General features: G+C 47.6%; 1 protein-coding gene across 2 annotated transcripts; it reads left to right on the top strand.

Moving 5' to 3' along the window:
• Nucleotides 1-10,223: 10,223 nt before the first annotated feature.
• Nucleotides 10,224-57,885, top strand: B4galt1 (beta-1,4-galactosyltransferase 1). 2 transcript variants are annotated; one of them, XM_052717356.1, is made up of 6 exons: nucleotides 10,231-10,872; nucleotides 39,327-39,562; nucleotides 51,338-51,525; nucleotides 54,300-54,422; nucleotides 56,464-56,568; nucleotides 56,979-57,885. In XM_052717356.1, exons 1-6 carry the CDS (start codon nucleotides 10,458-10,460, stop codon nucleotides 57,109-57,111), a joined length of 1,200 nt encoding a protein of 399 aa, XP_052573316.1. In that variant the 5' UTR covers nucleotides 10,231-10,457; the 3' UTR covers nucleotides 57,112-57,885. The 2 variants fall into 2 exon arrangements, with proteins under 2 accessions (XP_052573317.1, XP_052573316.1); XM_052717357.1 differs by lacking the exons at nucleotides 51,338-51,525; nucleotides 54,300-54,422; nucleotides 56,464-56,568; nucleotides 56,979-57,885 and adding an exon at nucleotides 44,963-45,271 and having other exon boundaries at nucleotides 10,224-10,872.
• The last annotated feature ends 12,869 nt before the right edge of the window (nucleotides 57,886-70,754 follow it).

Consider the following 70,754-nt stretch of genomic DNA (forward strand, 5'->3'; position numbering starts at 1 on the left):
TCAGAAACCTATGGTTAACCTGTCCTAACCATGTGGAGAAAAAAAGAGGGGGTCTCTCTTTAAAAAAATAGTGTGTGTTTTTTTTTAATGTGTGTGGGTGTTTTGCCTGCATATATGTCTGTACCAGTGTGTACCTGGTGCCTGTAGAGACCAGAAGAGCGTGGTGGCTCCCTTGGAACTGGATAGTTGTAAGCCACCATGTGGATGCTGGGACTAGAAACTAGGTTCTCTGGAAAAGAAGACAATGCTCTTAACTGTTGAGCCATCTCTCCAGTCCTGAAAAGGTGGAGGGTGTCTCTTATTAGAAGAAATAATGAATAGAAGTCAAACAAAACCAGTATCTGTCCATTCCAGGAAATTCATTAGTCAGCTTGGGATTACTATAACAAATGCCAAAGTTAATCAACTTGCAAATAGAAAACTTCATTCTGGCTTAAAATTTTGGAGATTTCAGCCTATGATTTTGTTTGTTGAGACAGGTTCTCATGTAGCCGAGGCTGGCCTTGGATTTACTTTGTAGCTGAGGATGATACTAAACTCCTGATCTTCCACCAGCAGAAATTACAGATGTGAACCTTCATACCCAGCTCTCAGTCCATAACTGATTGAACCTGTTCCTTTGGGTCTGTGGCAAGATCACAGAAGTCCATGGAGGAACAAAACCACAGACCTCATCACCAGGAGTGAACAGAGAATGATGAAGAGACCAGGGTCCCATAAACCTTCAAGGGCCTCCTCCAATTACCTGGAGACTTTTTAGTAGGCCCCACCTTCTAAAGCTCCTACCAACCTCGCATTAGCCCCGAGCTGAGGGCTGAGATGTTTTCACACATGGACCTTTGGGGGACACTCTGGATCCACACTATAGTAGGGAGAAAAAAAATTGTTTCTGCAAACTATACTCTTATATGAAAGTAGGTTTTGAAAGATATAAAGGAAGTGGCTTATTCTGAGAATAAGCCAGGGCAAACACAATCACATTTCCTATTTGACAAATCCCCGAACTGACAGACTACAAGATCTATGTGTTCATCTGTTTGCAAACAGAGTCCTTGGCAGGGCTCTTAGTCTCTGGCATGGTATTCTCATAGGTAAATAGAAGAATTGGACAATGCTATAATTAAGAGGGAAAGCGGGCATAGCAGTGAATGCCTGCAATCCCAGAATTTGGGAGGTGAAGGTGAAGATCAGGAGTTCAAGGTCAGCCTTGGTTACACAGCCTGGGGCCTACATGAGAGAGACCCTGTCTCCAAAAAACCCAACTGAGATGTGGCTCAAAAGATTGCTCAGGCTGGGTATAGTGGCGCATGCCTTTAAACCCAGCACTCGGGAGGCAGAGGCAGGTGGATCTCTGAGTTGGAGGCCATCCTGGTGGACATAGTGAATTCCAGGACAGCCAGGGCTACACTGCGTGTGTGTGTGTGTGTGTGTGTGTGTGTGTGTGTGTGTGTGTGTGTGTGTGTGTGTGTAGTGTATGTATGATTGTTCTCTTTTTTTTTTTTTTTTTTTGAGACAGGGTCTCTTACTGAACTGGAAGCTCACCAGTTAGTCAGACTGTCTGGCCAGGGAGCCCCCAGAGCCCACCTGGCTGCATCTCCTCAGTGATGGGGTTATAGGTATGCAGTCACAAGTGGCTTTTGTGGGGAGGCTGGGCACCTGAACTTACGTCCTCATTCTTGCACAGCAGGCATTTTACTCCAGGAGCCTTCTCCCCAGGCTCCTACCGCCATTCTGTGGAGCAGTTCAAACAGCTTCTGTGGGAGACCCATATGGCGGGGTGGGGGTGAGGGGAGGGCAGGGAAAGACACCAGGCTAATGGCTCCAGTTGAGCTACTGGCTGCCAACCAGCACTACTTTTCAGCCTTGTGAATGAGGCAATTTGTACCTTCTATACACTCCACAATTCCAGAAAACACTATACGAAACAGAAAAACACCTGGTTAATGAACAGACTAATTAAATATATATACATACATGTATATATGTATATATGTTATTGTTTTTAAGAAACTCACTTTTGGAGTCAGGTATGGTAGCACATGCCTTTAATCTCAGCACTCATGAAGCAGAGACAGGAGGATCTCTGTGGTTTTGAGGCCAGCCTAGTCTATAAATCAAGTTCCAGGACAGCCAGGGCCACACAGAGAAACTCTGCCTTGAAAAACCAAAAGGAAAGAGAGAGGAGAGAGAGAGAGAGAGAGAGAGAGAGAGAGAGAGAGAGAGAGAGAGAGGCGCGCACTGACCCACTTTTGAGTCATTTGTGGTGACAGCACTTGTGTTGTGTTGAGGCAGAAGATCATGAGTACTGGGTGGGGGTGGGGATCATTTCGGGTCAGAATTTTTCTTTGGTTTTGTTTTGCATAATGATTAATCAAAGGTTGGCAAACTTGTTCTGTGAAAGATGAGGTAATGCAGTAAGTATTTTTGGCTTCGTAGGCGCGTGGCCTCTGTCACAACTCCCGAATTCTGCAGTTGTAGCTTGAAAGTCACCGTAGACAAGACGCAAACAGAAGTGGGCTGCTGAGTTCTAGTGCACTGCCCTTCACAGAAATGGGTGGTGGGAGAGGTCCAGTGCATGGGACCTCGGCTTCCCGGACGCGGTGGTAGACAACACACGCAGAAACTGCAGCTTCCGCAATAGAACCCTAAAGTGTGACATTTGACTCTGGGACCAGGAAGTCCGAGGAGTTCTGAGTGCAATGAGGATGATCAAAGTCCAGCAATCAAACTATTGATCATGATTATTCACCCAAATTACACACTGATAACATGCCTTAACCAGAGAGTGTGTGGCCTTGACCTGGGGATTTCTGAGTACAATATTCCAAGTCCAACTGACTCCTTTGAGCAGCCCACAGAAGAGTCCAGCACTGAAATCAGGCTGTGGCCTACTCTAGGTTACTCCACACTGTATACACCACTGTATACAGGTTTTTCTTATTCTGTTTGTTTGTTTTGCTTTGTTTTGGGCTGTGTGTTGCTCTAGGAAACTCCATTTTACAAGCAGCTTTCTTCTCATTTTGAGGGGAGAGGTTGACTATAGCCACACGAGTGGGCCTAGAAACTGCACCATCTGCCAGGTAAAAGTGATGGACACCCAGCACCACAATGGCACGGTCCTGCAACAGCCTAACATCTATCTGACTGAGTAACGTCTGGAGTGTTTGTCGAGGCCTGAGGACTCCCTGACTCAGCTCAGTCCCCCACGGTTGAACAGTCTACTGCCCTGTCTGCTGGACCACCTGTTCGTCTGTCTGGATCTGGATCTGACCTGCCATTTCCTGCTCTGGACTCAGTTCCGTTTAGCCTTTCCCCTCTAAGCTGAACTCGGCAGCTTCACTCTCAAACTGGATTCTGGCAGCTTTGGTAGCGGTTTCTCCCAGCACCGGTCTGATTCACTATCTTATCAGTACCAACTCCTTCTCCACCTACTTCTGAAACTTCTCGTCCTCAGCAGCAGCCTCCTTTTACATGTATGTATAGAGCTGTATAGGTATATTTGCCGTACGATAAGAGAGTTAATATTAGTGACTAGGATAAAAGAACTTACATTTGCCTTGGCCAGGCTACTAAGGTAGGTGGATTTTATGACAAATTATTGTCATTAAAACTTCTAAACCTTGTAAGTTTACTGTTATTCAGTAAACTCTGACACTGTGCAAAGACTGACTGTTTTTGGCTTATTGCAGTTGTGACAACAGGAAAACACTATTGGCTTGGCAAGACTTAGAGGATCTCAAGAGGGTCCAGCCAGGACAGTCTCGAGAGGTAGGAAAAAAAGTAAGCTAAAACTTGGGACAAAGTAGGGTGTGGCAACAATCTCTAGGGAGGCTGAGGCAGGAGGATCAAGAATTTATATACACAATTAATACAAAAAGAGGCCATGAATTTGAAAGAGAGTAGGGGCAGGGTATATGGGAGGGCTTAGAGGGAGGAAATGGAAGGGAGAAATGCTGTAATAAAATTATAATTTCAAAAACTAAAAAAAATCTATTTTGTATACATTAAATTATATTTTATGTTGTGTATGCATTATTATAAATATATATTAAGATTTTTCTCTCATTGTTTGCTAAAAGGAGAGGCTGATATAATTGATTTTCAGATATTGAATACACCTTACATGCCTGTAATAAATTTCACTGGACATGGTGTATTTAAAAAAAAGAAAAAAAGAATTCATAGACAGTCCATGCTAATAACAAAACTGTCTCAAAAAGTCAAAAACAAACTTTGTAAAAATAATAAAAAATTAAGGGTTCATTTATAGATTTTATGAGTATGGATGTTTTACCTGCATGTATATATGTGCACCATGTGTATGTCTGGTACCTTTGGAGATCAGAAGAGGGTATCAGATCCCCTGGAACTAGAGTTATGGATGGTTGTGAACCACCATGTTGATGCTAGGAATTGAATGTGGGTCCACTGCAAGAACAATAAGCTCTCTAAACTCCTGATCCATCTCTCCAGTGCCCCGCCCCAAATAAAGAATCATGCTAGGTGGTGGTGATGCATGCGTTTAATCCCAGCACTCAGGAGGCAGAGGCAGGCAGATCTCTGGAGTTCAAGGCCAGCCTGGTCTGCAGAGTGAGTTCCAGGACAGCCAAAGCTACATGGAGAAACTCTGTTTCAAAGAAGAAAAAAAAAAGACTCTTAAGGGAGGCTTGAGTTGTAGCTCAGTTGGTACAGTGCTTACCTTACACGCACAATGCCCTGGTTCAATCCCCAACATTGCATATAACCTTGTATGGTGGATGTTGTGGAATATTACTTTAACTATGTAAAGGTGTGTTACATTTGTCAATGCTACATTTGTTTAACGATATAAAGATGTGTTACATTTATTTAAGGGGCATTTGTTTAACCATGTAAAGACATATTGCTTTGCCTGCCTAAGGTACCTGATTGGTCTAAGGAAAGGCTGAATGGCCAATAGCTAGGCAGTAGAGGGATAGGCAGGGCTGGCAGGCAGAGAGAATATGTAGGAGGAGGAATCTAGGCTCCAAAGGAGAGGAGAAAGAAGGACAGAATGAGAGAGAAAGAGAGGGAGCCAGACACGGAGTAGGACATACAGAATGAAAGAAAGGTGAAAAGCCCTGAGGCAAAATGTAGATGAAGAGAAACAGGTTAATTTAAGTTATAAGAGCTAGTGGGACAAGCATAAGATAAGGCCGAACATTCATAACTAATAATAAGTCTCCATGTCATGATTTGGGAGCTGGTTGGTGGCCCAAAGAAAGCCTGCTACGGTTGAGGGCTGGACAAATGGCCCAGTGGTTAAGAGCACTTGTTATTCTTCCAGAGGACCCAAGTTCAGCTCCCAACACCTATGTCAGAAGGCTCACAACCAGGGGATACAACACTATCTTCTGACCTCCTTAGGTATCTGTACACATGCAGTGTACATACAGAGTCACAGACAAATTCACAGAAATAAAGATAAAAATAAATCTTAAGCACACAAGCCATCTGAGAGTAAAGGCGTGCACTACCAGCATTTAACCCCATGCTTAAATTGTTCTGTACTTGGCTAACTAGAATCCTTTGAACTAACTTCTGAATCCATTTACATATCTTCATTTTGATGATATGATTCATCTTATTTTCTGGCCTATCAAGGAGTAGGCTTTTCTCCTACAACACTTAGGTTTTGTGTTTTTGTTTTTGTTTTTTGTAGGGTGGGGTTTAAGGAACTAAGATTTGGTGGCTAGCTATGCTCACCGACTTGGTAAATTTCTGCTTCCAGACAGTCAGACTCATTTCCTTTTTCTTTCTGTTTTTGGTTTTTCGAGGAAAGGTTTCTCTGTGTAGGCCTGGCTGTCCAAGAACTCCCTCTGCAGACCAGGCTGGCTTCAAACTCAGAGATCCGCCTGCCTCTGCCTTCCAAGTGCTGGGATTAAAGGCGTGCATCACCACTCCCCGGCTATTCTAGGTTTGGGACCCATGCCTGGGTTATTGGTTCTGAGAATGGAACCCAGAGTTTCCAGCATACTAGGTAAACACTCTATCAATTGAGCTACCCCCGGCCCCATATTCGTTTTCTTTCATTTTTTTTTTTTTTTCCACATAGGCCTCACTTGGCCCAGGCTAGTCAGAAATTCACTTGACAAGGAGGACCTTAAACTCTGGATCCTCCTGCCGCCACTTCCTGAGCACTATGATTATATTTAAATACTACCACACATAACTTATAACATAAATTTGCTGATGTCTCTATCAGTTCCATTCTCTATCTTTAACTTGAGTGGATGGCAGGTGCAGCTCAGTGGTAGAGCCTTTGTGTAGCATGTGTGAAGTTCTGGGTTCAAACCCCAGCAATGCAAAAGTTACCTCTAAGTGGACAGTCATGAGTTCATACCAGTTTCTCCCATTCAAATAAAGTGTCAGAAGATTCGATTTTGTTCTCTGCATTTACCTCCCTTTGGCATACAGTTGAAGACTCCAGTAACTCTCCTTATCCACATACTGAGTTTCTTTTTAACCATACGCCTGAATTTAACAATGTCCTTTCCCTACTTGGGCTACACACCCTGATTCAGATTGCTCTAGCTTTTCTTCCAAACGCTAGTCCTGAGACCCTGTAGATGCCCCCTTTACTCTGCTTGAGTGTCTGTACTCTGTCAGGCTGCCGTCCTTACCCAGCCCCCCCCCCCCTCCTCCTCCTCCTGGTGGATTCTACCCTCGTGTGTGCCATCTGGACTACTTACCCTGTTGAACTCTAGTAGCTTCTGGACTGAAGTTCTCAGGAAGGGTGGATGAGGAAGAGGAAGAAGGTGATTTATAACTTACAGGTTCTTGAACTTAGGGACTATACCTGGAACTGGTTTAGATGATGAAACTTTGCACTTGAATGAGCTTTTGGGGAGGACAGGACTTAGAACTACAGATGTATTATATATTTTACACGTGAGAAGAATCTAAGTCATTTTACCTACTGAAAAAACTTCTTGCTCCTTCTACATCCACCAAGAAGTCTTTATTTTATTTATTTATTTATTATTTTTTTAACTCTTTTGGAACCTAGACTGCCCTTTTTGTTGTTACTTTTTGTTGTTCATTTTTAGACAGGGTCTTCTGTTGCCCAGTCTAGATTAGAACTTATTTATCTAAGGATGGACCTGCCTCCACCTCCAAAGTTATGAGATTACAGGTGTATGCCACCATATCTGACTTTAAATTATTTAAAAATTTTTATTTTGAGACAGAGTTTCACTCTGTAGCCCTGACTGGTCTCAAACTCAAGATTCTTCTGTCTTCGCCTTTAAGTGCTGCTAGGATTACAGGCATGTGTAACCATGTATAGCTCTGAAATCTATTTTAACCCAAAGAATTCTCTCAGAAGTGATGCTTTGGGGCCAAGAACACAATGATCTGAGTTCAATCCTCAGATCCAAGGTGAAAGAACTGACTTCTGAAAGTTGTAGTATGAACTTCACACACTTCTGACATGTGTGAACACACACACACACACACACACACACACACACACACACACACACGTGAACAGAAGTGATGTTTTAAGGCTGAGTCTTAGGAAATGCTCTTGCGTTTATCTTGAGCTGCTTTTGGAATGTGTCCCCCAGTTTGTGGGGACAACCAAGCAGTTGTCAGCCTAAGTCATTACATGGGAAGGCCTTTGGGGAGGGGGTCAACTTGGGGAATGAAGGTCCCATAACTCAAGCCAGCTAGGCCTATGAGCTCCCAGCCTCCATTAGCACCAACCACCAGGGCACACACAGGAGCTTGGAGAAGCACTGTGTGAAGCTATTGTGAAATTTCCAACTGCACTACTGCCTTAGTTATTACCACAGGAACCAGAACTGCCAGTCGATAACCCAAAGTGAAAAGCGGCTGTCACGCTGTCTGGGAGTTGTGTTATCGACCTGTAAGACAATTGCCTGTTACGTGCTGGGTACTACTTCTGATCTACTGGGGTGAAACAGACATGGAAACTGGCAGGTGTAGAAAAGGTTCTTCATCTTCCTAGACAATTACCAGGTGCTGTTATTTTTTTCCTGGCTTTCTGGCCCAGAGGGTCCTGGGATAGATCTGTGGCCCTAACACTCTTTTAATCCCGTTCCCTGGTCATCATCTGTACCTAGAAAGACTCTCCATTTTCCTCTGCTCATTTTTTCAGACAGTGAACTAATATGCCTCAGCCTAGCTCACGCCCAACCAGAATTTCCCCACTAGCATAGGACAGTGGAGTTAGCTTCACCCTGACCGGCTCTCAGAAGAGAACTTGTGACTTTGTGTTTTAAACTAACTTAGCAACAAAGGCTCCCCTTTCCTTTTTTCCATACCAAGACAACCATTTCTAGAAAGCCAGGTAGGTGGTTCACACCTACAATTCCCACACTTGGGAGGTTGAGGCAGAAGGATTGTTATGAGAGTTCAAGGCCAGCCTGGGCGTCACAGAGTTCTAGGCTAGCCTAGGCTATAATGTGTGGGCTCCTGTCTTGAAAAAGAAAAGAAAGGAAGGGAGGGAGGGAGAGAGAGAGAGGGAAGAAGAAATGAAGGAAGGAAAGAAGGAATGAAGAGAAGAAGGAAGGGAGATGCTCATAGTATCCCTGGTCATGATAATGCAGGCCTACTTCTAAAGTCAGACTTGTGAGGCTGAGGGAGGAGGATGCAAAGTTTGAGATCACCCTGGGCTACGCAGTGGGACACTAATCTCAAAACAAAACACAAGCAGGTCGAGCAGATTTTGCAATGAGTAGTAGAGTACTCCAGGAAGGTCTTCTCCATAAGGTAGCATTTGAGGAATCTGAATGAAATTTGAGGGAAGAGTATTTCTGGTCAAGCGAAGAGCGGGTACAGAGGTCCTGACCTAGGAAGAAAGGAAGACTAGGGAGGCACGGAAACAGGTAACTACTTAGAAGGCAATCTTATAACCCAGGCCAAGATGACAGTTGCTTGGTTTGGGATGATTGCAGCAGAGTTGCAGGTGGTGAAGTCTGGTATTTGAAGGCAGCAGAGGCAAACGTACTGAGGGCCTGGGAACATTTGGGAGCTAGGATAGCTTTCAGGTTTTGGTCTGGGGGAACTGTCAAACAATGGTGCCTCTTTCTGAGCGAGAAGAGGATGGAAGTGGACTGTAGGGGCTAAGTTGTAGTGGGCAGGATTTGTTCAGTTGAGATGATACAGGAAGGTGGAGCTTAGGGAAGAGATGCGGGCTACAGACAGAAATTTTTGGTGTCATCAGCTTACAGTTAATGGAAGTCAACAGAAGAAAAGTACATTTTATATGATTGCAACAAAATGTCAAACTGCTCAGCCTGTTTTCTCATCTATGAAACAGAGACAGCTAACAACCCCTACTTCAGGGCATATATACTGAATAACAATACAGGAGTAGCTAGAATTAGCTAACATTTTCTCGTCTTAAGGGTTCTCACCACAGGGCGAGGACGCACGCTTGTAGGGATGGGACTGGCAGAAAGATGCATTAATTCACAAGCCTGTGTGCAGGAGAACAACCCGGTTTACATCCTACACTGTTGCACCTAGAACCAAGCTGGGCTGGCCCCTGAGGTTCCCCAACCGGGCAAACACCAAAGCAGGAGTATGGCAACTTGGTCACTTCCCTCACGGCAGGACTCTCCACTAAGCCGCTCCTCCTTGCTAGCCCCCCCACCCCCCCCCACCCCCCCACCCCCCGCTCCCCAACACAGTCTGGCGGACCCAGCTAGGCTAGGAGGATCTTTGGAACGCCCCAGAGAATCCGTCCGCTGGCCTCGCGGGGCGTCTAAGCCGGTTTCCTAGACGACCTTTCTCCGCTCCAGTTTCTCACTAACCCCAAGGGCTACCCGCCAGTCCTCTTGGCCTCACACCCTACTGTCCCAAGCCCACACCCGAGAGCAGCTCGTCGAACGAGGAGGCACGGTCTGAAGAGACTTAAGCCCCACGGCGAACGCTAGAAGGAAAAGCCGAGCGCCGCTGGGCGTGGGACGCCGGTTCAAGCCCTGGACTCATGGGGCTGGCGGAGCGCCACGTTTAGTCCCCAGGAGCCGCTGCGTCCTGCATCCCACCCTCCCGTGGGCCCGCCCCTCAAGCCCCGCCCTCCCTTAGCGGCCTGAAACCCCAGCTGAAGGTCCCGCCCCATCGTCTCTCAAGCCCCGCCCTCCTCAGAGACCCGCGTTGCGGCCCCGCCCCTTAGGCCCCGCCCCCGCAGGTTCCGCTCTCCTCGCCTTCTGAAAACCCGGTGGAGGCCCCGCCCCCGGCCGAGGCCCCGCCCCGTGCCCATCCGCGCCTGTGGCTCCCTGCTGATCTCTCCTGAGTCCGGCGGCCCCGGGTGTCGGCTTTCCGCCGCGGGCGGCCGGCGCTGCGCTCCCTCGCCTCCCCCCCTCGGCCCCTCCCTCGATCGCTGTGGTCGGGTAGCTCCTGGCGGGCGGCCTGCGGGCGGGCCGCCCTCTCAGCCGTCGCCCACCCCCTCTTAAAGCCGCGGCGGGAAGATGAGGTTTCGGGAACCGCTCCTGGGCGGCAGCGCCGCGATGCCGGGCGCGACCCTACAGCGGGCCTGCCTCCTGCTCGTGGCCGTCTGCGCGCTGCACCTCGGCGTCACCCTGGTCTATTACCTCTCGGGCCGCGACCTGAGCCGCCTGCCCCAGCTAGTGGGAGTTTCCTCTCCACTTCAGGGCGGCACGAGCGGCGCCGCCGCCAGCAAGCAGCCCTCGGGAGAGCTCCGGCCTTGGGGCGCGCGACCGCCGCCTCCTTTAGGAGTCTCCTCGAAGCCTCGGCCGGGTCCCGACACCAGCCCCGGTGCGGCTTTTGACCCCGGCCTGAAGAGCAACTTGACTTCGGTCCCAGTGCCCCCTACCACCGCGCTGTTGTCGCTACCCGCTTGCCCGGAGGAGTCCCCGCTGCTCGGTAAGAACTAAGATCCAAGGTCAGGGACTCCTCGGATTTCCTCTACAGGGTCCCCGGGACGTTATCCTATGATCTCTTTCAGGACTGCCAACCTCCAGGTTTTGATCATCCCCAAGACCAACTTCGGGGCTGACCTGGGAGAGGTTGCCTAGTGTCTCAGAGGCTGGGGCCCTGTTGGGAAGCCTCATGCTCCCCTGGCCCCAGCATCAGAGAAGGCCCTGGAAACACCCTTGTTCTGGCCCAAGGCTCAGGACGTTTTGGAGTTGGGGTCGGTTTAGGGTAGACGGTAGACTGAAAGGCTGCTTCCAGCCTTGCCTACCTGTAGCCACACCGGTAGCAACTTCTACCGTTTGGGGACGGGACCGACAGTGAGCAAACCACCTCCTTCACCACCACCCTCCTCCACTCCGCCTTTGAACAAGTGACTTAACTTTCTCTTTAAGGTTTCTTTCTGGTAAATGGAGATAATAAGCCGCATCTATTTAGGGAGTTGTTTTGAAGGAGTAAATGAAGCACTGTAACTAAGAGTTTAAATAATGAGGATGAACTTTTACAAAGTTGCTACAGTTGTGGGATTTCCTGGACCAAGGGGCCTTCCGTCTCCCACCCCATGTTCCTCCGCCTCAAGGTTCCTCTTAACCAAAGTGAGCCTGTCGCTCTCCAGGCGCAGAGGGCCTGTGTACTCAGGAGACTGGAGGGCTAAAATTATCCAGATCGCTGGGGGCTGCACTTTTCCTGGCTTTGCTTGACTAGCTGAACTGAACCCTGGCCTTCACCAGGCAGGGAGCCGGTAGATGGGTTTACGTTTCTAGTACTAGGAGGCTGGCCCAGGGTAGACCTCCTGTGTGCCCTGTAGACCACAGGTTGCTTCCACCGCTACCAGCCAGGTGGCTGCTCATTTCTAATGCCAGGTTTTAGAGAATGCTGTTCGGAGGAGCCCCACCTCCCCACAAACAGGCAGGCAGTCTGCCAGCAGTTCTGTCACGTTCCCGGAGAGCCCTGGCAGAGCAGGCCTTCCTATAGTCTATTGCTCAATTTCTCCAATAATTACTTCAATATTTTCATATCAAGTTTGGGAGGAACCTCTTGGAATTGGCCAAACATGAGCAGAAAATTGAATTCCTGTGGACTTGGTCGTTGATCTGGGAAACAGGAATAGCCCTATGGAAAGTGAAGTAGAGTATTAGTCCTACTGATAAATGTCCAACTTCAAACATGATAGTGTTCCTTCCTAGTGTGTAAAATAGGCTTGTCCCTGCTACCCTCACAGGGTTATTTTAGGACTGATTGAGATTGTGTACATAGTAGCTGCTCGGTCCAAGATAGCAAGTAACCAGCAATACAGTCTGAGGTTTTCTTAGACCTCCGTGGAGATGGCTCTGAAGAACACAGAGGAGGAAGAGAGTGAGTCCCCAGACCACAGTGTCTGGGCCTTTTGCTTTTGTTTTTGGTTGTTGCCTGGGCATTATGCAGATAAAATTAGTCAAGTTCCCTAGGACCAGGGACATAGCTCAGTTGGAGGAGTGCTTGCCTAGCGTGCGGAAAGCCTTGGGTTCGATCCCAGCACCACATAAAACTGAGAGCATGGTGGTACATGTCTGTAACCATAGTGCTTGAGAGGTCAAGACAGCAGGATCAGTTCAAGGTCATCTTCTTCTGTGTCGTAAGTTGGAGGCTAGCCTGAGATACATCAGACCCTGTTTCAAAACAAAAACCAGGTAAACATGGTTATAGTTGTTTAGAGTATAGGGTCTTCCTGCTGAAATATGAGAGACAGTGGTGACTGTAGTTCTCTTGGGTTGGGTTTGGTAATGTGGTGTTGCTGAATTAATTCTGAAATAGACAGCTCAACAGGGCCTTCCTGAGAGAACATTTTTAGACTGTGGAGCCAGAGGGCTGGGCCTTTTCTAGCCTGGCTACCTTCATGTGACTTGCATGGGACTGATGTTCAGGCTGCTGCTGAGGCCACAACCCCAGAAATGAGGGTAGAAGTTTTATTTATTTATTTATTTATTAAGCTCTTAGAGTTGAATGATTGGGTGCAACTTTTGGAGGGCAGTTCCTGGCCAGGAGGAATCTTAAGAAAGCTTTAAATCTGCCAGGGACTGTGTGTGTGTGTGTGTGTGTGTGTGTGTGTGTGTGTGTTTGTGTGTGTGTGTGTGTGTGTAGTCCAGCCCATCTGTTCTGCCGGGCAGGTGTCAGCCAAAGCCCTTGGCCGTGGTTTTGAGGTTTTTGGGAGAAAGCATCCCTGGGGGTTAGCACAGTGGCTCTTTCACTACTTACAGTTTCTTTCCTCGACTTTCCTCTACTTTCTAGTGTCCAGCGGTCTAAGCGAGATGCTTGGATCTTTTTCAGTTGATAGCTGGTGACTTTGAGGTGATAAGGGACCAGACCAAGCTGCTGTTAGGTCACTGGTAGATCTGTCTTTGGTCTATCAGAACATTTGAATGGATGTTAGATAGACTGAGGTTAGAATTGTGCTTCTACAATATGTGTGACGGGGGCAGGCTGTATTGTTTGGAGTACTAGTGTTGGTGGGGGTGGACTCCTCTCCTGTGGGGCTAAGTGTGAGTCCCTGGCTCTCTGTCCCACCCTCCCCGACTCCAGTGTGGGCTCCAGGGTTTAGATGGCCTTTCCTGAGAAGTTCTCCAACTCTGCCCAGAGAATTCTAGTTACTTCAGACTTTTTTCTCTAGCCTTGTGACAGGCCCTCAGGTAACTACTGTGCACTGTATACTCTACTGATCATGGCAACCAGGCTCTCTTTTCTGGCCACCTGGACGCTTGCCTGGGATAGGAGGAGCCACAGCCTTGCGGTTCTTTCCTGGAATGTTTATCTTTTTCCAGAATGTTTTATCTGCTCATATTTGGCACAGCTCAATGTGATTTGACTGGCTGTGGCACAGGCATTTTGGGTGTGGTGTTGGTGGAGAAGGTGATATCAGTTGGATTGATTTCGGGAAGCAGGGCTAGCTGGCTCAGCTGGGGGCCTGGGACAGATAGTACAAATCCTTCAAGGGGGCAGTGAGTTCTGGGCATCTTAAACCTCAGAGGCCCCTCTTGCCCAACTATGCTTTAAGGAGATACCCTTCATGTGTTGAAAAGGGAGGATTAATGTGTGTGCTGCTTTTATTTATTTGTGTGTATGTGTATATGTGGATCCATATGCCATGGTGTGAATGTGGAGATTGGAGGACAGCTTGTCAGTGGCTTTCTACCATATGGGTCTTCCAGGGTATTCCAGTTTCAGGGATGGAACTCACGTTCTCAAGCTTGGTTGCAAACACCTTTACCTGCTGAGCCATCTTGCTGGCCGAGGATTCTTATCTAGAAGCAAACAGCTGTAGGTAGCCAAGGCCCTCTTAGAGTACTTTTTCTTAGCCAGCTTCCCTGACTTTTGGGGGGTACCTTTAGCCGAGCCTCCACCATGGCTTGTGACATTGAAGATGAAGTGCTTGCTAGCTCTCTTCTGGGCTCTTGGCTCTCAGACATTTCTCTTTATCATGCTGCTGCCTTCACCCATGTGTGCACATTTGGACACAAACAAGCTGATTAGAACAGTCTGTACTGTGAGATGTGGGAGAGGGCTGTCCTTGACTTTCCCATTCTGGGATGACTCTTGGGACCTCATTACCCTATGTTTTAGGGTGGAATTTCATCCTGGGGGTTAGAGGAGGTACAGAGATCCTCACCTGGATGCAGATCTTGCAGTTTTGGATTTGGGTAACTAGCCCTTTAAGCCAGTTTTGTCTTGCTGCTTTTCTCTGGAGGCAATAATTTATTGATGTGCACACAGATCCCACTGTCTCTAACAGTCACATTAGACATACCCTAACCTGCCTGGAGCTGAGATGTATGTTCCAGGAAAAGCATTACAAGGCCCCAACTCCTCCCATCTCAGACACAGTCAGGTAGTTAGAACGTGGAAACCTGATGGCCAAGGTCCTTCAGAAATACCCTCCATGACAGTCTGGATCTCTTTTTTTTTTTTTAATTTTTTATTGTGAAACCTGTTCATTTCTCCCAAATAGCATTATGGCAGGAGAAGTGATCCCTGCCTGTTAGTTATTTTACACTTGCTATGATGTGGCTCAGTGGTTGCATATACAAGGCCTTGGGTTTAATCCCAGCACTGGGGAAAAAAAATCCCAGGCTCTGAACAAGTGTGGGAACCACCGTGGCGGAAGGGCATCAGATAATCTGGTAGATGTTCCTTGGGACATGGAAAACAAGAGCCAAAAGCAGGATTGGATTTAACCATGGTTTCTCGGGTTAGCGTTCCTGGTGGGGGGACTCGGTGGTATTCTTGCCTCAGGTTAATGCCCAGAGGACCAGGAGTTGCCTTGATTGAAAGAAGATCCTTCTAAGGGTGCTTGTGCATCCCTTCCTCTGAAAGGTCTTATGCATGTCGGGATGACTGGTAACTTCATTCATTTACAGTGAGGACTGTGTGGAGCACTGGAGCTACAGAGAAGGAAGAGGTCTCCCTTGTAGCAGTTCACAGTTTAGGCAGGAGAGACATAATTACTATACCAGTGCCTCTGAACTGTGTGTGTGTCCCTTTCCCTGACACTGTGCTCCCCCCCTTTCATTCAGGCTTGATATCAGAGTTCTTCTGTCCTGGTTTTATTTGATTGTGTGAAAATTTTCCTTTTCTTTCCGAGGCCGTCCATTAGCTCTGCTGGGTAATCTTAACTTGCTGCTTTATAATGATTATAATGAGATATCAACGGCCATCTGCCTGGGTATTATGGTCTTTGAGTAGCAGCAGGGTAGGGATTTCCAGGCTAATTTAGGGGTTGAGAATGATGGGGCAGTTGGTGCCAAGTCAGTCTGAGCCCTCCCACAGATTCTGCCCTGGGACCATTCAGACTTTGGAAGCACAGTCAACCGGCTCACCTGGATGCACTGGGCTCATGGACGAAGGGTCTCTGTGAAAGGGACCTAAGTATTTTTTGGTCAAGCCTGGTGATTCCTTCACTTCCCATTTATTTACTGCCTCTGTTCCTTATTCCCATTCTTTGTTCCCTGTTTGTTCCTGCCAAGAGAGACTGAAATTCTGCTTGAATTAATTAATGTCTACTTGGAATTTGCAGGGTTGTTTTGTTTTTTGTTTTTTGTTTTTTTAGTGCAGTGGAGTGGTAATCTTTTATAAGAAAGAAATTGTATGCATGTGTACATGAGTGTGTGTGTGTGTGTGTGTGTGTGTGTGTGTGTGTGTGTGTGTGTGTAGACATGCTTGCCATGGCACCCTTGTGGAGGTCACAGGACAACTTTGGGTATTAGTTCTTGCCTTCCACTGTGTTTGAGACGAGGTTTCTTGTTGTTTGCTGCTGCGTTCATTAGGGCTGCCTGTCCCATGAGCATCTGGGATTCCCGTCTCCACCTCCCACTGGCTGTAGGAGCACTGGGAACATAGACGGGCTATGGTTTGGCTTTTATTTGGGCATTCAAATTCAGGGTCTCCTCTTATGACAAATAGGCTTCCCTTTGAGACTGATAGTGTGATGGTTTGACATTTGATTCTGTCATAACTGATGTGCTTCCTGGGCCAGTGGCCAGCCTGGCCCTGCACCTTTGAAAGGCCTTAGCAAGGCATGGGACTGAATTTCATGGTCTCCATAGACCTAGCCTTCCTGTATCTAAACTGGGCAAGATCTCCTAAAAGCTGACTGCAGCTGTGACTTAAGAGACCTCAGTTGGGGAGCCGGTGTTTGTCTGGGTCTCTGCAGGGTGTGGTGAGGGTGCCATTGTCCTGAACTCGCTAAGGCCTGTTCTGAAAGTCAGAGACCTCCAGGTTAGAGGCCTGGAGTGGTTTGGCCTGATCTTAGTTCTAAGTGAACGTGGCCTAAAGGGATTCGTCATTAGGAGACAGAGGGGTGAGTCACACACTCGTGGTCTTGTCCTCAGCCCTCCACTTCCTTATACAAATGGAGGCCAGGGGCTGTATCATTTATTGGCTGTTGCTGAATTCTCTGACGGTGATTTTAAGTATGTTCTGGGTGTATTGTGTAACTATGATGATTTGCCTTATGGAGGTGTCAGGACAAAGGCTGTTTGCTTTTTTTCTTTTTGAGGGTAGGAGTAACCTTTCTTTTGTGGAGAGTAATGCAGGTGGTGGGGGTGTATAACTCAGTGCAGAGCACATGTTTGAAGTCCTAGATTTGATGATCCCCAGTTCTGAAAACATACACACAAAACCCAAGCACACTGAAAATAAGTTGCCAAGTTAAAAAAAAAAAGAAAAGTACACTCACATTCTTTTCACCTAAGATAAACATGCCTCCCTATTTTCTGCTATCTTTTCCTTCAAGTGTTTAAGAATATAGCTGATACTTTGTTTCTGGATTTCTTTTTTTTTTTTTTTTTTTTTTTTATTTTAACAATGTCTTGCTAGGTTTCCCAGGCTTATAACTCCTGCCACGGCCTCCCAAGGACTCGGGCTCCAGGTGTGTTGGCACCGTCCTCAGCTCCTCAGCCAAATGGCCAGTTTTTATGTCATTTGACACAAACTAGAGTCATTTGGGAAGAGGGGACCTCAACTGAGAAAATGCTCCCATCAGATTAGCCTGTGAGTAAGCCTGTGGTTCATTTCCTTAGGGCTTGATCCAACGTGGGAGAGCCCGGTCCCTTGTGTGTGCTTCCAACCCTGGGTAGACCGTCCTGGGTGCCATAGGAAAGCAACTAGGCAAGCCCTGCTGGGGGAACAAGCCTCCCGCAGGGCTTGCCCAGCCTGCAGTCTCTCCATGGCTTCAGTTCTAAGTGTAAGATGAAATGAACTCTTTCCTCCCCAAGCTGCTTTTGGTCATGGTATTTAGCACAGCAATAGAAATAAATCCTAACTAAGATGCCCAGTATGGCTGATATCTTTACAGGAGGAAGAATAGGCTGATATAAATTCATGTAGTTAGCCTGGTGATCATTCTTTTTCATTTAAGGTTCTGTTACAATCTTGGTCCTGCATCTTTTAAAAAAAAAATCACAGAGGTGGGGTGGGGATGTAATTCAGGAGAAGGGTGATTGCTAGCAGGTGTGAGGCCCCAGGCTTGATCCCCAGCACTGCAAGAAAATAATAAAACAAAACTAACCAATAAATCACAAAAGCGGTGTCATCTTGGTCAGCAGAATATGCCATGGCTTTCCTTTCTCATCACTCAGCTGTTGTTAGACACATATATGTGGGTTTTGTTTTCCTGGTGGTATGGTGAGCTTTGTGTGCAAAACTGTACTTTGTGTATGGTGTCTGTAGGACATTTTCCAAAAGAGAAAAAAGGATGAGTTCTGTTTGAGAAGCACTGGGTTTCAAGCCTTCTTGCAAAGGGTTAAGTGCATTGGAAATGACAGGTTTGCACAGTGCTGTTAAATGAATAGCACTTACGTGGAAGGATATGTTTAGAATTCTGATTAAAAGGAGAAAAGGCCCAGGAAGTGCCTGGGCAGGGCCAGAGTACAGTACACAGCAGATCTGTAGATCTGGCTGAGCAGATCTGCTGTGAATAGAATCCGTGGGGATGGTGCCACCTCAGGAACTTCTCCACTTGTTTCCTTAGCCGCCAAATCCCTGGGTAGGTTTATGTGGCCTAATGTGGCTCCAGGGCTGAGTGCCGGATGAATACTTGTGGGCCAACCAGTGCCATTGACCTCATCGAGATGTGACACAGAGGAGAGGTGGGAATGAGCCAACAAATTAGATGCTGAAACATACACAGCTTCCTATTACCACGTGTGCCTGAGTTCTAGGGAGGGGCTGTGGAGTGAGAATCTTTTACGTTTCCGGGAATTCTCTTAAGGGAAAAGCCTGGGAAAGTAACAGAGGCTGGCTTTCAGCGAGGACTTGGTGGATTACGTCAACAAAGCCTCAGGCTGCTGCGCTTGGCTCTTCCCAAGGAGTGTATTTTGAAGTTACTCCATTTTGAATGTTCTCAGTGGAGCTAGATTCTCTTCTGAGGGGATGTTTGGTGTGGAGAATCTGCTGGGGCTCATTTGGCACTGAGCTTTTTGGAGTGAGAGCAAGGTTGCCTTGAAGGAGGGGGCAGGATTCTGCCAGACTAGCTTGACCCATGCAGTGTCTGAGGTCAGGTTCCTTCCTGCCTTTCCGTATGGGCCTGGAGAGGCCTGGCAGGGGCGTCAGTAAATGCTTGGCCCAACGACAGGGTTCATTCTGAAAATGCCCTTAACATTTTCTTTGAAAGTTCTTTCCTGTTTTGCGTAATGTCCACTTGCCTTTGACATCCTGAAACCACAGAGCTGCTGTTGGTGTGACAAGACATCAACAGCTTGAAGAAAGAGAAAGACAGACGGACAGACAGAAAAGTACTCTAGGATGAGGGAGACGCAGAGGAGCTGGCGTTTGTATTAGACAAGCATGGAGGCATGGCCTGGTGGCTTCTTCTATTCAGATAAGCATTGTAGGCAGCCTGAGCTGAGGCTCTGCTGGTCAACATGCTTAAGAGAGACCCCAAAGGAAGGGGACAGACATGAGCTCGTTTGTTTATACAGCAGATTTTATGGGAAACTACACTGTACGAAGTGCAAGAGGTAGACCCAAATGAGGTCCAGCCTCCTGTTCTAGAAGAGTCCCTTCACAGTGGGTGAATCTTGGCCAGCCAGGGCCAGAAGCCTTGCCGTTCAGAGGCTCCTCGGGGCAGGGAGTGAAATGGGTGGTCTGGACTAGGGCCAGCATCAGACACCAAGGGCCCCTTGCACACACTGATTCTGGCAACCCTGCCTCAGCCTGTCTGAACACTCTTCCCGTCCTGTGTTGGGCTGGGGTCTGTTGCTGGAAATAGCCCAGGATTTCTTCTAGTTGCTGTCACACAGCCAAATCTGCAGCTGTTGCCTACAGTCACCCACAGGGTAGGAGAGGAAAGGAAGCGAAGGCAGAGGGCGTGGAAGATGATCAAAGAGGCAGTGCTGGAGTTCAGGCTGTGGGGACTGCTGTGGGCAGGCCGCAGAAGGCTAGGGAGCTCAGGGAGGCAGTGGGGGAGGGGTTTCTGTCTGTAGAGGGCAGGGACAAGTCTGGAACCGCAGTGGAGTCAGGCTTCTGCTCCTTGGTGTCAGACTCCTTTGGTTCACGTTGCCTTTCTGAAGTTTTAAGTGGACTGGTTCTCTCCCTCCTAAATTCTAGTGTGGGGTGTGTGTAGAGACAGCAGCTATATCTGCATCGTGAAAGGCCTCAGAAATTCTTTGTGAAGCTTACCACCCACTACTTTCAGAGCATTTGTGGTGAGGCTTCTTCTGAGGACTTTGTCATCTCTGTCGAATAGGCGTGATGATTTTAGCAGGTGCATGGCTGACTGAGAAATGGATCGGGGAGGCTGGAGAGGTGGCTTGGCGGTTAAGCATGACCTGCTCTTCTAGAGGACCCAGGTTTGGTTCCCAGCACCGACACTAAGTGGGTCACAGCCACCGTGATTCTAGCTCCTAGGATCTGATGCTCTCCTGACCTCTGAGGGCACCTGCACACACATTGATTGTATCCACTCTCACAGACACACAAACAAAAATGAAAATGACTCTTAAAAAAATGAAGCGAGGAATGTCTCTGTCATACTAGGCAACTGTGAGATGTGAGAAAGTTGCCTCTGTGCCTCCGTATTCTCATGTATAAAATGGGCTAATAATAATATCACTTAAGAGATGAGAGGTTTAGGGAGTGGCCATGAAATGGCCTAAATTAGTGCTAGCATGTATTAAACTCTGATTATGTTGTTTATCGTTGATAGTAGTAATACTGTATAGTCCCTTGAGGATACCTGAGGCCACACAAATTGTACTGAACCCTATTTGCCCATGACAAACCCTAATTTCTAAATCAAGCATAGTAAGAGACAATAGTAATAAAAATAGAACAATTTTGGGGGCTGGAGAAATGGCTTAGCGGTTAAGAGCACTGACTGCTCTTCCAGAGGACACGGGTTCAATTCCCAGCATCCACATGGCAGCTCACAACTGTCTGTAACTCCAAGATCCGACACCTTCACATAGACATACATGCAGGCAAAAGCACCAATGCCAAAAAAATTAAAAATAAATTATTTTAAAAAATCGAACAATTTTATAATTGTTACCAACATGCTGTAAGAAGGTTATCTGGGAATGGTGAATTGTTTGTGTCAGGAACTTTCCATGTGGTATTTTCGGGTAGTAGACATGACTGGAATGAGATAGTAACTGAAATTGTGGGATGGGAAACTGAAGTGGGGGGTGGGTGGGCTGTAGTTCTTATTTTGGATAAATTTCCCCCTTGACAGGGGCCAAGAATTGAACTGGGAACCTTACATACTCTAGACAAGCACGCTACCACTGAGCCACATCTCCAGCCCAGCCTCCCTTGTGTGTGTGTGTGTGTGTGTGTGTGTGTGTGTGTATACATGCAGGCTTGCTTACATGCACACATGAATTATGTGCTTGTGGAGGCTAGAGATCATCGTCCTGTGTCTTCCTCAATGATTTCCACCTTGCTTTTTGAGGTTTCTCCTTAAATCTGGAGCTCACTGTCTAGCAAGTTCTGGAACCCCCCTCACCTCATTCCTCCCAACATCAAGGTTACAGACGGGTGCCACCATGCCTGACTTTCATGTGATGCTGGGGGTCTGAACTCAGATTTTCAGCCTGCACAGCCAGCACTTTTCCCATGAGCTGTGTCTCCCCTCCCCCACTAATTTGTCCCCACTTTGATTTTTGCTTTATGGGATCTCTTCCCTTTATAGTTAACAATGATACCACATTAATTAAAAAAAAAATTATACCTACCACTGTAACAAAGCTACTTCAAAATGCATGCAGCATGCATAATTTACTATGTTCCAACCATAATTATTGTGTGAAACTAATTTATATTCACCTGTTTGTCCATTACCTTCCAAAGTGTAATTTTGCCTATAATTATCCTGCTTATCTTTAGTTGTGGCTGCCTAGTATCTTTTAAAATTTTTTTTTCAAGTTTTAATTATTTATTTATTTTGGTTTTTTTTCCTTTCTTTCTTTTTTGCGGGGGAATGGGGGCTGGTTTTGAGACAGGGTTTCTCTGTGTAGCCTTGGCTGTCCTGGAACTCCCTCTGTAGACCAGGCTGGCCTCGAACTCACAGAGATCCTCCTGCTTCTGCCTCCAGAATGCTGGGACTAAAGGTGTGCAACGCTACTGTCTGGCTTAACTGTTTTTTTAATTAAATTTGTTTTCTTTTCTAATTAAAAATTTTTCATACGATATACTCTGATCATGTTTTCCCCTCCCCCAGTTCCTCTAATTTTCACTGTGTAGTCTAGGCTGACCTAAAATTCATAATCCTCCTGCCTCAGCCTCATGCCTGTTTACTAACCTTACTGCTAATTCCTTAGTGTTCTTCATTCCAGGTTTCACTGTCATAATCTTGAGCACATTCTGCAGAACATAGCTCTTTATTTCAGTTGAATTACTGAAGCGTTTATCTAATTATTCTGTATCAATAAAAAATTGGGAGTCAGATATTGGGATAAGAACCTGAAAGGGAAGAGATGCAGGGAAGCAGTCACCAGTGATTTCCTACCTCTTCTGTTCCTTCCTCCAAAAGGGCTCAGATCCTCTCTCAGCCCCGCCTTATTACTTCCTGTTTTCTATCTGTCCACAGTCCTCCAAACCTCTATGTTTAATTTTGGTCAGCTAGTGTCTAGCTCTGCCCTCTGACTCAAAGCAAGCTTTATTTTCAGAATGAAATAAAAATATCATACAATAAATTGCTTCCTTGGGATACATTCTTAGAAGGAATCTGTAGGCCAGATAGGGTCATCTTAACAACATGGGTTCATACTGCCACACTACTTTCTAAGAGGTTTGGAGTCATTCACAGGCTTTAAATATGAAACTCCTGGCTTCTAAAGAATGTGGATCCAAAGGAGTGTTCAATCTATCTTGAGTTTCATGTGAATATTTCTAGTGTCTCTCTCTCTCTCTCTCTCTTTCTCTCTCTCTCTCTCTCTCTCTCTCTCTCTGTCTGCCTCTCTCTCTCTCCTCCCCAACCCATGTGTGTGTGTGTGTGTGGGTGTGTGTGTGTGTGTGAGAGAGAGAGAGAGAGTTTTCCCAAGTTAGACATGCTTTTCTTGACAGTGATTGCCTCTGGGCTGTTCCTTCCCGGGTACTCAGTATTCTAAAAAGGAATCTGCAGAGATGATTTATACAAATTAAGAATGAACTTTCCTCTTTCCTCTATATGTAAAGCCAAACTTATAGAATAGGATCAGATGTTGGCTATAAAAACCCAACTTTAAAATGATATTGATCTAAACCTTTGTGAGTTGGTTGCTAGTAACAGCTGCATGCAGCCAGCTATAGAGACTGTTATTAATAGTTTGTGGTAGATTAGCCTGGGTGCTTGGTCATTTAACCTGAGTGGACAAATTCCTGAATAACAGTTCTGGTTTTCAGAAGCCAATTAACAGTGCCCAAATCAAAGAACACTGGAATTATTTTGGATTCAAAATAAGCTGATGCAGTTGTCTAAAATCTGCAAATATGAAGGGCTGATATTTTCCTCTACATGCCTTTTGTCTGGCGTATAGGGCTGGAGATAGAATTCAGGGCCTCATACACGCCAGGGCAGGCCTCTTTGGACACTAATAGAAGCCTGCTTAGTCGCAGAAATGGTAACGTAATTAGAGCCAGTGATTTCAGATGACCACAAGTGTACAGAGCCAGGAGATGAGGCCATACTCAACTTGTAAGGGACACTGCCTTCCTCTTTTAGTCCCTTCCTGTATCTTCTACCAAATTCACAGTTCCCTTCTGACACAATAGGACACTCTGGGTCCACTGAGTCAGGTCAGAGCTGTTTTTTCCTACGTGAAATGGGATCACTTCTTTCCTTGGAGAATTCGCAAGTGACACAAGGCATAGAATTGTTGATAAATACTGTTCCCTTGGGCACAGAAGGCATACATCCAGTTCCTTAGGCGATTTGGTAAAGTTTCTTCCAAATAGAGAAGTGTGAAGCTATGACCAAAGCTTTCGGAAGTGGAAAACTCAGAGTTGCGGTCTGGGGGAGACTGGCCTGGCCGGTGTGTACAGGTCTACTCTAGGCCACAGGGAGAAGGGCTCCATCTTGTTAATCCACACTGGGAACATACCTGGAGTATGTGCTTCCATGTGTTAGGTGTGCCAGGGATTGGAAGCTGCCTACACAGCCTTCTCCAGGTGGACCTAGTTTATGAGTACTCGGAACATAAACAATTAAAAGGTTTTCAGAAGGAGCCAGAAAGGAGTGTTGGATGTTTTGTGGCCTCTCAAGATGTGAGAAGGTATGTTATTAAAATAAAAAAAATGGAAAATTCTGCATAGAGAAACCTTGTCTTGAAAAAAAAAAATGGAGAAAAAAATACGTCTTCAGTTAGGTTGTATGTCTGGCGTGTTGGTAGACCACCTAAGGCACAAGCCTGGGGTAGCCTTTTATGTTCTGCATGGGGGCTGGAGTTGAAATCCAAGATGCCTTGTCTGGAAGTCGGTCTGTTGCCAATGTACTGAATCATCTCTGGGTCTCAGTTTATCAAGGGATAAGACTGAGGGTTGGCTTAAATGCTCATTGGAGTATCTTCCTGCCTGATGTTGCTATTGTAGCCGTGGTGAGCCAAAAGGCTTCATTGTAGGACCCTGGAGTGCTTACTGGGGCTGCCTTGTAAAGCTGGGAGGGTTGTCAGTAGGCCTTGAGAACCAGGATTGAGTCTTCACTGAAGAAATGCACACCTGCCCTGTCCTCACATGATGTTTTTGATTACAGATTCACACTTGAGAATTGTGCAATCCAGTCACAAGAAAGCTCTCTCTCTCTCTCTCTCTCTCTCTCTCTCTCACACACACACACACACACACACACACACACACACACACACTCACCGCACTCCATGTTTTAAGTAAATTATAACTGTGTGGCGCTGCATTCGTAGCGGTCCGTGGTTGCTTTTGGCAGACACAGCTGTTAGACTCATCTGGCCAACCTGGGGCCTAAGCAGGACGGCAGACGCTGGGGATCAGTCGAGGAGTTGCTCAGTGTGAGAATCTAGTCAGTAGGAGCCATATTCTGACTATAGAGCCCTAGGCTGCAGCCACACTAACATCAGTCATGCACAGCTTCATATTTGTTCAGCATTCCCTACAGGCCAGGCATTGGGGAAAATTTTTCATTAACAGTTACAGCAGCTCATTTTCTTGCTTAATTGTCCTGACCAGAACCTCTGTTATAATGCTGAATTGGTGTGGTAAAAGAGGACATCCTTTTGTTCTTCCTTAGTGGTGAAATACTCAGGTTTCCACTGTTAAGAATTGTGTGCACGCCTTTTATCCCAGCACTCAGGAGGAGGCAGAGGCAGGTGGATCTCTATGAGTTCGAGGACAGCCTGGTCTATAGATAAAGTTCTAGGACAGCCAGGGCTGCACAGAGAAACCCTATCTTGGAAAACAAAAGCAAAAAACAAACAAGCAAGCAAAAGACTTCTGTAGAGGCAGACGGCAATACACAGAAGGCCACAGATTGCTCAGGGAGCTGAGAAGTCAAAAGCCAGAGTGGAGAAGTCAGTTTGCTCTAGCCTCAGGCTGTCATGGTGACAGATAACCCAGACCTGCAGGCCTTCCTTCCTTCCAGCAGCCCTTAAGGAGCACATCCAGCCCCATCCTTATTTTCTTCCTTTCTTTTTATTTTCTCCTTTCCCATCCGGCTATCAAACTTCACTTCATGGCCCGTTATCATCATTGTTCTACAGATTCTCTCGCCTTGCTCGGATTTGTTGTGTTTTGTCTTTATTTTCATTTCTGTTTCTGAACGCTGCCCCAGGCAGCCCTGCTCCTGTGTTTACAGCACGTGCGCCTCCACTTGCCACACAGAAGCCACTGGAGTGTGTGTGTGTATTTTTAATTAAAACCATTACATTTTTAGATTAACATGCAGTAACATTGATTTGTCATATAATTTTATGGACTCAAACTTGCTTATATTTTATGGACTCAAACAACACCATAATCAAAATATAGAACAGTTTAGTCCTTTCCAAAGTCCTCCTTATTAGTCATAGTCTCCTCTCATTAATCCCAGACAACTGTTTTGTTGGATACAGAGTCTTACTTTATAGTTTACACTGCCCTAGAATTCATTGTTCAGGCTAGGCTGGCATTGGACTCTGAATAATCCTCCTGCCTCAGCCTCCCACATGCTAAGATTATAAGTATGAACCATCACACCCAGCCATCTTTTTTCTACTACTTTTATCTCCCTCCATCTCAGGGCCTTACATGTAATAGGTAAGCATGTTACTACTGAGCCCCAGTGTGTGTGTGTGTGTGTGTGTGTGTGTGTGTGTGTGTGTGTGTGTGTGTGTATGTACATGTGCTTGTGTTTTGAGACCAGATCTCTGTTGTATGGTCTTGGCTGGTCTAGAATTCATGTTTGTTCTCAACTTCCTGAGTCCTGACATTATATGTACCACGATGCCTAGTTCCTTACGAAGATTTTGTCAATTGTACCAATAATGTGGTAAAAAGAAAATCAGCAATTATGTATTATATTCAGCCTCTCCATCTGGCACCATATCCCAGACTTCTTTGTATTTTACAGCAGGATGTTGTTGAATAGTAGAAGCCAGTTATTTGTAGACGTTTCCTCAGGTTTGCTGTTGGTTCATGATGACACTTTTTGTGTGCTGGCTCTCACTGTGTAGCCCAGGCTAGCTTTGTACTTGTGTCCCTCCTGAGCTGTTCCCTCAGCCTATTGTTATTATGTAAATATTCGATTATTCTTCAAACTTCCCTTCACCGGATTGTTTTTAACATCTGTGGTCATTTATTCCTGAATCAGTTACGATGGTGGTTGATTTCTTTGCATTTGTTACTTAAAAGAGATCCCTACCCCAAATCAATTCTCTGTTTTCGTCTACTCTTTGATTTATAGATAATGCAGACTGTGATCCTTTTTTTTTTTTTTTGGTTTTTCGAGACAGGGTTTCTCTGTGTAGCTTTGCGCCTTTCCTGGAACTCACTTGGTAGTCCAGGCTGGCCTCGAACTCACAGAGATCCGCCTGGCTCTGCCTCCCAAGTGCTGGGATTAAAGGCGTGCGCCACCACCGCCCGGCATGATCCCTTTTTTTAAAGTATTTTTTTGAGGTTATAGTATAATTACATCATTTCCCCTTCCCTTTCTTCCCTCCAAACTCTCCCATATACTCCTCCTTGCTCTTTCAAATTCATGGCCTTGTTTTTTCATTAACTGTTGTTATATACATATTTGTATATGCATATATATCCCCAAATGCCTAAGTACAGCCTGCTCACAGACTGTTGAGTCTTGGTTTTTACTTTCTTCAGTGGGTTACAGCTTTTACTGTCGTTATTTATTCCGATGCTTACCATCCCAGGGTTACCAATGGGATCCCCACTGGCTGGCTCCTGTATCCTTTTGATATATCCGGTCGTTCTTGGAGCAGCTTCTTGTAGGAAAGAGTGAGGTGTTTCGGGAGGCTGCTCTTTCCCCGACAGCCCTGGCACCAGCCATTTTTTCCAGTGAGTCCTAGTTCTTTTCAGGAGAGGATTATATTTAGAGAACAAGAATTAGCTGCCAGGTGTTTACTTTTGTTTTTAGGGTCCGTTTACCATGTGTACACTTAGCCTGTTGATTCTGACTGCCCAGTGATACTCCTCCGATTTTCTCCTCTCTTTTCCTTTTCCCACACTCCTTGGCCAGATAGCACTATGAGGAGCACCCTTATACAGGATTCCCTGTCCCTGTCTTTTATCTCATCGGAGGAACACTGGGATTACACATGTGTGCTAGCAAGCCCAGCTTTGTGTGGGTTTGAGGATCTGAACTCAGGGCCTCTTGCTGGCGCAGCAGATGCTTTATCCGCTGGGCTATCCCCCAGCCTGCCATGGGGTTTCTAGGAGCCTTCTTTCTGAGCTGGACAGCTAAAGGCAGGTGCACTTTCTACAAACCCCAGCAAGGAGTAAGAGCAGGAATCTGTCTTTAGGCTTGCACCAAATGAAGCAGAAATTCATTCTTGGATTTCCTTACAAAGGTGAACACCAACCTAGTTAATTGGGCCAGAGACGTTCTTGACCTGCAATCACAAACTCGTAAGAGTTTTCAGTGCTGGTAAAACCTTCTCACCTTGGGTGGAAACCTTTTTACCTTTGGACAGAAGTAAATTGTCACTTCGGGTGGAAACCTTTTTACCTTTGGACAGAAGTACACTGTCACATCTCCAGTTTTGGAGTCTCCAAGAGGATTCCCTGCAGTCTTGTTTCTACTGCCCCCACTGAATTCAAGAGCCACAACCAACAGAGAGGCTGGAGAAGAGTTTAGCTCAGTGAAGTCATGTCAGACCCAACTTTTGTGTCGCCTCCCTCCCTTTACTCTCTGGAACCCGAGATTGAGAAGGATTCAGAGACAGAGGTAGGGCAGAGCATGGGGACACGGGGACAGCAGAGGCCTGACTGTTCACATCTGCTGTCCTCCATGTAGCTGTATCATGACCATCCGAACCCTAAAGGATTAGTGAAGGGCAGGGCGAGACAGCTCCTCAGAGGCAAGATTGCTCCTGTCGACTGTGTCGGCCCCCCTTGCCTTAACTTCTCTTCAGATGGAGGCATTATGGTTTCCTCTCTGGCAGGAGTCTTAAGGGTCTGGTTTGGGGTGGATCCTGACCCTTCAAGGTGATATAATCTGGTCATAACGTTGTTCCTTTACTTAGATTTAGGTTTTAACGCCTTTGGTGACATCTCCATGGACTGAATGGCCAAGGCTTAGGCTTTTCTGGTCATCCCACAGCCTGAATAAGACTTGGAGATTTGGGCTTGTTCTCACCAGGAGTGAGTAGCACGGGTGAAGAGTGTGTTCTGCATGGCAGCGTGAGGCCCAGACGAGGAAAGGCAATGCATTTTCATCAGGTTAGTCCATCCTTTGCCACAAATGCAAATTACAGGCCTAGAGCCTGAAGAAAGTTTAAATTAACCAGTTAAACTTATTTTGGGCAGTACTAGCAGCTGATGAATCAGGCTGTGCCTGGAAACAAAAGGCTTGCTTAGAGTCTAGAAATAAGAGTTTTGTCTCAAAACAAAACAAGACAAAACCCAAGCAAGCAAACAAACAAAAAAACCCTAGTACTCATATTGAGATGTAGCTTCCTGGGACTGGAGAGATTGCTCAGTGGCTAAGATTAGCTGCTGCTCTTCCAGAGGACCTGGGTTCAATCCCCAGCATCCACATGGGGACTCAGAACTGTCTATAACTCCAATTTCAGGGGATCCGATGTCCTTTTTGGTCTCCAGGGGCACTAGACACACATGTGGTACAAATACATGGAGATAAAACACTCATACACATACAATTTTAAAAAATCAAATCAAAATCAGAGATGCGGCTTTCTGGGCTACTCAGAATGTATGTGTGAGTAGACATGCTGCCCAGCATGAGTTTCCCTTCAGTGCACGTCTTGAGTGTGGTAGATGGCAGCCTCACCAGCAGTGTGAAGGCCGACCACGGTGCTTGGCCTTTGAAGGCTAGCTAGGTCTTGAATGATGTAGACAGCCATGTGTCACTGTGTGGGAAGTGACCGGTCCATGAAGCTGATGGCTGACTGTTGCTGAGGCTGCTCTCTACACATGGAAGGTGACAAAGTGGGGCTGTGTAGGCACGTGGCAAGGCTGCCCCAAGCAGAGAGGTGGACAGAGCAGCCACCAGCCCCACTGTGATACAGCTTTCTGCTTGACCCTCCGTCCGGCTTTGTCTTGTAGGTCTCCTCTGGCAGGTCCCTTTATGCTTTGAGCAAATGCTTTGTTTTTCTCTGTCTCTAAGTCTAGAGATCTTCTCCCACAGATGTGTTCGGTTTCCTGTTGAAATGGGCTTCTCCCTCTGGGCCGAACAGTGGGTGATGAGTTGGCAGGAAGAGCGGTGGGTGTGGAACTTGTGTTCTGTACACATGCCCAAGATGTGTTGTGTCAGCAGCAGGAAAAGAGACGTTTCTTTTTCTTTTCTTGGTTTGCTCTTTTTTCATAGCCAAGTCCTGTGATTTGGAACCAGACATAGTTGTACACACCTGTAATCCCAGCACTTGCGAGAGAGAGGCAGGAGCAGGTCAAGGTCATCCTCAGCTGTACAGTGAGTTTGAGCCACCTGAGCTATATGAGAATCTGTCTCAAAATTAAACAGAAATTATATGATTTGAAGCTTTAAAAAATTTATATTTATTCGGGCTGGAGAGATGGCTCAGTGGTAAAGAGCACTGCTCTTCCAGAGGATTCAGTTCAATTCCCTGCACCCACATGGCGGCTAGCAACTGTCTGTAACTCCAGTTCCAGATTTCTCGGCACCTTCATACAGACATACATGCAGTCAAAACACCAATGAACATAAAATAAAATAAATTATTTTTAAAAATTTACATTTATTCATTTAGTGTATGTCTTAGTTAGGGTTTGTATTAATGAAGAGACCCCATGATCGTGGCAACTCTTATAAGAGAACATTAATTGGAGTGCTCACTTACAGTTTCAGAGGTTCAGTCCATTATCATGGTGGGGAGCATGGCGGCGAGCAGGCAGATGTGGTGCTGGAGTAGCTGAGAGTCCTACATCTTGCCAGCAACAGGAAGTTGACTGAGGCACTGGGCGGTATCCTGAGCATAGGGGAACCTCAAAGCCTGGCCCCACAGTGACACACTTCCTCCAACAAGGCCATATCAACTCCAACAAAGCCACACTGCCTAATAGTGCCACTCCCTATGAGATTATGGGGGCCAGTTACAGTCAAACTACCACAGTGCATGTGTGTGCTTGAGGGTGTGCAGCATGGCACACTTGTGGACAAGCTATGGAGGGCAGTTGTCCCCTTCCCCATTGGGTTCTAGAGACTGAACATGAGGCTTGTATCACCAGGCAGCAAGCACCTTTACCTGTTGGGCCATCTTGCTAGCCCGAGTTAAGTCTTTCTATTAGAAGATATTTTCTCTGAAGATGGAACTAAAAGCTGCAATCATCTTTCCTTGGGTTATAGTTTAAATTATTTTTAGTTCAGCTTTAAAGACATGCCCCAAAGGTACAATAAAATGACACAAACATTTGATTTAAGAAATAAATTGCCGGGCGGTGGTGGCGCACGCCTTTAATCCCAGCACTCGGGAGGCAGAGCCAGGCGGATCTCTATGAGTTCGAGGCCAGCCTGGGCTACCAAGCGAGTCCCAGGAAAGGCGCAAAGCTACACAGAGAAACCCTGTCTCGAAAAACGAAAAAAAAAAAAAAAAAAAAAAAAAAGAAATAAATTATGGGCCGGACGGTTGTGGCGCACGCCTTTAATCCCAGCACTCAGGCAAAGGCAGGAGGATCTCTGTGAGTTCGAGGCCAGCCTGATCTACAGAGTGAGTTCCAGGACAGCCAGGTACACAGAGAAACTGTCTCGGAAGAAAAAACAAAAAAGAAAAAACAAAAAGCGGAAAAAAAGATAAACCATTTATAGTGACTCCTTTGGAATCTTTGTGAGTTAAATGGTTTTCCTTAATTAAAAATTTAAAATCATTTTATTTATTTGTATGTGTATTTGGGAGCACATGCCATATATGCATGTGGAAGTCTCCATCCACCCTTTGGATCCCGGGGTTCAAACTCAGGTCCTCAGGCAGCAGATACCTTCATCCACTGAGCCATCTCACTAGGCCAGTTCTTTAAAAAGAACTTTAGCGTGTTTGTGTATGTGTGTGTTTGTGTATGTGTGTACAGGTGCCACAGCACAGGTGGAAAGGTCAGAGGACAACTGGAGCAGCCAGTTCTCTCTCACCATGTGGGTCCTGGGGTCAGACTCGGGTCATTAGGCATGGTAGTGAGTACCTTAACCTTACCTCACTGGCCCTGAGTTCAATCCTAAAACTCAGTGAGAAATGCTTCCTATGGGAATTGAGAGTCCATTCTGGTGTCCTTACCCTGCTCTCTCACGGCTTCACTTGGGATTTACTGAAATGCTTTGTGTTTGTGTCAGTAGCAGAGCAGCAAGGTGACCAGAGTGCAGGGCCAGTTGGTTAAGGTTGGGTAGCTGGTTTTTTTTTTTACTCTTTGGGGGCCCGCCACCCAGCTCCCAAATAAACGCAGGGAGATTTGTTCTTACTTAGGAATGCGCAGCCTTAGCTTGGCTTGTTTCTAGCCAGCTTTTCTAACTTACATTATCTTGTTTCTCTTTAACTACATTTTGCCTCTCGGCTTTTTACCTTTCTTTATCCTATATATCTATCTTTTCTTTCCTTCTTACTCTGGCTGGCTGGGTGGTTGTTTGGCTGGCCCCAGTGTCCTCCTTTCCTCCTTTTCTTGCTCTTTAGTCTCTTCCCAGATTTCTCCTTTTATTCTCTTGCCTGTCAGCCCCACTTACCCCTCTCCTGCCTAACTATTGGCCACTCAGCTCTCTATTAGACCATCAGGTGTTTTAGACAGGCAAAGAATCACAGCTTCACAGAGTTAAATAAACACAAAATAATGCAACGCATCTTTGCATCATTAAACAAATATTCCACAGCATAAGTGAATGTAACACATCTTAAACTAATACTCACAACATAAGGTGTTTTTGTTTGTTTTGGTGTGTACTATATTTCAGGGAGCTCACTGGCCAGTGGATACAAATCTGTGTGACCGCCCCTCCCCAAGAGGCACCAGAGGCCGGCCTGAGCTAGCTGCTTGTCTGCAAAGCTTTCCCTGACTCTCTTCCGGCACTGGTGTTGATTTCCCTTCTTTGGTTACAGTTCGCCATTGTTACATGCCCCACCATGATCTGCTTTGCTGGTCCTCCTCATGTTTTGTCTTGGCTCTCCCCAGCTGTCATACTGAAGGCAACAGCCATTTCTTAACCCACTTCTGCATGCCTGGTACTTAGTACGTGGTAATTCCTAATGGGGTACCTGTTTGAGTGAATTTGATGTTGTGAATATTTTGAATAAGTGGATGAAAATAAATAACAAATCTCCTGGGATGGCATCCTGGAGGGGGTGGTGCTAGAGGCCTGATAGGTTTAGGGATAACAGTTGATCAATTAGCGGACATGTCTAGAGAGCTTGTCCTCCTCAGAGGGCTGAAGAGAAGGTTTGGGGTGAGCTCTCTGCAGCAGTTAGTGGTCTCCCTTCTAGTCTATCGACCATCTGATAGAGCCTCAAGTAGCACAGGCTGGCCTTGGTCCTCTGATCCAGCTACACTTCCCAGGAGGTGAGATTATTGGCTTGTGTCATCAGCTCTGGTTTAATAATATGTCTTTCCCAAGCCCCGACACTCTGTTGCATTGCCCGGCTTCTGGTCGGTACATTCCTGCCCTTTGGAATCACAAAGGCCCACAGAGGAAAGGCTCGGCACACGCACACTGAGTCTGTGGAACAGCACGGTGTTGGGGGAGGAGGTCAGAAGAGGGACTCGATGATGAGCTCTGAGACCTGGCCCCAGAAGACAAATCAAAATCACAACTGTTAGAGTGTCAGCTTCCTAGGCTCTGGCTACTCCTACACATTCCCCAAATGGTGGAATTTCTTACTCAGAAATTTTTCACAAGAAATTTAGAGGCCTCACCCTTGAATATCAAGAAAGATGTTTTTAAGGTAAAATTAAAAAAAAAAAATCACTAGCAAAATCTACCATGGTTTCTTATTTTCCTAAGAAAAAAGACGTTTGAACAGACAGAGATGCACTCAATCCTGGAAGAAAGAAGTCTCCTCCAGTGGACCATGTTAGCCTCATGCACATGTTTCAGCATTTCTTTTCTTTCTTCTTTGGTTTTTTTCGAGACATGGTTTCTCTGTGTAGCCCTGACTGTCCTGGAACTTGCTCTGTAAACCAGGCTGGCCTTAAACTCAGAGAACGGCCTGCCTCTGCCTCCTGAGTGCTGGGATTAAAGACATGTGCCACCACTGCCCTGCTGATTTCAGCATTTCTTAATCTTGTAAACTGTTGTCACAGCCTAGCCTCAGGTAAGGATCATGTCCTAAAACACTCACTGGCCTGTCAGTTGGAAATCAGTGAAATCAATGTTCCAGCCTGTTTTGCTGAGACTCAAGGATTGAACCAGTGGCCCAGTCAATTTGAAAGTGGGCCTTTGTTGGGGCTGGCTTAGATTAGCCCTGCTTTTTTTTTTTTTTTCTTTTTCTTTTTCGTCTTCTTTTCTTTTTTTTTTTTCTATTTTTTTTTTTGAGACTGTGTGTGTGTGTGTGTGTGTGTGTGTGTGTGTGTGTGTGTGTGTGTGGTCTTGGCTGTCCTGGAACTCACTCTGTAGACCAGGCTGGCCTCGAATTTACAGAGATCTGCCTGCCTCTGCCTCCCCAGTGCTGGGATTAACGATTAAAGATTAAAGATGCACCACCATGCCTAGCTTAGCCCTGCTTTTGATACAGGGGCATAAGTGTGTTTGGATTTGCTGTGTCCTTTAAGGAAGCAGTGGAATTTGCAGAGTTGAGCTCACACATTGAAGTTATTGAGCGACTTACACAAAAGGCCATGACCTGGACTCCCAGCCGCGAGGCCCACGTGGCAGTGCTCAGGCCTGGGGAGCTGAGGACAGCTCGCATCTCATCTGCTTACGTAACCCTGCCTCCCAGCTTTCGGAGCCAAGAAAATACACAAGCCAGCCCAGCGGGGCTGAGAGCCTGTGGAAGCTCATGCCATGCGCCACGCAGCAAGGGGGCCTTGGCCCAGCCTGAGGATTCTCATGAAGTTCTCAGGCTTTGGCTGCCTCGTGTTCCTCTTCCTGTGTCTCAGTGGTCCTGAGAACTGCTTGCAGAGGCGTGTGTATGTGAATGGTGTCAGTCCTTGCCTGCCTGGAGTCCAGCTCCTCGGATTTTGAGGTCGAGCTGGGTGTGCAGTGGAGGCTAGGCCTAGGGTGCAGCAGAAGGTGCGGCTTCCTGGCTGACACGGGCGCCAAGAAGGCCCAGAGAAGCACCTCTGGGCCTGGTGCTGCTGTGTGTTCCTCACTCTAGAGGTGTGAGCTGCAGGACTCCCAGAATGTGGGGGTGTCAGAGAGGTGGAGGGGGAAAGAATTGCCATGCGGTAATCGGCGTGGGGGTGAGGTGCTCTCAATGTATTGGAGGCATGGTGGGCCGTGAGAGTGCTACAGAGGGGAGAGCTGGAGGGTGAAGAAAGGCTGAGCCGTGGCCAAGCTGTGTGGAGCCATTGGAAGAGCACATGCCTTGGGCAGCTGGAAACCAGGGCAGTTTTCAGTTATATTTAGTATATACCCAGTAGGGAGCTTCTGGGAGGTGGGAACATTCTTGTCTGGCCTCTTTCTCTAGTTCCCTCAACTTACCCTTCTTGGGCTGGCATACAGATTCGCACTCGGTTGGTACCCAGAAAGCACTGACTGACACAAATTGAAAAAATGGTCGTGTCTTATCACAAGGAGAGTTTGTGTAATGCAAACACTTCAGGATAAAGGCTGGTTTCCTTCTTGGTAGGCTCCCAGGGCCTCGGTCAGCATGCTGTTCATACCTCTGTGCGTGCGTGCGTGCGTGCGTGCGCAAGTCTGCGACAGAAGCCAACAGAAACAGGGATAGAGAGTGTTGGAGTTGGGTAGGAAGAGGAGGGAATGGAAGATGGACTGCACATGTCAGCTCCCCGACTGCATGGACAGCAGTGTCGTGGCCAGGGGAGCCCTGGAGGAGAACACGTTAGAGGGTAGGTAACTGCTGAAGGGTAGCAGGCGTAAGTGTTATTTGGGGTAGGTTGATTAAGGTGTCTGTGGCACCTGGGGAGCCAGCAGAAAGCTGGGGAATAGAGACAGAATTTGGGGGATGGTCGTTGTTTAAATCAGAGACCCGAGGGGAAGGGGGAGCGATTGTTATCAAGGAGAGAGGCTGAGAAAGCTTGGGTGGTGAGGTAGCGGACATGAGGGGTCATGGTGTGTGGTAACTAAGGCTTCCTCCTGCCTCCTCTCCCCATCCAGGCATGCATTCATTTCTTCCTTTCTGCTTGGGATCAAGGAAGGTGAGAATAAGGATTTTCAGGAGATCCTAGCTTGGGGTCTGTTCTTCCTAGTTTTAACCAGCACTCTGAGCCTGTCAGGTGTTTGTGAGACCTTAGCGTTCATCTAGTCCAATTGTTGCAGTTTATGGATGGGAAAATAGGTGCCCTGAGAGTAGATGGAAATTGTCCGAGGATCACCCAGTAAATCACTGATGCAGCTGCACTGGCATCTGGGAATCCCCTGTCTTATTTGGGGCTCTTGACCTCAGCATCTTTCCGCAGGGGCAACACGTGACACTTCACCTTGCAGGTGTACCCTTGGGGAGGCTTGGCAGACCACATGTGAACTCCTGTCTTCTGGGTTGGTTTCAGAAAGTGTAAGCAAGCTGGTAGGAAGGCAGCCCAGCTGCCTCTTGGGTTCTTGTAAATAGGGTTATGTTTTTCAGTATCTCTAGAACCAAAGGGTAGTGTAGGGAACAGATGGTGTGGGGCCCCCTGAAGGAAGAAGAACCCAGTGATGGGTCATGAGTTCCCTGTACCTTGAGATCTCTCAGAGGTCTTGTTCTAGGATTGGAGAGCTGAACCTCTAAACCTAGTAGGTCTTGTGGGAGAGTGGGGATCTCTAGGGACCTTCTTTGCTAGAAAGTTTCAAGGCTTGTGAAAATTGGCCATCAAGCTCTCTGTTGTCCACTTTGCCCAATAATTACTATTTGGGGACTGGGGAGATGGCCCAGTCAGTACAGCACTTGCTGCAAGCCTGAGGACCTGGGTTCGGATCCCCAGTACCTAGGCTTGGCAGCATCTGTCTGTAGCCCCCGTGCTACAGGGGCAGGGAGCAGGAATGGAGACAAGCCCATCCCTAGAACTCAGCCTGGCTCAATCAATGAGCTCCAAGTTCAGTGAGGGACTCTGTCTCAAAAATTAAGGTGGAAAGCAATCGGGGGTGGGGGGGTTAGGGGGGTGGATAATGTTGACTCTGGCCTCCACACATCTTACACACCCATAGGAACACATATGTACACAGCATACAGACACATTTAAACCAAAATCTACTGGGCTTTTTGTTAATTATCCACTTCTGGCCCTCCCAAGGTCAGCTGAGTTGAACCGAGATTGTGTGTTGGTGCCAGTTACCCCAGGACATTCTGCTGATAGGATTGAGGTGGATTGTACAAGGTGACCACTAACCTAGCCCTAGAACAGAGTGCCTGCTCCCACCTCAGGGCATCTTGGGAGGTCAGAACTGGGACAGCAGCAATATTGTTAAAAACTGGTTCTGCAAGACCCCTGGCCTCCAAAAGGGAGGTCATAGCCCAGATTCGAGGCACAGCTTTTCTGAGTTTGAGGCTCCCCTTCTTGACTGAGCTCTGTGGTCGTCAAGAGATGAAGTTCTGCTGAGGCCCTGCCTGTCAGTGCAAGAGTTATTTGGTTCACGGAGAGTAGGAAAGGCTAAGGAAATAGGCACCAAGATGGGGGGACAGCTGAGCGGTAGGCCTTGTGGCCTAGCCAAAGCGCTGGGCCTCATTTTGTGTAAGCCCATACAGCTTTCACCATGAAGGTGATAAGATTAGAGCTGTGTCTCAGAAGAAGATGAACTAATGGAAACAGGTCCTGTGATGAAGGACAGAGAGATAAGATTGAGGAGGTTCCCAGGAAAGGGAGAGGAGGTGGCAGCTGTCCAGAAGCGTTTACCGGGCACGGGGAGCAGCTCACGGCTTCCTTTGCTAGAGGAAGATTGAGGAGGGCAAATGCTCTCTGGGCATGCGAGCTACGACGTTGTTTTTTAATAAACAGGACAGACTGGGGCCTGCACAGCGGTGGACAGGAGCAGTGGTTCCCACTCCAGGATTTCAGGTGCTGGTCTGTTAGTATCCCTCCCGTAGAGGCTTCCCCCTGTGTTCTGGTGCCTAGTTAGTTTCAGATGTGAAACGAATGGCCGTTCCCCCAGTGACAGCCTTAGTTCAGTAGTGAGGTGGATTTAGGAAATGGTGAGTTAGTGAACTGCAAGGGGTTTCTCCACAGCACAGTGTTTTCAGTGCTTGGGTGCGGCTCCCGTCCTGGCTTGTCCCGGGCAGTTAGTTCTCCACTGAGCACTGTGAGCCTGGGCTTGCGGTCCTGCATCTCTCTGAGTCCCTGTGTGAGCCTGGACCACTTGGTGCACTCCATGGGCTCCTTTCTTCCCTCTGTTCCTGGCCACCATGTCAGAACCGACTGTCTGCCTTTCCCTCGAAGCCAAGCACTTTCTTACTGGCCCATTTCTCTGACCGAGGACAGAAACTCTGGAGCCATCCAGACCTTGCCTTCTTGGTTCATATACTTTTTTTTTTTTTTTTTTGGTTTTTTGAGACAGGGTTTCTCTGTGTAGCTTTGCACCTCTCCTGGAACTCACTTGGTAGCCCAGGCTGGCCTCGAACTCACAGAGATCCGCCTGACTCTGCCTCCCGAGTGCTGGGATTAAAGGCGTGCGCCACCACCGCCCGGCTTGGTTCATATACTTTATCAGCCACTATTAGGCAGTGTTCTCTCTCTCTCTCTGTCTCTCTCTGTCTCTCTCTGTCTCTCTGTCTCTCTGTCTCTCTCTCTCTCTCTCTCTCTCTCTCTCTCTCTCTCTCTCTCTCTCTCTCTCTCTGAGACAGAGCTTCTCTGTGTAGCTCTGGCTGTCCTGGAACTTGCTCTGTAGACCAGGTTGGCCTTGAACTCACAGGTTGCTGGGATTAAAGGCATGTGCCACCATAGCCTGGAGGGTTTTTGTTGTTGTTTTTCTTTTCTTTTTTGATGTTCTTTCTGAATGTCCTTTTGGTTCCCCTCTTCTTCTGGGGTCTCATTCCCTCCATCCTTCTCCGCTGAATTCCTCCCCCTCCTCACTGTCTTCAGCGTGAGCCCCACACACCACACCCTCCTTTCTTTTCTCTAGTTAGATTTTGTTTTTTTTGGTCTAGTTAGGTTTTATTTATTTATTTATTTTCTGAGACAGGGTTTCTCTGTGTGGCCCTGGCTGGCCTGGAACTAGATTTGTAGACCAGGTTGACTTCATACTCAGAGATTGGCCTGCCTCTGCCTCTCTGTGTCTGGGACTAAAGGCACGCACCACCACATCCTGCTTAGATTAAGTGTAGAAAGAGCCATAGTAATCCTTTGTCTATAACGACACAGGTGGCAGGTGGCAGAGCTACCTCAAGCTCAAGACTTGTGAGAAGGTGCTTCCTCCTCTGTGCTCACCAGTCTCTACAGCAGCAGTCATTAGTAGTCAGAGCAGGACTCCATTTTCCAGTGCACCCTGAGGGGGAGAGAGTCTCTTGGGCACAGAGTGTTCCATGGGTAACTGATGGTCTGGGTTTGCCCAGCTCTAGGAGCTCCTGGAACGAGGGGTTTCCTGAGGTGATTAGTTGCATCCGCGGTGGGCATGGATGCCCTTTCTGTCCTCCTTCCTCCAGGAGGAGCTGTCTCTGTAGCTGTGGTCTGGTCAGCTGATGCAGTCTGGGGTGTGGTGGGCCCTGCCGCTGGCTAACTTCTTCCTTCTACCTCTCTAGTTGGCCCCATGGCGATTGAATTTAATATTATTGTGGATCTGGAGCTTTTGGCAAAGAAGAACCCAGAGATAAAGATGGGCGGTCGTTACTCCCCCAAGGACTGTGTTTCTCCTCACAAGGTGGCCATCATTATCCCATTCCGCAACCGGCAGGAGCACCTCAAATACTGGCTGTATTATTTGCACCCGGTCCTACAGCGCCAGCAACTGGACTATGGCATCTACGTCATCAACCAGGTGAGGTTTGGGAAGATGGGACGAGGGAGGTAGAACCTGGGTACACGAGTGCATGCACAGTCAGTACTAAGGGAAGGGAGTGATTTCATAGACAGTGTGACATTTTACAGTGAAGTCCCCACCCTGCCTGCTACTGCTGCTGCCCTTATTTAAACAGTGCAGTGAGCTGAGCGCCAAATGGTATGCTTGCTTATTGATAACAACTCTGTTAGCCGTGGGAAATAGGAAGGGTGTTGGAAGTAACCTTCCAGCAAAAATGGAAAAAAAAAAAAAAAAAAAAGGACCGTGTCCAATTATCACAAAGTGAAACACTGATTATTTATCATTTTAAGGTAACTGTGTATTTTTCTTCCTACTCTACAAAAAAAAAAAAAATCCAAAAACAAAAATCCATTTTTGTGTCAGGTTTTTGGACAACTTTGAAATTGACCCAACTGGACAGTATCTTTCTTCTGGGGCATCCATAAGAGACCATATACCAAGTTGAGGCTGTATGTGTCTACAGCCAACCATGGGTGAAAAGTCTGGGAACTTCCTATTCAAGAGCCTCAGAGAGTGATGTGGCTGAGGCTGAGCTTCCCACTGCACATCAGCTCGTGTGTGTCAGGCTCTCATCTGCTTAGGACATGAATGCCAAGACTTTCCTGCCTTATCACCAGAACCTGGAGACTCAGACAGACCTAAGAACCTTTTTTTAAGGTTCTTTTGAGGCAGGGTCTCACTATGGAGCCCTGGCTGTCCTGGATCTCACTCTGTAGACCAGGCTGGGCTCAAACTCACAGAGATCCCACTGCCTCTGCCTCCCGAGTGCTGGGATTAAAGGCATGTGCTGTCACTGCCCGGCTTTATCCCCAATACTTAAATTCATGTTTATACTGTAATCTCTTAGGTGCGTTCACAGGTCTGAGTTATCTGTGTGCCAGATTTCATTGAAATGTGTTTGAAAAGACAGTTGGCCCCTTTTGTTTCAAGATCAACTTTGAGCCTGCTTGAGGTAGTAAGATTGCTGTTTCCTGCTTCCATCAAAGTCAAGGGCTTTATGTTTCTTCAGGGAAGCTGGGATAGTTGTTTGCCCTTCTAGCTAAGAGCTCCTGTGGCGTGGTGTTGCCTCAGTTACTATAGGGAAGTTCCAAAGAAGTGTAAGATTCTGCCATCCTGAAGCTCCCAGTCCACTTTAGGCAGGTGAGACTTTGCTCTGAAGCACTTTGTTAACAATTAAAAAAAGCTGTGAGCCATGCAGTGGTGGTGCACACCTTTGATCCCAGAGCTTGGGAGGCAGAGGCAGGTGGATCTCTGAGTTCAAGGCCAGCCTGGTCTACAGAGTGAGTTCCAGGACTGCCAGGGCTACACAAAGAAACCCTGTCTCAACCCCCGCCCCCAACCCCCGGCCTCAAATATGATTGGATGATGACAGTCCAATGCTTTGGAATTTTAGAGGAAGGAGAGAAGGCTGTTCCCTGATAATCTAGTACAGGGGTTCCTAAATATGTGAGAAGGCAGATCTCATTGTTACGGAGCTTTCCATGCCCGGGTACACTGTGACCCTGGAAGCTTTCCTGAGCTAGCCGGCCTAGACAGAGCTGTTTTCCAAGAATCATCTCCAGTGATGAGTGTTCTGTGAATCACACTTTGGCGAAAACAACCCTAAATCAGCCCCCTCTCTACTTCCTCCTCCTCTCCCTGGGATACCAGGAACTCCTTTCTCTTTTTCCCCACTTGTGCCTTAGTAGCAGGAAAAGAATCATTTTTAGGAGTTGGGGTGTAGCTCAGTGGTAGAATGCCTGCCAAGCATTCAAGTGCCTTATCTCTGAGCTCCAGCGTTGAAGAAAAGCAAAAAAGTCATGTTGTGCTTCCCTTCCCCGTTCACCGGGGCTTGCCTAGACCCTCGAGGGCGGGGAGGGAGCTTTCTGCTCTGGTCTCAGCTGAGAGACTGGAGAGAAGGAATAACCAGCAAAGACACATACTGGTCACAAACAACAGCGGGCTGCCCCTAAACCCCACCCCAGACTCCGAGTTTAGTGCCCTCCTGCTGGGTCACAGTAGCACTTTATGAGGCCATTTAGCCTCTTCCTGGGGTGTTTCTCAAAGCCTGGCCTCCAGGGCTGGGAGTAAGCCTCATTCATGCCTGGAGAGCCATTTCCCAGTCAGTGATCCTGGGCAGGCCACGTAAGCCCTTGACACCTCCAAGAAAGAAGGAGTCAGTGTTTCCTCTCCAGGCTGCGGAGCACCTGTGTGGCTAACCCTTAGTAAATATTAGCTGTTATTGCCTCCATTTGCGTCTTTCCCTCTGTCCTTCCCGCCTCTTGCCTCCGGCTGGTGGCTGGTACTTTACTAATAAATTCTTTGTTTTTCTTCCTGCCTCCTGCTTTATTCCAGTGTAGTACCAACATCAGGGGCTTGCCTTCCACCTGTTGGGACCTCTGTGGGGTCAGAAGATAACAAATAGTGGTGTGAGTCAGATGGCAGACGCAGGAGACTCAGGGACCAGGCCTTACAAACTTCTTCAGTGGACGGTTGTATCTTGAGTCCCACACACAGAAAGGAACTCCCACTGGTTTTTATGGTTTATAGTTGTTCTCTCTGTAGGAAGCTGTTGACCTTGTTCAGTGTAGGCTCCCCAGCCACTGTGAAACTTAAAACTCAAAGTAAGTGTGCCAGAGGGGTGGGGGTGGGGGTGGGGGTGGGGGGCTCCCCGACTGTTGCAGAGGAGCAAGTCTGGCTTTTGTCCTTTGGGTTTCTGTTTCTCTTCTGGCCATAACATACGTGGGTCCTGCTAGAGTCCCTGCACATCCTCCTTAGTGCCATGTCCTCCTCTGAGACATGATACCCGGCCAAGTTCAGCACTGGGACGGACCTTGACATGGAAATGGATGTCAAGGTATCATACAGCAAATAGGGATGCATTCTGTCGCTCACACTTTAGTCAGAAAAGGACAAAGCCAGGCAATGGGAGGCCGCGGCCACCTGGTAGCACCAACTTTAAATTTAAAAAAAAAAAAGAAAGAAAAAGAAAGGCAAGATGCTTTTGGGACTATCCATCATTTAACCCTTCAGCCATCTCCCCACTGCCTCAGGCAAGGGCCAGAGTGATCTGAAACCTTAGCTGTGGTAGCACCTGGGGGCTGGTCCTGAGCTACCTCCCGCCACTTCTTCCCTGTCACCCTTCACACAGTGTGCCATGGGCAAGCTGCCTGTCCTCCTCACCCAGACACTTGTCCCCTCCTCCTCATGCCTTTGTTTACCCTGCCCTCTCTGTCCCTGCCTCCCCCCCCCCCCCCACTGGCCTTTTCTGGATATGTTTTAAGTCCATTTCCTCTACCTCAGTAGCTCTGTGAAGCCCCTGGAGTAGAGGTGACTTCTCCCTCCTCACTGTTCCTAACCTACTTGGTGCAAGGGACAGCCTCTCCACCCCCCCCCCCCAGGGTTTCTCTGTGTAGCTTTGGAGCCTATCCTGGAACTCACTCTGTAGCCCAGGCTGGCCTCGAACTCACAGAGATCCCCCTGCCTCTGCCTCCCGAGTGCTGGGGTTAAAGGTGTGCACCACCACTGCCGGGCTTGACAGTCATCTTTTTTGTGCCTCATCTTGGCCCTGGATTCCCAGTCCCCAGCCAGACTCTATCCTACATCTCTGACCATGCCATTCCTCCACAGTCTAGTATGGACTCTGTAGGGTTTGGAGTATGGAGTATCTTACCTTGTGTCCTGCCCATTTATTTATACCCACACTCAAGATGCCTGCTCCTGGTTCTCTGCTGAGTCCATCCCTGCTGAAGCAAAGTCTCCTTTCCTAGCTTGGTCAGATCACAACCCTTGCAGCACTGGCACTGTCCTTCCCCAGGACCCTTCCCTTGAAGTTCCTATGCATTGCTGACTAGGGCATAGGCTGCCTGTGATGCATCTCTCGGGGTGGCCTTCCCCTCCGGGAAAGATGCAGTGTACCTTAGCCGTGTTTGTTCATGGTCATAAAACTCATTTCTGAGCCAGATATAGTCGGTGATTCATACCTGTAATTGTAGTAAGAAAGAGGAGGATTGCAGGTTTGAGCCTGGACTACGGAGCAAGACCCAAACCAAAAGCAAAGTCTCTTGTGTTCCTTTGCGTTTTGACTCTCTCCAGTGAGGGCTTCTCATTTGTCCCTGCTATGAAGGCTGCAAAGGGAAGCATGTCATGGCCTGTAGCAGAGCTGGATTAGACAGACGTGCTGAGGAATATCTGCGTGCTGTGTTTGTTTCCAGAATGTGCCAGAGACACTTGCCCGTGTGAGATGGGCAGTGGCTTATGTGTAATAGCCACAGAGACCCCGGGAACCTTTCTCACTTGTTATGCTTCCCGGCAGACCTGGCTGAACAGGCTTTGGGAAAGCGGAAGAGCCCAGCCTGGGCTAGGACCGCAGATGGTGCTTTGTCTGGCTGTGACTTTGTTCTGTCTCGGTTTTCTTATTTTGAAGATTTTTTTTTAAAGTGTGTGTGTGTGTGTGTGTGTGTGTGTGTGTGTGTACATGAGTGCAGGTGCCCACAGAAGCTGAAAGAGAGCATCAGATCCACTGGAGCTCGAGTTATGGCCAGTTGTCAGCCTCCTGGTGTGGGTACTGGGAACGAAACTCAGGTCCTCTACAAGAGCAATGGGTATTCTACACCCCTGAGCCATCTCCAGCCCTCCCGCTGTGGCCTGTTGTAGGTTAATAAGATGCACTTGTCATGGGCAGTGGTCCAGTCACCAGGACTCCTCCAGGAGGTCGGCATCAGTTGTGGTGAGGATGAGGGTGGCTGCCGTATGGCCCCTGTGGTTTGGCTTCTGTCTTGATTGTCTCTATGTCACCTCTGTCTACTATTTCCTCTTCCCAGTGGATGTAGTCAGTGGATGCTAGGGGGATGGGACTTCGGTAGTGGGAGGGCTCAGCTGTTCACCCTCCCTTTCCTTGGGCTGGTCGGAGCTCAGCTCGCCGGCACAGAGGTGGTGTGGGGAGGCTGAGAGTGTGTGTCACCACAGTCTGCCACCCTCTCTCTGTTGTCTCCCTCTCTGACCACGCCTGTGTATCCTCCTGGGGAGTGGATCCTAGCACTTATTGGCACTCAGTTGCTAGTGAATAGCCTCCAGACGTCATTCTGGGAAATGTCAGTTTTTCCCTACTCACCCTTCGTTCCACAAGAAGGAAGTGACAGCTAACTGGCCTTGGCCTTGGAACAGGGTAGTCAGAACGGGTCCCCTCCCCTGCTGCAGCCCAAGTTTGCCTCGACACCCATCTCCTTTGCATATGCCTTTTTTTTCCTTTTAGTGGGGGACTTTTGCCTTCTCTTGTTAATCCTGTTAGCAAAGCAAACTGAAGGAGAAGCTCCCGTTTGTGGGCGGCTTCTTACTCTTCACCCACCTTCTCTTCTATCCTCTCTGCCTCCTCTAAAGAAAGAAAAGTCGACTTACCTACTGCTGCTATCCTAACTACTGCCGCCACCGCTGCTGCCACCGCCACCGCCACGGCCACAGCCACGGCCACCCTGGTAATGTTCTCACATCCAACACAGTGCCATGCCTTGCTGGCCAGGGGAAGCTGTGAATAAGCCCGGGAGTGTGCTGCCCTCCAGCTGTGGGCTCTCCCAGACAAGCACGGGACTGCTGTGGGCTTGCTGGGAAAACATCGAGATCAGTGGAAGCCAGCTCATGGTGCAGAGCCCGAGAGACTTCGCTGTTGTAGATTAAACCCTGCTAGAGCTCATAGTGTATGTATATAAATGTTTCTATCTTGATGAAACTTCGCTGTTAGAGATTAAACCCTGCTAGAGCTCATAGTGTATGTATATAAATGTTTCTATCTTGATGAGACTTCGCTGTTAGAGATTAAACCCTGCTAGAGCTCATAGTGTATGTATATAAATGTTTCTCTCTTGCCTTTCTCTTCAGCTCCATATCATTAGCATCTTCCCATGCTGTTTCACAGTCTCCATATTCATAACTTCCATGCTTTCATAGTAGTTGATCACTGAGTTCTATCATAATTACCCTTTCTTTTATTAGAAGCCTAATAAACAGTAACAAACATCCTCAAGTCTCAGGTTTACTCTGTCTTGGTTTCTACATTCAAGATTGTTTCCTCAGACTGGATTTTCAGACATAGGATAGTCTGTTAAGAAATACTTTACACATTTTTATAGTTAACTGATACAAATAGACAAGTTGCTTTGGAAAGAGAAGTCTTTATTTTAGCTTGTGTCTTACACATCCTGGAAGTGTTTAGTCCCTCCTTTTTGCTGTATTCGGCAGGTCTCTGTGCCTTGGGCCGAGAAAGAGGCAAGCCTTCTAAGGCTATGGCCTCAGTGTAACTGTGGTTCTAAGCTGACCTCTGCACACATCACCCAAAATTCCTGTGCTGTTCCTCAAACCTGTGTTCTTGGAAAGCAATGTGCTCATCCTTGTGAGTGACTGCTTCAGCTAACAGAGAACTGGGTGAAAAACTTAAGTCTCAGATTCAAGTTTTGTTGGAGACTGTGTCTAAGCCCCAGGCCACTGTCTTATGGATAAAAACTAGAACCCAACTGCTAGGAATTCAAGAATAGATATTAGGCCCCCCTGCTCCCCCACCCCCCAGATTCAGCATTTGTATAACTCCAGGCTCTTACATTACTCCCCTAGGTGGTACCTCCAGGCTGTCTGCTGTTCTGAGATCCACCCTGAGGCCTGCAGGGCTGCCCAGTCAGAGCTTCCTCAGTCTTAAGCTGTCCTAGCCTTCTCACAGCCCACTCAGCTGAGATCTTCTTGGCATCTGAGGAAGCATGGAAAGTCACTTGGGGCTTGGTCAGCAAGTGCCAGTGCCATTGGCTGCAGACCTGCAGCTGGCTCTGGGGGGTCACTGTCTGAGTGGGTGTGGCTTTGTAACGGGGCCACAGTAACCAAATCCCTCCCATCACAGATACTCTGACTCACAGAGGATCTTGGGAACACTTGGTTGTTGAGCTGTCTTGTGCTGGCAGAGAGGCATGTGTGGTATATCCCCAGTCCAGGCAGGTCTCAAGATAGAGCTGCTGCTGACACACTTGGGTGGGCCTGCATTCCTGGCAGACAGGATGGTTGGACAGAATGAAGTCTAGAGGCTGTTGGGACATGGACAAGGCAAACCATGGCTTTCTGTGGCTGCTCCTCTGGCCTTTGCTGCAGTCAAGGGGTGTCTACTCTTGCCCTCCATAGCTGCCCTCAGGTTTTTCCTGGAGACTAGACTAGACTCTGGTACCTGTCCTGGCCTCTCCCAAAGGGCTCTTAGGAGTGTACATACTTAAGGACTGGGCATGAGAAGGAAGTGGATGGAGCCTCAGCCTGGAACCCTCAGAGGAGGGATCGGTCAGAACTTGCTCACCGTTCCTTCCTAGGCTTGCCTGTCGTGCATGAATCATAAAACAGCTTTCTAACTGGCTGTCTCCCTGCCTTTACTTGGGTGGAGACACAAATCCTCCCTGATAGGTAAAACACAGTGTAAGGCTCTCTGTGGCCTAGATGAAGATAAAGCCTTAGAGTACCTCAGCAAGGGCCCACTTTCCTCTCTGCCTGTGAACTGGCCCACCTCTGTCTCTGTTTTGAATTCTTGTAATTTTGAAAATGTTCCTATTTCTTCACAGCCTTTACAGATAGTCTTCCCATCTGATGCCTTTCTGCACGCATGCCCCACCCCCCCTCCCAGAGTCCGTTCTCATCTGCAGCCTCTCAGTCATTTAGAGATTGGAGCTATTTTTGGCCTCTCTTCTTTCTTCCTGTTTCTCCCTCTAATTAGGAAAGGGTAACTGTAAGTCTTGTCTACCAATGTGAGATGGGAGAAGAAGCCAACTTTTAAAAACTGAATCATGCTGGACATGGTGGTGGGGCATGCCGTTAATCCCAACACTCAGTCTCTGTGATTTTGAGGCCAGCTGGGTCTACACAGTAAGATCCTGTCTCAAAATACCCAAAACAGACAAAAAAAAAAAAAAAGTTGAGTCACTTTTTAAAGAGAAACTTGTTTTGGTGGGAAGCTCCCCTTCCCCAGACTCTGTGCGTCCCTACACTTTACCTGGGTCTAAAGGTCTCACTTTCTTCTGCTGCTGGAGTCTTAATCATGTGAGCCACAGGCTAACTCAGGTAAAGCCGAATCCCTTTTAGAAATTCCCTGTCAGAGAAGCAGGAATTGAGGAGGACTCTTTTTTTTTTTTAAGATTTATTTATTTATTATATATACATATTCTGTCTGCATGTCTGCCTGCAGTCCAGAAGAGGGCACCAGATCTCATTACAGATGGTTGTGAGCCACCATGCGGTTGCTGGGAATTGAACTCAGACCTCTGGAAGAGCAGACAGTACTTTTAACCCCTGAGCCATCTCTCCAGCCCCGAGGAGGACTCTTGAAGCTGGTAAAAAGGCCAGAAAGTAAACACTAGAGAAGACAGAGTCTCCAGGAGTGTTGGAAAGCAGCCACAGGACTCAAGAATCATTTTGATAGTTCCAGAAGGATGAAAAACCTGCTTCCATAATTGTGGTAGTAGCTGAACTGTCACTAGGTCAGGTACTTTCATGCCCTGTTTGATTTATTACAACTCACCTGGCATCATACCCGTGTGACAAGGCAGGAAACCAAGGCCAGAGGTAGGATTTGCCCATTCACTTAGCTACAAGTGGAGAGCCTGGAGTGAAGGTGTGTGCGGCCCATTAGGTGCTTGAGAAATCTGCACTTGAGTGAATGAAGTAGCAGAAGGTTTGTGTGAGAAGGGGTGGGAATGAGGCTTGGGGGAAGGGTCTTCATACCTCTGGGGAGGTGGAGTACAGTTTAGAAAAAGGTAATTGGAAGTGTGGTAGCATGGGCCTTTAATCCCAGCACTCAGGAGGCAGAGGCAGGTCAATCTCTGAGTTTGAGGCCAGTGTGGTCTACAGAGCAAGTTCTAGGGCAGCCAAGACTACATGGAGAAACCCTGTCTCAAAGGAAACAAGCAAAAAGAAAAAAAGAAAGAGAGAGGGAGGGAGGGAAGGAGGGAGGGAGGGAGAGAGGGAGGGAGGGAGGGAGGGAGGGAGGGAGGGAGGGAGGGAGGGAGGGAGGGAGGAAGGAAAGAAAGAAAGAAAGAAAGAAAAAGAAAGAAAGAAAGAAAGAAAGAAAGAAAGAAAGAAAGAAAGAAAGAAAGATAATTGGGTTGGCCATGCTGTCTTTCTTACCAAGAAAGGTAAGCATTTTACCAAAAGAAACTTAGAAAATACTTGACTTTTCTGCAGTCTCAAGAGAGGAAGAGGAAGGCTCACACACACACACACACACACACACACACACACACACACACACACACACACTCTACCCATTTTCCTGTTTCAGGTTCCTAGTGGGCCACAGCACACCTGCTAGCATGTACCGTGTACTTCCTTTCTTCCTGGTTCATATAGGTCACACTAGTTGGAAAGGAGGCATAGGAGGAAGAATGTGGTTCAGGTTATTTAGAAAATTGTCTGACCAGTTCTAAATGTGGTCCAGACACCAGGGTCCCTTCTGAGTTGAAGGAGGTCTGTCACACTCTCCTCAGGGAACCGGGCTCAAGCAGGTCAGCTGGGACTTCTCCACGTTGCGATTGTTTATGGCCTATGGTTCCACATTCTTAGCTCCTAGAAAGTGTACACTGCTAGTCTCAGGCCGTGCTTAGACCAAACGTCATTGCCAGCAGGTCCTGTGGTACAGAGAAGGCCGTGAGGGACCTCCACCCCAGATCATGGGAGTATACCCTTAGAGTATACTGTAGAGGGCTTAGAGGCTTTGAGAATCCGTCTCTTTCACTTGTTAGAAAAGTCATCATGGAGCTTTGTGTTCCAGAGTGTAATTTGGGTTGGGACAGTGGTTGTTAAAAGATTGTCAGGATGATCAAGCCATGCACCACAAGGGTAGAAACAATTACTTTGTGCCTTGCATATGACATCCCCCGTGGACATTAGCAGTATGTTGTCACAATAACAGTTGTTCCAATAACTTCGTAGTTTTCCTATTCAGTTTCTACTGTTTGGACTTTTTGCCCCATGGCTTACCTGGAATTAATGGAACCCAGAATTTCCAGTCAAGTCTCTGTGGAAGAGCAACCAAAGAACACATTCCTTTGGCGAAGCTTTCTCTTGTTATGCACGGTTGAAGGGCTTTGTTAGGGCTGGAGAAAGGAGCTCTGTGTGCTGAGTGCTTTCTTCACTCATTCATTGTTTTCTGACTTCCTGGTTCCTGCCTTTCTCCAAGTAGTTTGTTTCTGTGTTATCTACCTGATGGGCAGCCTGTGGAGTACCAGTTTCCAAGTTTTCATCCAGGCACGGGGGAGAGTTTTCACCTATGGACTCCAGGCCCTTGTGGGACAGTAATACTCAAAGTGGAGGCCCCTTTCTCTTGATTTCAAGAGTTTCAGGGAAAAGAGCCTCAGTAAGTGAGGATTCCAAAGTGTGGGGCCTTCACTGCTTCATGGCACTACTATGAGGTTGGCATGAAAGCACATGTTCAGGAATGGCTTTGTAAGCTGCTAAGTGTAAAGGGCAGCAGGGTCGATGTGGGACCATCTCTGCTAACGTTAGGTCTCAGGAGTTGGTAAGAGCAGATACCCCTGGAGGAACCTACAAAGAGCTACTTTGGTTGGAACTTTACAGAAAGTGCCACCATCTGCCTTTGTACATTGAAACTGGTTTATCAGTCTCTCCATCCGTCCAATCTAATCTATCCATCCATCATATCCGTCTGTCCATCCATCCATCTATCCATCATCCATCCATCCATCCATCCATCCATCCATCCTTCCATCAAACTTGACAGCAACTATTATTACATTTTTATGTTATGACAGTGGGGCACTAGGTGAATAAAAAGCAGAAGTGTAAGTTCTTTAGCACACTTATATTTTCATGGATAATACTGGAAATAAACAAGGTAAGTCATGAAAATATGAAGGACTTGGGCCCATCAGCTAGACCTAAGCAGGCGCTTTGCTCTAACTCTGTCATGTGTATCCAACTGCTTCCTGCTATACACTGTTGGTATTAGGAGGGCGAGGATTGAGTGGGCCTCACCACGTCCCTGCAGCGTCTAGTTGATGATCTGATAGCTGTGTAGAAGTTAAAAAAAATGACAGGCTGTGATAGAGAGTGGAGGTGAAGAGACACCTCATTTTCACTCGTTCCTGTGTTTCCTTCCTGGAGTCTATTTGTAATAATGTAATAATATAAATAACATCTGACATATGTTTAAATGCCTTTTCACCTTTTCTTTTAGAGCTACACACACACACACACACACACACACACACACACACACACACACACACACACTGTAAAACAGTCTTACTGTATTCCAAGCTGCTCTGGAATTTTCTATTTAGTCCTGGCTTGTCTCAGCCTCACAATCTACATCCTTCAAGCTCCTGGGTACTGGGTTACATGTGTGTGCCACCACACCTGACCCTTGTTTTTTTTTTTAGCAGCAGCTCTGTTCCATTATGTGGCTGAGCATGACTTGTTGAACCAGTTCCCCAGGGATGCTTATGTAACTGTTTGCAATCTGCTGTTGTGATGCACACTTCACAGTGGACAAAATTATTCAGTTTGTCACATACATGTAAGCCCTTCTCCCGAACAGGTTCCTGGAAATGGGATTGTTGACTCGGAGAGTTGACACTCAGGATTGATTTGTGCAGTAAGGGCAGAAAAATGAAGTCCGCCAGTGAACTAATGACCATGTGTAGCAGACAAGTCACTGATCCTTTTGAGTTTTCTCTTCCAAGGTCTTGTGGCATCTGATACTACTTCTTGTTTCTGCCCCAGGCTGGAGACACCATGTTCAATCGAGCTAAGCTCCTCAACATTGGCTTTCAAGAGGCCTTGAAGGACTATGACTACAACTGCTTTGTGTTCAGTGATGTGGACCTCATTCCGATGGACGACCATAATGCCTACAGGTGTTTTTCACAGCCACGGCACATTTCTGTTGCAATGGACAAGTTTGGGTTTAGGTAAGACATACTCAGCAAGAGTCTGCCACAGACCTGCTGCATTTTAGGTGTGGTCTAGAAAATGTAGTTCTTCCATAGTGCCGCTCAGCTCTGCAGGAGAACGCTACCTCTGAGACATGGTTGCTTTTTTAAAAGTCTGCAGTCATTTATAGATGGAGAAGGAACTAATCCAGCAGTGTCTTTAGTTACTGTGTATCCTGATAACAGGTCTTAGTGTTCAGCATGGCTCTTACCTTTGGGCTCCCAACAGTGCCTGGCTTTCCTCACCTTCTGGCCTCCCCTGCCCCACAGTTTGGGAAGCAAAGTGGACCCTCAAAATACACACTGAGTCTAGAGATTGGGTATCTTGGCGGATGTCCCTCAGCATCGTCAAAGAAATATGGTTCTGTTTCCAAGAAGAACACGGGCTTCCGCTCATACATGGGGCTTGAACTTTTCTCTCAGAGTGCTAGTGAGGAGGCCAAATATTCCTGTCCATAGGGGCAGCAGTGTGATCCAGACCTTACTGGCACATATAGAACATAGCCATACAGTCAGTTGTTTAGTCTTAAAAGTCAAAGGGCCAGGCATAGTATATGTGTATATAAAGTATATACCTTTAATCCCAGCACTCCAGAGGCGGAGACAGGTGGATCTCCACAGTTCGAGGCTAGCCTGGCTACATACTGAGTTCTAGGACAGCCAGAGCTTCATAGTAAGACCCTGCCTTTAAAAAAAACAGGGAGGAGGGCTGGCTGGAGAGATGGCTCAGCGGTTAAGAGCACTGGCTGCTCTTCTAGGGGATCCGGCTTTAATTCCCAACACCCACATGGCAGCTCACAACTGCCTGTAACTCCATCCAGTTCCAGGGGTCTGACAACCTCACAGACATACACGCAGGCAAAGGGTAAAAAAATCAAAGTCAGTAAGTAAATAAATGTGTGTTTTTGTTTCACAATTGACATCCTTGTTTGCATTAAACATAGAAATGCTTTTGAATTACTCATATTTGAAAAGCATTATCTTTCCCTTCCTTAAGTAAACCTGAGGCTCCAGGAATCTGTACTGCAGCTACCTGGGTTTAGGTTGGGTCCAAGTGTACTTGGCCTGTGCAAATAGCCTCTGTGTGAATACGGCCGCCCTTCCGAGCCAGTGAAGTGTTCTGTCCCTGTAATTGTAACAACTGGGAGACTGAGGTTGGGAGGGTCATCTGTCCAAAGATTTCTGGGCGACTTAGCGAGTGAGCACATACACAGGCACACACTTGAATGTGTGATGGGGAGGGGTCCAAATTCCAAGCATTGTGGCACATACTGTAACCTTAGCACTTGAGAGGCCAACTAAGGTAGGAGAATTGTGAGTTCAAGGCTAGCCTGGGATATAAAGTGAGACCCTTTGTCCACAAACGACTTCCTCTCCCAAAAGACAAGGAACCACTACTGATCTTCAGTTGTGTGTGTTCTGTGTGGTTTGGCTGGCATTTTCCTCAGTTTATGTGATGGTTCTCAGGCTCTTTGGAGTCTAGTAGGAACCTAAGTGTTGTTTGGAGTTGTACGTAGGGTAACAGGAAACTGAAGCCTTTCGAGGGCCCTTGGACAGACCTTTGCCTTTGGGGCAGTCGATCCTTCCTAATCATCAAGATGTTAAAATATAAAAGGGTATAGAAGGACAAGAGCTCCCAGTGTCCCGTGTGGGAATCTGTCGGAGTCCAGCTCCGACCTGTGAAGGGTTCTTGCGGGGAGGAGAGAGGAATGAGGAAATGATAGATAGAAATATAGATGGAGACGATAAGAAAGGATGGCTTTGGGAGGACCCTGGATCAATACCCAGTCACCTCGAGGTTTATGCCAAAGGGCTCTTTATACAATGCCAAGGAGAGAGGCAGAAGACCTCCCCCTTTCAAAATAAAAGCACAGCCAAGTGCAGACACTTCAAAACACCTGGTTAACTACACCCGTGGCCAAATCATCCCATTATGCAGCCCTGCTGGGTAAAGCAAGCTCAGATTCTCTGACCCTGAGTAAAGTCTCACTAGGCAGTCTCTGTGGACCCCCACAGTCCCAGTACTTGGAAATATGGAAAAGTAGGTTCATATCTTACTAAATCGGTAAGGTAGAAAATTTGAGGCAGTTTCCAGGGATGTAGCTGCCATTGTTAGGGTTAGTGTTCAACCCTTATGCCTTTGGGAGAAAGAGATTGGCAGATAGGAAGAACAAAGCATGGCGTGACAGTGGGCAGGGCCACCTGAATGAGGACTTCTTTGCAGGAACAAGGTACACAGAAAGCAGATTCCAGAGCCACAGTAGAAGAACTGCTTAGCCTCCCTGTAACTGACCTGTTTTCTAGATAACCATAGGTACAGTACTGTACTCTTAGAAAAAAAGATTCTGCATATCTGTGTGTCTCTAAGATAATCTGAACACTGATGTAAAAGCAAATTAAACATCAAAAGGAACTGTTTCGGTTCAGGGCTGGATTTGGAAAGATGGTGAGCAAATAAACTGCCTTTTAAAGTGGGGACGGGGAAGCAAATTAAACAGATTTTCTCCCAGTGCCTATGATAAAAACTTCAAAAATATTCATGTGGCCAGGTGCTTTTAGTCCTAGCACTTGGGAGAGAAGTGGGCAGATCTCTGTGAGTTCAAGGCCAGCCTGATCTACATAGTGAGTTGTAGGCCATCCAGGGATACACAGCCCTTGTCTCAAATGGACAGGAAAAAGTTGGTGTATTCCAGCCATTACTTGGGGTCAGAGCTTACTAACCATGGGGCTCTGCGTATGTGTTTCTTCCCCAGCCTGCCGTACGTTCAGTATTTCGGAGGTGTCTCTGCTCTCAGTAAACAACAGTTTCTTGCCATCAATGGATTTCCTAATAATTATTGGGGCTGGGGAGGAGAAGACGATGACATTTTTAACAGGTAATGCCTATGGTTCCTATCTCTTTCTGGTCTCTTGGCCTCCGCTGCCAGTTTTTAGGTTTTTTTTTTTTTAAGGTTTATTTGTTTGTTTGTTTATTATTATTATTTATACAGTGTTCTACCTGCATGTATGCCTGCACACCACACCAGAAGAGGGCATCAGATCTCATTATATGGTTGTGAGCCACCATGTGGGTGCTGGGAATTGAACTCAGGACCTCTGGAAAAGCAGCCAGTGCTCTTAACCTCTGAGCCATCTCTCGCTTCCAGTTTTGAGGCAGTGCTTGCTCTTTCTGGAAGGACTGGCACCCAGAAGGGAGCAGTCCCCACCCAGCCCCTGTGCTTAGATCCGTGCTCTTGTAGGTCCTACAGGTGTTAGCAGAGTCTCTAGGAAAAGAGCCTCTGGGATTTTCAGAACAGCTTTGGGAAATGTAAGATGGCAGCAGGATGGAGGGGCAGGTTGACTTTGACTTCCTACCTGGGCTTTCTGTGTCCCATGTGAAAGTGCCGAGGAGATGGCCCAGTGGGTAAAGCATTTCCCTTGCAAGCTTGAGAGCTTGAACCTCAGAAGCCATGCAAAGCCAGATGTGGCAGTGAGTGCATTTGTGACCCCAGCACTTTAGTGAGATGGGGCATGGGGGCAGGAGGGGCCCCAGACTTGAAGGTCTCCTTTGAAAAGAAGACTTGCACCTCACTGTGGTTCCTTTTTGGTGTAAAGCAAGTTTCCTCCCACAGAATCTTTGTGCCATGTTTTTATTTTGGGATATTTTAGCCACAAATAGGAGAAGACAGAGTAGGGCTGGAGTGGTGGCTCAGCAGTTGAAAGCACATACCACTTTTGCAGAGAACTCAGGTTTTGTTCCCAGCACCCATCTTAGGCTCAGCTGTCTCACAACTGCCTGTAACTCCAGCTCCTGAGGATCCAATGCCCTTTTCTGAAGTCTGCAGGCATTTGCACTCAGATGTGCGCACACGCGCACGCACACATGCATGCACATATTTAAAAATAAAATACATCAGCCGGGCATGGTGGAGCACTCAGGAGGCAGAGGCAGGCAGATCTCTGTGAGTTTGAGGCCAGTCTGGTCTGCAGAGTGAGTTCCAGGGCAGCCAGAGCTACATAGTGAAACCCTTTCTGAGCTTGTGTGGAACCTGTCCATGCTCATTATACTGTGGCCAGTCTTACCACATCCACATCCCCAGACACTTTAAAAACTGGCAGAGCTGTCTCCTGTAGGTTGCAGGTGGCAAAACCCATCTGGGAGCCAGTCTGAACTCATTACCTGAATTGGGATACATTTGATGAGTTAACAGAAGGTGTCTGTCAGAACACCATCCATGCCATTCAAGGTTACCGCTATGTGAGAACTTGCCAAAGCTCCAGATCCTTATAAGGGCCTTGGAAAAAACTTGAGTATTAGAGTGTGCAAGCTGGTTATCAAGCATGCACATGTGAGTATCTATTGCACACAGAGCACAGCAAGGCCCATCCGATGGGCAGGGAAGATGCTAAGAACCTTGACCCAGGGTTCAGACACACATGCCTGCTTCCACAGAACCTTCCAGGGCTGATGGTGTACCACAGGCCTGAGTGGTCAGAAGGGTTGGGGAGGGAGGAGGCATTGGGGGCAGGACTAGAAAGATGGGTAGTACATGGATGGAGTTGCTCTCCAAGAGATAAAGGCTTTATGCATCTGCTTACTGTTTGCCAGACGCTGACACGAACCCACAGGGAAAACATTGCCAGAACGTGCAACTCATCCAGATCGGCTGGTCTTCCCCTAACTTGGATATTTGGTGCTTTGATTTGGGACCTTAATGAGGCGAACACTACACTTCGCAGAATCTGTCATTTCGGGATATTGGGAGGGAGTGTAAATTTTAACTAAAGTCTTCCCGGGCTGTGTCCCAGCAGATGCTGAGGGGTTAGGCTTAGCGAACAGCTTTTAGGTCCGTGGATGAGTCCACAGTCTTGCAGCTGGGCTACTAGACCGAAGCCTTATGACAGCTATGGTACTGACTGTCCCTTCACTCTTCACAGAATAGTCCATAAAGGCATGTCTGTATCACGCCCAAACGCTGTAGTTGGAAGGTGTCGCATGATACGACACTCAAGAGACAAGAAAAATGAGCCCAATCCTCAGAGGTATGTTCTGTGTGGGTCCTTTTTGTTTCTTTTTGTGTTAGATTTATTTGATTTTATGTATATGAGTGTTTTACCTGCATGTGAGTGTGTGCACTACATGTGTGCCTGCTGCCCTCGGAGGTCGAAGAGGTCATCTGGTTCTCTGGGACTGTGGTCCACCTTGTAGGTCTCATGAGTAGCCAGTGCCGTCTTTCCAGCTTCCTGTTCACTCCTCCTCATTCTTCCTCCTCTCAAATGGGGCAGGCTGTAAGTCAGAGGCTTTGCACGGGGCCCTGTTCCTCCAGTGAGGTGAGGTATTCCATCTGTGGTAGCCATGCTGGGCAAAGGCGTTGGTTGGGGAAGGTGTTCAGACATTGGCCAGTTTCTTAACATTCGTTTTAACCCTTCCCTCTCCACTTTTCTCCTGGTAGGTTTGACCGGATTGCGCACACAAAGGAAACTATGCGCTTTGATGGTTTGAACTCACTTGCCTACAAGGTGTTGACAGTACAAAGAGACCCATTATATACCATAATCACAGTGGACATCGGGACACCAAGATAGCATTTTGGAACAAATAAGAGACCTGAAAATGGCCAGGGACCTCCGATGTGTGTCTCTGCCAGTCGACTGGGCTGGTCCCTCTCATTTGTACAGTCTGAATGGTAGTTTTCCTTGCTATCATTCAGACACCTTTCCAGATGTCCAAGGTGAATGTAACATTTGCCCCCAGCCTGGCTCGGCACTGGATGAAATTCTACAAGGTGTTTATCAGTGTAAAAATGGTCAGCCTTTGGAGGCTTCTTGGACATGTCCATCGTGTCGTCTCCAAAGAGGCAGAACTGTACACAGATCAAAACCTAGTGACTGTGAGTCACATTCCCACTGCTGAGACTGCTAGATTATGAAATGGGTAAGAACTTTGCTTTAATCAGTGATGTCTATACTTCATGACAAATTGGAGACTGCTGCTGGATTCAGATTGATGTGATAATCTTGAATTTTTAATATAAAAAAATCAAAATTTCAATCAGTCTCATGTTCTGTCCCTGTCTTCTGTCCTCTCAGTGTATGCAACTATTACAATCACTGTGTGTGTGTGCTTTCTTAGCAAAAGAATTTTAAAACTTGAGCCTGGAGCTTGGTACTCTGTTAGTGTGTGGATTCCAAGGCTTGCACTCAGAGCAGGAGCTTGGGTACTCTCACTCACATGACCTGTCTCCAGATCCCTGTCTGATTTCTGAATGTAAAGTTTTGTTTTGGGGGGGTTGTTTATTTGTTTGTTTTTTAAGAAGCAGTTTGTAGTGTTTTAAAGAATAAATCGAGTGCTTCTAATTATGCTATAGCTTGATTTTATGTTGATCCAAATTGGAATAGCTATTGTTAAGTCATGACAATTTATTTTTCTAGGCATGCTATGTAAACTTGAATTTCCTATGTATTTTTCTTGTGGTATTTTAAATGTGGGGAAGGGATTGATTATTTTTTAGGGAGAAAAATAATGTATGCTGTAGTGGTCACAAATGAGCCTCTGATTTGGCTGGCAGGCCAGGTTTTACAAAGAGCAAAATTACCCTCAGGCCCCTTGATGAGGGCAAAGCATACAGGTCAGCATTATCCTGCCAGACCTCTGGGTCAGGAACTTGGGAGACAGCATCTGCCTACCTGGCAGAACTCTCCCTCCCCTCCCCCAGGTGGGCCGGGTGGAGGGGCCCTCAGCCTCCTAGAACTGACCCCTCAGGGCCCTAGGCTGTGGGGTTGAAAATCTCAGCAGTCAGTTGTTTACCATCCCCTCAGAGCCTAGTACCACACTCCCTGACCCACCCAAAGTCGCAGTTCTTTCTTTCCTCCTGCTCTTCCTTCTCCCTTTTCACTCCTTCACTTTCTTTCCTAAAATTTCCTGTGGCACTCAGGGTCAGACATCATTCTCCAGCATGATTGTGCCTTTTAATTAGAGGTCTAGAAAGTTCACCGGAACCCACACCCCGCTCTTCCTGAGAATCCTGGTGCCTATAAAGCCCCTCATCGCCACTCAGGGTTTTAGCAGGTGCTCCCGTTCCTCGATCTAACCCACGGGGGTCATTCACAAACTCACCTGTGCTGGTGTGCAGTGCCTGGGGTGACTCACCTGTGCTGATGTACAGTGCTGGGGGGGTGAGATAACCCGAGGCATTTAGACCATCAGGCTGGGAGGGCTTGTAAAGTACAGCCTGGGTTGAGATCCTAAGATTACAGTCTAGTGCCAGAACTAAGCCCTTTTCCTCGTGGCAGCCTGGTCTCCAGCTGAGTGTAGATGCTGAGCGGAGGGATGGCCCTGATCTTACCTGTGCCTTTATTGCTTTGAGCATCACAGTGTCTAACTTGCTGCTTTTTCCAGAAGCTTTTTTTAATGTGTGGGTTAGAAACTATTATCCCAGCCAAAGCAGGCAGGCTGTGTAAGATCTGTGCTCTCTCAATTCCCCATGCCTCTAGAAGGCCATTAAAACGGAGACTGGCTTTGGGGAAACGGAAAGGACTTTTTTCCTGTCCCCAGATCCTGACTTTTCCAAAGTGCCTTAAAGGAAGGGAGACATGCTGAGTGGTGTCTTCTGTGTCACCTCCTTTACTCCTAAAGCGAAACTGCCTCTTCTCTGTGCTGTTCCTCCTGGGTTTGTTCATGTCAAATATGTGGTTCATTCTCAGAACCAAGGGAAATGGTTTGGCCTGTTCCTCCACCTTCCAGCATTCTCTGGGACACAACTAAGATACTGTGGGGCCTGGGCATTTGCCTGGCCCAGGAGATACCATCGTTGTCAGCAGCTTCCCTGGGGGCTGGAGGGTTGAGGAGTCGGGGAACATTTCCTTCACCTGGGAGCTCGGACCCCGGTGTCACGTGCTGTGCCTTTCTCTGTCTATATTTTTGCTGGTGACCTGCGTAGAGTGTCCTTTGGGAAAGATCAGTGGCACAGGAAGGCAAAGGAAATGCTGTGCTGGCCTTCAGCCTGGCAGGGTCTGCACTGGCCACTGGGCTATTTTAGATACCTGTGATGCTGTGTATGTATTTTGACATCCCGTGTATGCAAATGTGTGTATTTACCAATGGGGCTGGGGGCGGGGGTGGGGGAGCTGTCTCTGACCTTGATGTTCAGAACAGACAACTGTATTTTTGCCTTTGAAATGCAGTAATATAACATGAATAAATGACCCTATCTTTGTAACCGTGGTTTCTCTTCTAATTTAAAGGGTTTGGGTAGTGGGGAGTGGGGGGGTGAGGGGGTGGGCAGGCTACACATGCCTCCCAGAAGTCACAAGTTTCCTCATTAGAATCTTCATTTTTCTTATCTGTAAGTGGGAATGATACCGTGTAAAGACTGTTTTAGGAGAGATGATATGTTTAAACTAATGACCAATACCTCACAGGTACTCACTCTATAGTATCTATTCCCAGTTCAAAATAAAATTGTCCCTAGCAGTTTTCTGACACAGTCTGCAATTCTCAACAGATGTCAGGATAGTTAAGGATGGATCTGAGAGCATTTGTGCAAGGGAGTCACAGTGTAGCTTCCATGCTCTTGTTCCATATAGACTTTCCTGCCAGCCCAGAAAGTTTAACCAGTGGCTTTAAACCAGTGTTACTGGAGTTGGGGGATCAGAACCTGAGTGCCACCAGTCCTCAATAAGCCAATTAAACAAGTCATAGTGAAAAAGCAGGAAATGGAGATTTATTCAGTGTGGGTACTTAAGAAGTTGTCCTGTGCCCCTCCCCCAAGTCTTTAGCATCCTAACATGTTTAGGTTTAAATAGAGGGCAGGAGACAGGCACTACAAAATAGTCCTTATCAAGGAGTGGTCCCGCCTATCACCATTGTCCTTGGCTCCAGTCTCTCAACTGTAGTGGTATTGTGTGGTATTCAGTGGTATTAAAATTCATGCCACACTCGTCATCTAACAAGATGCTAGCAGTGTGGGAAATCTCTTTCTAGGAGACAGTTTCCTCTCTGGCTGACAAGTTAGCTTTTCCTCCCAGCATGAGATTCCTGAGGAAATTCCAGTTCCCTGGGGGTGCATTGTCACGGCAGTGTGATCCCTAAAGGAAGGGGCAGAAGTGTCTCCTTCACTTTCTCTTAAGATTTGTTTCTATTTTGAATTGTGGTTCTATGTGTGGTTATGTGCACATGCGTGCAGGTGCCCGCAGAGGCCAGAAGAAGGCCTCATATCTCCTTGAGCTTGAGTTAGAGGAGGTTGTGAGCAGCCTGAAGTGGTTGATGGGAACCAAATTTGGGTCCTCTGCAGAAACAGTATGTGCTCTTAACCACTGAGCCATCTCTCTAGCTCCACCAGTGTCTCTAGAATATCTTCTTGCCCTGGAACTATTAGAAAAGCATCTTAGTTGTTACCGGGGTACTTGAAACAGTACATCCCAGGGGTGTCCTCTTTTATCCCATGTGTCAGGCACCACAGGCCGATTAGCTTGACCTGAAACAGGCCAAAGGTAGTCAGTGCGCGGGAGAGGCTGTTCTTGCTGTCCTACAAGAACGAGGCTAGGAAATTGGGCATCCTTTAGCCACCCCAAGGCCATCTGGGTTAGCTACACCACTGGAGGAATCTTTAGTGGTTTCTGGCCTAAGTATCCATGGGAAATATTCAGAGGTGACCTTCAGTCAGGGTGTACTTGGGTCTTCTGACAGTGCTCGTACCGAGTCTGATGAAAAAGCTGTGTTCTTCTCACACATCACTTCTCTCAGCTCTCCACATCTGATAGCAGGTGTATGGACTCTCCCTACCAACAGGCACTTCAGGAGAATGATTCCAGTGTAACTCATTCTATTACCGTCTGCCTGGAGCCAGAATTGCATGCCCCAGACTAAGGCCTCAACCACAAGATTGCCCTACCTCCAGCACCAATCGCAGGTTAGTTAACAGGTTGTGACCTGTTCTCCTGACCAGCTGCCTGTAGACTCCCAGGACCTTTACGGCAGCCTCAACTCCTTAGCCAGGATGACTCACAGGGCTTGGAGAAACATACATTTGCAGTTTATTATAAAATGATAGTTCTATCCAGGCCCGGTAGTTCAGGCCTGTAATCCTAGGCACTCAGAGCTGACAAAGAAGGATCACAAAAATTCTGGGCCTGCCTGAGCAAACTAGTGAGACACTGAAAAACACAGAAAGGGCGCTGTTGAAATTGTTTAGTAGAGCACTTGCCTTGCGTACGTGAGCCTCTGGGTTCAATCATAATCAATAGAAGTAGTAATAAAGGATATTGGGTCTGGGGAGATGGCTCCATGGATAAGGGCTTTCTATGCAGCCTGAGATCCTGAATTTGAATCCCCAGAATCCACGTAAAAAGCCAGGCACGCCTGTAACCTCAGGGATAGAGAGAAGAAAAAACCCAGTGTCCTCCTCTGGCCTTCTCTTGCTTGCACACACACACACACACACACACACACACACACACACACACACACACACACCCAGGGTCAGGCCTGTGGGAAGGGGAGGGGAACTCCATGAAAGGATAAATAAATTTAAAAAAAGGCAAAGTGGGTACCTTTCGGCAGGCCCTGCCAAGGTATACCAGTAAGCAAACACACCATGAGTTAGGCAAGAGGTTTATAGGGGGAGGGGAGAGTGAAAGAGCAAAAGGCCACGTCAGAGTAAGGACAGGAGAGAGGCAAGCAGACAGACAGACGGACGAGAGGAAGAAGAGAGACAAGAGCAAGAGGCAAGAGAGAAAAGAGGAGGCATAGAGGGATGAAGAGGCAAGAGAGGTGGACTAGGCAAGAGGGCGAGCTGTGCCTGGCGGGCACTTTTACCGGGTGCACATGTCGCATAGTTGATGGAAAGGAACCGGGCAACAAGTGATGATGTAACTGCTTCAGTGGCAGAGGCAGGCTGCTGCGGTAGAAGCTAACATCCTGTGCCTTCTCTGAATGCACCCCCAGACACCTCCCTGTGTTGCCTGTCCAGAGGTGCACCCAAACACTGCTCTTTTGGGGAGTCTTCATCTTGTGATGCTGATTACAAACATGAAACCATTTGTGATCTGCCAAACCTTTAGCCCATCGTCACTCATGGTGTGACTGGGCTGGGGAGGCTGCAAGTTCCTAGTTTCTCCTCGTGCTTTTTGTCTTCCTAGTGGCCAGCTTCCATCCAGGAGTCCACCAGGAGTCACCTTACTAGAACAAAGGACATGGCTGTCCTGAAGGAGAGTCCAAGGAATGTGTGCCAGGAGCAAAGCCAAATGTGAGATCAAAAGATTCTAGCAGTGCTATTGCTAAGAAAGGTAGAAAAGGTTTTTTCAAGACAGGGTTTCTCTGTGTAGCTTTGGAGCCTGTCCTGGAACTCGCTCTGTAGACCAGGCTGGCCTTGAACTCACAGAGATCCACCTGCCTCTGCCTCCCGAGTGCTGGGATTAAATGCATGCACCACTACTGCCTGGCTAGGTAGAGAAGTTCTAAGGGCCCTTTAGAAAGCAGGACAAAGCCAAGTGTGTCCCATCAACCACAGTGAACACAGGCCTTGGCAACTTGTAAGGTCTGGGTTAAAGACCAGAATGAGGAGGTGTGGTGGCTCATACAGGTAATCTCAGCACGCAGGAGGCTGAGGTAGAAGATCGCCATGAGTTTGAGACACAGTGAGGCCCTGTCTGAGAGAGAGAGAGAGAGAGAGAGAGAGAGAGAGAGAGAGAGAGAGAGAGAGAATTTGAACTTCTTACCTTGTCAGAAAGGAAATGAGATCTGGCTGAGCCAGTCTGCAGGCTGGCCTCATTTCCTCTTTGACCATGTTCCCCACAGGGAATGTAGCTTCTGCATTCTGCAGGGAATGTAGCTACTGCATTCCTCTGGGCACGGCCCATTCAGAGGTCACGAGGCAGGTTAGTCTTTGTTGATAGGTTGTTACAGGCTGAACGTCATTAGATCAAAATTCAGAGGTACTTGAGGATGTGCACATCACCAAGCTTGAAGGTGAAGGGCAGAAGGTCATTACAGAGGTAGATGGGAAGACAGAAATCATATAAACAATGGTCATTACTACTGTACTGGCTTTCTCTGCATTTACCCGTGCTATGTGGCTCTGGGCAAATCAGTTTCCTTTTCTAGACCTCTATTAGCTCTTGATTTTTTTATTTGTTTATTTTGGTTCTTTCTTTTTTTTTTTTTTTTTTTTTTGGTTTTTCGAGACAGGGTTTCTCTGTGTAGCTTTGCGCCTTTCCTGGAACTCGCTTTGGAGACCAGGCTGGCCTCGAACTCACAGAGATCCGCCTGGCTCTGCCTCCTGAGTGCTGGGATTAAAGGCGTGCGCCACCACCACCCGGCTGGTTCTTTCTTTTTTATCTTTTTTTTTTTTAGATTTATTTATTATGTACACAGTGTTCTGCCTGCATGTATGCCTGCACACCAGAAGAGGGCGCCAGTTCTCATTATAGATGTTGTGAGCTACCATGTGGTTGATGGGAATTGAACTCAGGACCTCTGGAAGAGCAGCCAGTGCTCTTAACCTCTGAGCCATCTCTCTAACCCCTTTCTTTTTGGATTTTTCAAGACAGGGTTTCTCTGTATAGCTCTGGCTATCCTGGAACTCACTCTGTAGACCAGGCTGGCCTCGAACTCAGAGATCGGCCTGCCTCCGCCTCCCAAGTGCTGGAATTAAAGGCATGCGCGCGCGCGCGCACACACACACACACACACACACACACACACACACACACACACACACACACTGCTTTACTCTTGATTTTTATGACCTGCATTCAGAACCCACCCTTGGGCCCTTGCATAGTTCTGCCCTCCCGACAGAGCCTCCCAGTTCTCTGGTCTAATCTCTGTGATCTGGAGAAACTCACTCTGGTAGCTCTGGTCTTCATTTGTGAAAACAGCAGAAGCAACCCTGCCCTCCACCCACCCTCCACCTTAGGTGAGGAAAGGTCAGGACAGGCTGGAGGGGCACTCCTCCCTTTGCTCTGTGCTGATTGCTGCATCCCCACTGCTCTCTGCTCTTCCTTCATCCAATCACCTTTTACATTGTTTTCAAATCAGGCTTGTTGATCATCCCCCTCCTAAACTCAGCAGGCTATAAAGGGACCCGAGGGAGAGAGGCTCAGGGAAGCCGGTGGGGTATGGGCTTCTCTCTATTCAGCTCCCTGGAGAAGGTGATATAGGAACCAACCTCCACATCAGGTCCATTTCAGCTGGACCATCCACCTTCTAATGAAAAGACTTAGGAGAGAAGACTCAGCAGAAATGCAGATTAAAAAAACAAAACCCAAACCCAGTGATGTATATTCCTTAGGCTGCAGCCAGGTCTGCTGATCCAGGGCTGTAATTCCAACAGGTGAAAGGCTCAGGCAGGAGAGTTGAGAATATTAGGCCAGCAGTGGCTACAGAGAGATCAAGGAGAGAGAAAAGAACAGGAGCCAGCCACCCAGCTTTACAAACAGCCATGGAGTAAGAAGTAAAGAAAGGTAGACAGAATAGTGAAAGATAAAAGCCCAGAAGCAAGAGGTGGCCGGGATAATTTAAGTTAAGGAAAGCCGGCTAGAAACAAGCCAAGCTAAGGCTGGACATTCATAAGTAGGAATAAGCCTCTGTGTGTGATTTATTTGGGAGCTGGGTAGTGGGCCCCCCAAAGAGTAAAGAGTAAAAACTACCAATTACATAACACCTTCTAGCCTCCTAGGGTGCCTGTGCATGTGGCAATCACACACACACACACACACACACACACACACACACACACACAAACACACACACACACACACTAATGATGATAATAAATAAATCTTTTTTAATGGTATGTTATGTTAAAAGTATTTCACAAATTGTGTGTATGTGTGCATGTACCAGCTGTACTTGCCCCTGTGTGTACAAGCAGAGGCCAGAGGTGGTCCTTAGGTGGCATCCTCTATTGCTTCCCATCTGATTTTTTGAGATGGGATCTTCTCACTGGCCTTTCAGCTAGTCTGGCTGGCTAGCAAGCCCCGAGGATCCCCCTGCCTTCTCCTTCTCAGTGTGTCTGTAAGAGCACTGGCACGCCGGGCTCTTCAGTGCATGCTGGGGATCTGAACTCAGGTCAAGGGAGGAAGAGTAGAGTGGCTGGCCCCAGCATCCACCAGGAGGTTAGAAAGAGGGTGGAGCTGGCCATGGGGCCCGCCACCTGAGGACGGGCAAATGATAGAGGCTTAGCATGATTTCTAAATCCAGTTGTACATTCTGCCCCAGAGACTGGCTGTTCAGTTAGTACTTTTTCCTAAGACAAACATCCTTCCTCCCTAGGGAGGCTCGACCGTGCGAGGTTACGACATATGTACAACCATTCCTTAGTCAGGTGGGAACTGGGTGCAAAAAGTGAAGCCAGGACTCAGGCCGAGCACAGGACCAGAAAGCAAGATGACAGAGAACCCACTTGTTTCATTTAGTGTTGGCAGAAAGTAGGGCTTGGGCTTAATGGTTTTGAAAGGAAGAAGTGACCATTGAGGACTGGATTATGTCCAGGGTGAGAATCACCTAGACAGGTGTTGGGACATTAGTTCTGGGTCACAGTAGAGCTTGTAGGGCAGAGATGCTCTTGAGAGATGGGATCATGACTTAGTGTTGGTGAGTGTGGTGCTGAGAGACCAGGAGTTAGACAGACAGACTTCCCACGGGGAGAGGGCCTAGGCAGCAAAGGTGGTGTACTTCCAAGACTGCCGCCTTCTTCCTCGACCTCCTGATCTGAGACAAAAGCCTGGCAGCTTAAAGCAAAGGCCTTGCAGGCTTTTGTCTCCCACCAGCAGGCCTCCTGCTGATGGACCTGCTCGACAAGTTCCAGGCTGCGTCAGGACATGTTACAAACAGTTGTGGGCCAGTCTGCCTTTTCCTGTCTGTCTTCACACTGACCAACCCTAAAGTAATGGAGGAAAACTTGCGAGACTTCAAAAGCCCCAGCCTTGGAGAAGAGACTGGCCTTTCCCAGCTTTTGGAGTACCCCTTGCTTTGCCGAGGGTCTTTTTCTCTCAGTGCCTGCTCTGTGTGTGTGCGTGTGCGTGTGCGTGTGCGTGTGCGTGTGCGTGTGCGTGTGTGTGTGTGTGTGTCCTCACCCACAAGAAATGCCCTCCTTCAACGGTTGACACTGTTGCCGTGTTTGGAATTTCTCCGCTGTTGCTATTGGCGGAGGATATGAACCCAATCAAGACCCCCAAGACTACATCAGTGCCATAGGGGGGCCGCTTCTCTGGGAGTGGCCAGTGGAGACATAAATCTTAGAACTGGGCCTATTCTCTGGCCCCACAATTCTGATTCTGGGAATTTAGTTGAAGAAACTAATCTACTCCCTCCCACAAGATCTACATCCCCATGCTGTTAACCCTGGAAAATGAGAAGCTCCCATCAAGAGGGGGCTGTGCTAAGGAAAACGAAGTACATTGTACTGCAGTATAAAAATAAAGTGGGCCAGGCGGTGGTGGCACAGGCCTTTAATCCCAGCACTCAGGAGGCAGAGGCAGGCGGATCTCTGTGAGTTCAAGGCCAGCCTGGGCTACAGAGTGAGTTCCAGGACAGGCTCCAAAGCTACACAGAGAAACCCTGTCTTGAAAAACCTAAATAAATAAATAAATTAATTAATTAATTAATTAATAAATAATAAATAAATAAAGTGGACCTGTATTCACTTATTAGAAAGAGGTCTCAGGGAAAACAAAACAGAATATTTCCGTATATGGTGGGGAGTTTGTGCCACATTCTGCACAAGTTAGTGCGGATAATATTGTGTAACTGCTGTGCTGGAGGGAGCAGAAACATGAGCAGAGCATTGAAGATGAGTTTCCCCTCTCTTTGCAGACTAGGGCCAGGCTCTTGTCCTGGTACCCCAGGGGTACCTTGCTTTTGTGTTTTAGGGACTGCCCCCATTGAGAGAACAGGCTGAAGGCTGAGGGTGCAGCATGCCTAAAGCCCCAGGTTCTCAGCTGCAAACACTACTAGAAAAGGTTAGAGCAGGTGTGGGGGGCGGATAGACAGAGTTGGGGGAGCTGGACAGATGGGGGTGCTGTACCCTGGAAAGCTGCACATCTCACAACACCTGGTAGGAGAGAAAGTCTTCCTTCCATGGGTGTGTCTGTCTGTCTGTATGTCTGTGGTAGAAGCCGGCATCCTGTTCACATGTGGTAGGGTGTGGCCTCGCTGTGGAATCCCTGAGCAGCTTGAACAGGAGCTCAGTGCAGGTTGGAAAGACTTGTAGAAATTTCTTGCCACTCTCCTGAGGGCAGCAGAACCCTCATGCCTCGTATACTTGTGCAGTAAAAACATTAAAGACAGCAACACTCGGAAGGGAACACAGAGCCCTGGGTCTGGAGGAATAAGGTTGGCTGGAGGTACCTGTCCCGGGCCCTGTGAGGAGCAGCAGCCTGGGAGGAAGTGAGCAGATCCCATTGCCAGCAGAGCTTTGGCCTTAGAGTCCCGGGGCCCTGGACTCTGCCCAGGCAGACCTTGACATCTGGATTTTGATCTAGACTTGAGCTCCAGAGCTATGGGAGATTCATTTCCGGGCCAGATGGAAATACAGGCCATTTGGCCTGTGCTCCTGGACTCAGTCCCTGCTTCAGAGGCACATGCCAAGACATGACCAACTAAAGGGCATGCCTTTATCTTCGGATCCTGTGTGGTAGGGTGCAAGGGCTGTGTCTGGCCTTGCCGGACTCCTCTCGGTTCCATGGAGCCCAGCCAGCTGGAGATTTCCTGCAGAAGAGCCTTAGATAGTGAGCGGCTAGAAGTATCAGTCAAGGCCACTGGGATGTTACAGGGGCCTTCAGAGTGCTTCCTGCCTAACTTTGAGGACAATGGCAGAGGAGACAAGCCAGCTGCAACACCTTCTTAGTTCCCAACTCCACAAAAGCCAATCCTAGAGGGAGGTGGGAGGGAACGCCTGGAAGACTCGGTGTGTAGCTGCGCACTTAGAATCCCTCCCCAGCTCTGTGATGCTCCTCACAATAATCCCATCACTGGAAACTGAGGCTCAAGGAGGTCACATATCCTACACAGGGTGGCAGAGTTAGTGCCTGACACACACCCCTCCTTCTCCTCCATCAGCTCTTTACCCACCCTCATTAGCCCTTGCCACAGCACTGAGGCGTGGAGACAAGAAAAACAAGGAGGACCCTGGCGCTGAGGACCCGCATGGACGGGAAACAAATGGGGCTTTCTGCCTCTTGACACAGACAGCACAGCTCCGCCATCCTCCTGGACTGCCCCTGCCTTGGACCAGCACCTGTGGTCCAGGAGGACTCAGTGTTGTAGCATCCTCCACAAGGCTGCGGGAACCCAAAGGGGCAGGGGGAGAGATACCATCCCTCGGGGCTGTATCCCTCCCTTAACCCGCCTCTCCTCCCCACCACACACCCTCTCCCCAAAAGGAAGATACACTGCCACGCTCTTCCCTAAACGCCTGCGTGTTCCCAGCCAAAGGCAATTTTGGGGAGTTTTGTTTTGCTTTCAGCAAGTCAAGGACCTGTGGTTTATTTTTATGAGTCATGAGCGTGCTGATGGGCTTAACTGTATCAACTCCACAGAGCACGTTGATTCAGATTCCATGTGCCTTACTCTGGACAGATCCTTACCCAGCCACCATGAGCCTATGGACTGGAGGAGAGAAGGACTGCATGTTGAGAAACCTGCCCTATGACCAATATGTCTGTTGGGCCAGCCATCCCAGACCCTAGCCTGGGCCGTTCCCAGCTCTGTATCTGGTGCTGAGATTGTGGTCTTTGTCGTCTCTGCCTTGGCTGTTGTGAGTGTGGCTGGTGGAGTCCAACCCCGCTTGCTTCCTGTGTCTGGACCCTCCCTCCCTATTTTGTGCCTACTCTATAGCACATATTCTCTGCCCACAACCTCCTGGAGTGCTAGGGCTCTTCTTCGTGGGAACAAGGACAAGCCTTTGACCCCTTTCAATCAATGAGGTTGTAGCGTATGCTGGCCCACTGATGGGGTGCCTGGTTTTGGAGGGTGTAGGCCATAAAGGGAGCAGAGGAAGTCTGGACTGGGTAGTGAGGTGGTGAGGGATCTTCTACCTGCAAGCTTATGGTTCTGAGAAAACTCAAGGGAGGTCTCCGGCTTCGTTCCTCGGAGGCCTCCAACCTAAGGTTGTGAGGCCTAAAACAGGAACTCCCATCCTCCCGTAAGACCTCAAGTCAGAAACAAAGGTCTACTTTGTCCATCCAGGAAGTTAGAGAAGAGAGTAAGCAAGAAGCGACAGTCCTGAGGCACCCCAAGGGCATGGCAGAGAGACCTCCTGGAACCAGGCCTTTGTGCAAGTTTCACTGGAAAGCTGGCTTTCCTGTTTTTAGTCTGTCTCACCCCGAGGTCGCAAGCTGCAGACACACAAAATTTGACTTACAAAATGAGACACCAAGCCTGTCCTGAGGGCGTCTGGTGCTCTAGCTCCTGCTTTCTCCCAAACAAACTGTAGGGTCCGAGGAAACGCTGAAGGAAGACCCAAGACTCAAATAGTATGCAAGAACAAAGAATGTTTATTATACCACCGTGCTTGTGGGGTCGTTCACTTGTACAAAATGGCGATGACCCCGAGAAGGATGTGTAGGCTCCCTTTAAGCACAGCTAAGGGGAGTCTCAGGGTCAGCTACATAATTGGTTAAGCCAGCAGTAGTTACATTAGTATATTTCTAATTGGCTGAAGTTTAGTCTTATTTTTGGACACATCTGCACAAGCTTGGACATAACTCAGAAGGGGGCTGCTGGGTTGTCCTTGAGACACTGTGAGGCTGACTTAGATCCTCTGTGTTTGTTCTCTCCCTCCACCCTGAATGTAAGGGCCTTGTAGATAAATGGCCCTTTGTTGGCAAAGACACCTGTCTGTCCTTCTCAGAGAACTGGAACCTAAATTCATTTGTGAAAACGGGAGAGTTTGACCTCTTCAAGAGCTCATAGAGCAGGAAACCCTACTTCAAACAAGCAAGGGGCTGGAGAGGCGGCTTAGCAGTTGAGAGCATGTGTTGCTCTTATGGAGGGCCTGGGTTTGATTTTCAGCACCCACACGCTCATTCACAACCATCTGTATCTCCAGTTCCAGGGGACCTAATGCCCACTTCTGACCTTCCCAGCACCAGGCATGTATGTGATACATACATACATACTTAACATACAAGCAAAATATTCACACACATTGAATAAATAAATATAAACAAATAAACAAAAACATACCAAGCAACCTGACCTCAGAGCATCAGTCTTTTACTGTACT

This window comes from Peromyscus californicus, unplaced genomic scaffold, assembly GCF_007827085.1.
Source record: "Peromyscus californicus insignis strain IS unplaced genomic scaffold, ASM782708v3 Scaffold_5__1_contigs__length_169319896, whole genome shotgun sequence".
In the NCBI taxonomy this organism is placed as follows: Eukaryota; Metazoa; Chordata; class Mammalia; order Rodentia; family Cricetidae; genus Peromyscus; species Peromyscus californicus.

Excerpts from the sequence above, each read along its gene's own strand:
- B4galt1 (XM_052717356.1), top strand. The coding sequence starts at position 10,458 with ATGAGGTTTCGGGAACCGCTCCTGGGCGGCAGCGCCGCGATGCCGGGC. Across the intron at positions 10,873-39,326 it reads GGAGGAGTCCCCGCTGCTCG|TTGGCCCCATGGCGATTGAA; the intron begins GTAAGAACTAAG and ends CTACCTCTCTAG. Across the intron at positions 39,563-51,337 it reads GCATCTACGTCATCAACCAG|GCTGGAGACACCATGTTCAA; the intron begins GTGAGGTTTGGG and ends TTTCTGCCCCAG.